Source organism: Lagenorhynchus albirostris, chromosome 2 (genome assembly GCF_949774975.1).
Source record: "Lagenorhynchus albirostris chromosome 2, mLagAlb1.1, whole genome shotgun sequence".
NCBI classification, from domain to species: domain Eukaryota; kingdom Metazoa; phylum Chordata; class Mammalia; order Artiodactyla; family Delphinidae; genus Lagenorhynchus; species Lagenorhynchus albirostris.
This window is the reverse complement of record NC_083096.1, coordinates 176,404,933-176,476,463: the sequence shown is the minus strand read 5'-3', so window position 1 is coordinate 176,476,463 and position 71,531 is coordinate 176,404,933. Positions and strand designations below refer to the sequence as shown.

At 43.7% G+C, this 71,531-nt stretch overlaps 4 protein-coding genes across 4 annotated transcripts in view; all 4 read left to right on the top strand.

The window, feature by feature from the left end:
- The window catches only part of LOC132515617 (arylacetamide deacetylase-like 4), a 10,518-nt gene extending 4,168 nt beyond the window's left edge, over nucleotides 1-6,350 (top strand). The window contains 4 exon segments of the mRNA XM_060141984.1: nucleotides 1-190; nucleotides 3,841-3,904; nucleotides 5,613-6,157; nucleotides 6,160-6,350. The exon segment at nucleotides 1-190 is cut by the window's left edge and continues 24 nt beyond it. Of these exon segments, the coding sequence (XP_059997967.1) occupies nucleotides 1-190; nucleotides 3,841-3,904; nucleotides 5,613-6,157; nucleotides 6,160-6,350 (990 nt within the window).
- Nucleotides 6,351-14,429: 8,079 nt separating this feature from the next.
- Nucleotides 14,430-33,502, top strand: LOC132515616 (arylacetamide deacetylase-like 3). The gene is given in 5 exon segments (XM_060141983.1): nucleotides 14,430-14,438; nucleotides 19,077-19,446; nucleotides 30,888-30,925; nucleotides 30,927-30,951; nucleotides 32,733-33,502. Coding segments are annotated over 5 exon segments (1,212 nt in total).
- Nucleotides 33,503-52,707: 19,205 nt separating this feature from the next.
- CFAP107 (cilia and flagella associated protein 107) lies at nucleotides 52,708-62,601 on the top strand. Its single transcript, XM_060141980.1, has 4 exons — nucleotides 52,708-52,821; nucleotides 57,391-57,504; nucleotides 61,010-61,187; nucleotides 62,417-62,601. The coding sequence occupies exons 1-4, from the start codon at nucleotides 52,708-52,710 to the stop codon at nucleotides 62,599-62,601; spliced, it is 591 nt and encodes a 196-aa protein (XP_059997963.1).
- Nucleotides 62,602-68,332: 5,731 nt separating this feature from the next.
- LOC132515614 (PRAME family member 15-like) lies at nucleotides 68,333-71,309 on the top strand. Its single transcript, XM_060141979.1, has 3 exons — nucleotides 68,333-68,619; nucleotides 69,050-69,622; nucleotides 70,736-71,309. Exons 1-3 carry the CDS (start codon nucleotides 68,333-68,335, stop codon nucleotides 71,307-71,309), a joined length of 1,434 nt encoding a protein of 477 aa, XP_059997962.1.
- Nucleotides 71,310-71,531: the final 222 nt, after the last annotated feature.

Here is a 71,531-nt window from a genome sequence, read left to right as displayed (position 1 = left end):
ATTTGCTCCATGCCCAGATGTATTCAGTTTTTGCACAAGCGCGTGAGAATCAAGAAGGACCCCGGGCTTGTGGTAACCAACCTGTGTTTTGGAACCATACCCATGAGGCTGTTCCAGCCCGAGGTGGCCGCCCCCAGCCCCCGGCGAGGCATCATCTTCTTCCACGGAGGGAAGGAATTAGGGAGCCTGGGTAAGATGTATTAGGGAGCCTGGGTAAGATGGTCCTTGGAGGTTTTGTGAAGGCAGAGCCTCATCTTCATGCAAAGCTCTACCCACCCCTCCCATGGGAACCTTGTTGGAGTCCCTCCAAGGAATCAGCAGCTGGAGGTTTTTATAGGGAGCCCTGACTAAGGGCTTTGGGCTCAAGTCAGCAGATGGTGTGAAAACGTTCTTTTTTATACTATGATACTCTTGGTCAAGGAGAGGGTGGTGAAGTGGCCAGGGCTGGAGTGGGGTGGCGTTTGGTGTTTATGGCCCTGCAGTGTTGACTCTTCTCCGCTCCCTCACCACTCACCAGCCATTGACCAGTCCTGTCTGTTTTCACCCCACAGTATTTCCCAAACCCGTGTGTTTCTCTCCGGCTCTGCAAGACCCCTGTGATCCGAAGCCACCTTCTCTTGCCCGCATCCCTTTATCCCTACATCCCAGTAACTGCTCTCCCCATGTCACCCCTCACAGTCTAATCCTCACCCAGCAGCCAGAAAGAACACTTAAAAATACGAGTCGGAACTTGTCAGTCTTGCAGTGAACACTTCCTGTGGCTTTACAGGGTCTTCAGGTGAAACCCCAACTCCTCCCCACAGCTGGTGCTGGCCCTGCAGACCTCTCCGACCTGGTCACCCGGGTCTCCCACCTCCCACAGCGATTCGCTCTGCTGCAGCCATGCTGCCTGTTCCTCTGGGCTTTGGACACACCAGGCTCCTTCTCACCCTGAATCTCCTACACTTGCTGTTCCCGAGTCCTGCAAAGTTGTGTCTCCCCTCACCGCTGCTTTGCAAGACGGGTGCCCCCTTCTTCATTCTTCCAGTCTGATCTCAAATGTCTCTCCGCAGAGTGGGCTCCCTGGACGTCTTATCTAAAGAACTCTCCCTGCCCACTCTAGTGCCCTACTCTATGCCCGCCCCCCACCTCCATCCCTGACAACATCCTTTAAAGTTTTCTTCATGGCACTTGTCGCAATCTGAACTTATCTCATTCCTCCGGGTGTTTCCTTATTTACTGTCTGCTTTCCCCAACTAAAAGTGGAAATTCCAAGAGTGCGAGAAAGTCTTCCATTTTGCTTGCTACAGGATCCTCAGGGCCAGGCCTGTGGTTTTAGTTTTTGAATGGATGTATGAGTGCATGAATATATAGATGGATGGATGGGCAAATAACTGGGTGAAAGGATGAACCAACAAACAAATGGATGGATGGAGGGATGGCCACACAGGAGAAAAAATTTTTTAAATTAATTTTTATTGGAGTATAGTTGATTTACGATGTTGTGATAGTTTCTTGCTGTACAGCAAAGTGAATCAGGAATACGTATACATATATCCACTTTTTTAGATTTCCTTCCCATTCAGGTCACCGCAGAGCATTGAGTAGAGTTCCCTGTGCTATACAGTAGGTTCTCATTAGTTATCTATTTTATACATAGTAATGTAATATGTCAATCCCGGTCTCCCAATTTGTTCCACCCTCCCCTTCCCCCTTGGTAACTATAAGTTTGTTCTTTACGTCTGTGTCTCTATTTCCGCACAGGAGAAAATTTGCCCATGTGAAGAGGTGGGCTGTTTGCATTACATGTTCCCTGAGATTAGGGTGTACTGCCACCTGGTGGTGAAAATACAACATCTGAATTTGCTGCCCTGAAGCTCTCCCCTTTTCAGAAGTTAATTATGAATCATCTCCCATCTACTGGCCTCACCCTTGTCCAGGATCACTCTTCCCTTTCAGAGACCCCGGGGAGCACCCTCATTCATTGGCTGGGTCTGTACCCCTTCCTCTGTGGAGGGATGACGTTATTTCCAAAAGTAAAACTGGGGCTCACTCAGCAAATGTTTACTGAGCACCTACTTTGTGTCAGACCCTCTTTGAGGCACGGGGGACACTGTGGAGAACAAGAAAGGTCCTCATTGGAGCCCACTCAAATGAGGGAGCTGGACAGTGAAACAAATGAGTAGGGTAATTTCACATCGTGGTAGCACAGAGCGATGGAGTAGAGAATGACTCAGGGAGCAGATTTAATTTTTCCTATCAGCGGAAGCCTCTCCAAGAAGGCAAAGTTTGAGCCCAGGATCAACTGATGAGAATGAGCCGGCCCTACAGGGGCCGGGAAAGAGAGCTCCAAGCCTTATGGGAATGGGGTGAGGCAGGTGAGGCACCCTCCGCGGCCTCCGTATTTAAAGGGGCACCCAAAACCACATTGATCCAGATAAATATATTTTTATGCAATATTAAAAATATCAGTATTGATGCAGAAAACTAAGATGAACAACATACCAACGTTTATATAAAAGCAGGATGCAAGAGAGCTGGGTAAGTCGTGCAAAAGCAAAGGAGGATTCGATTTAAAATTTCGATATGTTGTTCATCACGGACGTTTCTGGCATTAATTTTGATTCCTTAAAATATTGCACCAAACTATTATTTATCTTGGATAATGAGTGTTTGGACGCTCCCTTAATTTTGCGCCCAAGGTTAGTGCCTTGCTTGCCTCACCCTAGTCCCTGCCCTGTTAAGGGAGAGCAAGTGCAAAACCTTGGGTGCTCAAGAGAAAGAAGAATGTCGGGACCACAGAGTGGGGGGCTGAAGTGGGGAAGGTCGGCAGGACCAGGTCGTGGCTAGCAGTCGTCTCCACCCTGGCTGCGTACACTTTAGAACCCCCCCGGGGGCTTGAGAGTCATAGTCACACCCAGCTCCTACCCCAGGCCGACTGTCAGTCTCTGGGGATGGGATCCAGCATCCGTATTTTAAAAAAGCTCCCAGATGACTTAAGCCAGGTCTGAGACCTCCTTAGGAGCTGCCCACTCTGAATCGTTTTGACCCTTCTTCTGTCACCTCCCCAAACCATGTTAACAAAGCATGGACCCGCCCCATTGTTGCTTCTCTCTGCCAGATGGTCAATCACCACCTCCCCTGACACTGGAATCGCCTGGTGGGATTTGAGAAATCCTGTCGCCTGTGCTCCCACCCTAGAGATTCTGATTTGGTTGGTCTGGGGCTCAGCCTGGGCATCAGAGTGTGTAACGCCACCCCCCCACCCCCCGCCCTGTGCTTCTATAAACAGCCAGGGTCGAGAACTGCTGAGTTAGACGTGGTTCATTTGGTACAGATTCTGTGTCTCGCACTGTGCCCGTGTGGTCGATGCATTCATGATCAGGCTGCTCTCTGAGAACCTCAGACATACTGCTTGACTCATAGAAATGGCCCGTGCGACCACTGCTTACTTCTTAATAACATCTATACCTATATAAAATTATTGTTCATATTTCAGGGCAGACACGCCCACCTTCCTTCATCTTGGCTTTGTTGGTTTCAAATCACCAAGCCTTCTAGGTCCACAGTTTCCTCTACTGTAAAAGAAAACGTTGCAGCTGGGGAGCCCCAAGGCACATCTGAGCCCCGATATTCAGGAGATTGGGGTGGACTCAGGCGTCTGACTTGGCTTTTTGTGTTGTCCCGGCAGAGGTGGCCAGAGTCGCTTCACAGGAGCCGAGAATAGGAAGAAAGGGAAGATGTCACACTCAGTGCCAGCACTGTTGGTAGCTCTTCTTGGGGGCTGGGGAGCAGTGCTGGGCCCCGTGGGGCCCCGACCTCCCTACAGGTGGCTGCTGATGTGTCGGTGTTGTCTTGCAGACATGTACCGCGCCCTGTGTGGTTTTCTATCCCAGGAGACCGACTCTATGCTGCTATCGGTTGGGTGAATTGTTGGAGAAAGTCGGTGGGTGTTACCTGGGTGACAGAAGGGAGGGGAGAGGCCTTGGATGATTTGCAGAACAGAGGGAGAGGAGGTCCTAGGCCCCTAGAGACACTCTTGCACATGCATCCACGGAGACAGGCGCAGCATCGTTCAAAACAGCCCAGACCCGAAACAACCCAAATGCCCCTTGACGGGGAGTGCATGAACCAACTGTGATAGTCAGTGTTACATTGCACAGCTATTAAGGCGTTATGGGATATGACACAGCTGTTCAAGTAAGGCATATCATACTGTGGATGAATATTGACAGTATAAAATTCAGTGAAAAAATTTTCAAAAAATTACATAAAGCCAGATACTTTGTCTACAAAATTAAAAACAATTAAAATCATAATAATACTTTTAAGGAATATACATAGATACAATGGAGCTATGTAAAAAGAAAAGAAAAGGAGTGATGGATACGGGATTCAAAGGTAGCCGTTCTCTCAGACTGGGGAGGCAGCGAGGTGGGATGGTGGTGGGGGTATTAAGGGCTTGGCTGAAGGTTCTGGTCAAGGTCCTGGCTGTGGTTTGGGGCGATGATGCTGCAGGTGCTTTTTGCATTGTTGAAACTAATACCTTCAAGTCCCAGTCTGGGTTTAGGCTGGCTTCGAGTCCCGGCACGTGGGTTCAAGTCCCAGTCTGAGGTGCACAGTTTCAATTAGGCCTGGGACAAACTTTAAAATATTTGTTTCTAGGCTTTTTTTTTTTTTTTTTAGCTTGGGGCCATTTTGACTTAAAAAATAACTTTTTAGCTTTTCTTTAATGTTATTTGAAATAACTGAACAAAAAACTCGAATTAATTAATGTTTAAACGTGTCTTTGGGAACTAATAAATATTAATATTATTAATATTAAAAAACCCCTAATACCTAATGGACTTATGAACTAACTAGCTAACAAATTAACTGCTGGCCATGCAGGGACCAGTGTTGGGAGCGTCTCAAGAAAACCATGACTCAGGGCACCTGAGGTTCTTTGAAAAGAGAAGAGGGGGAGCTTTTTAGTGGATGGAGGGGGCCGTGGGTACCACTCACTAGAATTCCGGTTCTTAATCCAACAGATTACAGCAATTCACAGGGAAACAGTTTAGAGAAGGCAAGTGAGAGGAACTAAAAACTGCCCTTTTAGGTTCAACCTCTAGAACAAGCCCCCTCATACAACTTACTTAATGTAACTTCCTTAGCATCTCTGGTTTTCTTGATGAGACTGAGGAAGACAGCATCTTGCCAGTATCCATCAACGTACCTCCCAGCCGGCCGAGCCTTGTGTCTGAAATTCCACCATCAGCGTTTCCGCCAGACCCTACATCTCTGAAGGGTGATAATAAAAACATCTCTTGAACACATAAAGGTGTTAATAAGCACCTCTGTTAAAACCCTGTAGGAAATTGTTGAGGATATTGTTATTCTAGATAGTTGAAAAGACCTAGCACGCAGGCCAGACTGGTTTTGATCGACAGGCTGGTGGAGGAAGAAAGGCAGGTAAGGTTCTGCACGCTGCCAGGAGGCTGCAGGTGGATGGTGCCTGTGAGGAAATGCCCCGAGAGCACTGTACAGGGGGAAATGGTCAGGAGCTGGGGCCCCCTGATTCCTCATCAAGACATAATGGGGTTTCTTAAGTAAGCTCCTAGAGGAGATCAACCTTTCAACTTTTGGTTCTGCAGAGCCTTCACCCCTGTGGTGGATGGGCAAGAGAGAGTCCAAGGAGGCATGGGCATTTCTGCTTCCTTCCGGCAGGTCTGTGGTGTGATCTGCGGAGACAGTGCTGGGGCAGGGATTGCGACCTTGACCTCTCAGACCTTGGTGGGCAGATCCGGTCTTCCTCGGATCAGGGCCCAGGTCCTGATTTATCTCATTGTCCAACTCATTAATTTTCGGCTGCCATCCTTTCCGCAGAACCAACACGTCCAGTTCCTCACCTGGAAGTTCATGATGCGTGTTTAAATACGTGTTTATCGACTTCTCTGGTGGGATGCCATCTTGAGTGGTGCTTTCATTCCCCCGGAAGTCTGGAATAAGTACCGGAAGTGGGTCAGCGCGGACAACGTACCCAGGAGTTTCAAGAAGACAGACTACCAACCCATGTTTCCTGCCCCTTTCAATGAGGCTGCCTGTCTAGAAAACAATCCCTTGTTGGATGTGGAACATACACCCCTCATAAAGGATGAAGAGACCATTGCCCAGCTTCCCGAGGCCTTCCTGGTGAGCTGTATGACATCCTCCGTGATGACATCTTGCTCTATAAGAAGTGCTTGGAGGACCAGGGGGTCCCCGTGACATGGTACCACGTGGAGGATGGCTTTCACGGATCTCTGATATTATGTGATTGGAAGCCTTTCTCTTTCCCATGCTCCCTGAAAATTGTGAATGCTATAGTCAGTTGTATAAAGAGCACACTGTAACCCTGGGGCCCTGAGTAGGGCATAGCAAGTATGGTCTCTACTACGTGCTGAGTCCTTTGATGAATTGTATTTTATTGATTAAGGAGATGCTAAGTCAGGGCTTACCCTGCAGGGGAAGGATGAGAAGTAAGCTAAGAATAGTCTTGCCTAGTGTTTGAGAAAATCCAAACTGTGTCTGTTTCCTTTCAGTGCCAACAGTGTTCAATTCTGGATCTAGCAACATTCTCTAACATTCTCATTCGGGTGAAATAAATAGTCAATGGAGAAAACAATGCCTTTAAAATTCCTCAAAGCTCTAACACACAAGGCCTCTGCAGAATGAATGCCAACAGCTGGCCATACTGTCCGTCGTGGGTATATACCCATAATGCTGAAGCATTGCTTGGGGTCAGGTGTCTGTTGGAGGCGGGGGCACCTAACTGTTCCTGGGGCCAAAGGTCACCAGCCAAATTCCTGCAGATTGGTAACAGATTGGTTCCAGTTGGCCTGAGAAATGCTGCTGCAGTGGATCTCTGCCCTCTGTATAGCTGCATTTGGGCTAGACTAAGGGGAAGTTTTGGAGGAGATCACTGGAAAGGGAGCTGCAAGAAGAAGCAAGAGGAAGGCGGTGAGGAAAAGGGTGGGCTCTGGGGGCTGGGGACTTTTCCTGGGCTTAAGTCTTTAATCTGAATGCCAAAATTAGATCACTGGTTACCAAGAGGCAGGGTCTCAGAGCCAAGGCTGTCTTGGGAATCTCTGGGTGCCATCTGGGATACGGAAACTGCATTCCCTAAAGCAGTAAGGTGTCAGCTTTCCTTGGTGCACTTATATATTGGTCCCACTTTTACAAAGAACCTTGCCTGCACTTAGCCCACACCACTCTCTCTGCTCACAGAGAAAAGGAAGAGAATAATTGTATTGCATGCTGGGGGCAGTCCACATTAGCTTTTGCATTGGGCCTGTGTTTGCTAGATACATTTGTAGTAGCACTGGGCCTCTCTGCTGCCTAGTCCCACCCAAGTGCTAAAGTTGGAGAATCTCTCTTCTCTGCAACCAGAGCATCTCTTGGTGCCAAGGACCTCACCTATGACTGATGGAGGAGGGAGTCGTGGATTCTTGCAGAGGGGACAGATATCTACATAAGCAGTTTGGACTGGGAGCATGGACAGGCATCATGATCCATGTGTTATATGCAAGCAGCTTTGATGGAAAAGTTTGTTAATTATCTATTGCTGTGTAACAACACTACCATGAACTTAGTGGCTTAAAACAACACACATTTATTATCTCACAGTTTCTGTGGGTCAGGAGTCTGAGAATAGCTTAGCGGCAATCAAGGTGTTGGGGCTGTGGTTTCATCTGAGGCTCGACTGGGGAGGGATCTACTTCCAAGCTCAGTCAGGTTGTTTGCAGAATTCAGTTTCTTGAAGTTGTAGATGGAGAGCTTCAGTTCCTTGCTAGCTGTTGGCCAGAGGCCTCTATTGGCTCCTAGAAACCACTCACAATTTTTTGCACGTGAGTTTTCCCCACATGGCTGCTTTCTTCCTTAAAGTGAGCAAGGGAGAAAGACTTAAGCAAGCTAGCCACTAAAATCTAAAGTAATTTAATCACAAATGTAATCACATATATGCCAACACCTTTGCCTTATTCTGTTAGTTAGAAGCAAATCCCAGGTCTTGCCCACACAAGGGGATCACACAAGCATGTGAACACCAGGGGGTGGAGATCTTGGGGGCCACTGTAGAGTCTGTCCACCACATAAGGTGTCTCCAGAAGGGGATGGGAAGAACAGTCAACACAACTTCTCTGCCTAAGAAATACATTGGCTTGACTTCCTGGAGCTAGTGATGATAGTTATGGGCTGTACATTGAGACTCTTCCCCATAAGGTCCCCCAGGAGAGGTCCTCTCATCTCTCCCCAGTCCTAACTCCCGTCACATCACCATCATCTGGTTTCCCCAGGGGGCAGTAATCTGGACCTTCCTCTAGTCTCTTCCTAGTCTATTTTTATGATAAACTCTATGCTCTTGCATTAGTCAGGGTCCAATCAGGAGAAGGAAATCACACCATTTGTCTTCTTTTTTCCTTTGCAAGTCTTTATTAGCCTCAAGTACAATAAAATCTTCTGAAGACATTTTCTGCCTTCAAGGATCTACCTAAAAATTACATCCAGGAACACTTATAGGAAATTGTGGACACACAAAGTATCTGGACAGCTAAATGTACCACAATAGAAGATTTGTTAAGTAAAAAGTCAAGATTATTGATGTTTTTTAAGGGCTGAACAAAGACATAGGGCTCTTCTAGTCTAACCGATCATTAAAAATTTTTTTTATTGTAAAATAGTTGATTTACAATGTTGTGTTACTTTCTGCTGTACAGCAAAGTGAATCAGTTATACATATACATATATCCACTCTTTTTCATATTCTTCCCATATAGGTCATTACAGAGTATTGAGTAGAGTTCCTGTTTTATACAGTTGGTCCTTAATAGTTATCGATTTTATATATAGTTGTGTGTCTATGTCAGTCCCAATCTCCCAATTTATCCCTCCCCTCCTCTCCACCCTGGTAACCATAAGATGTTTTCTATATCTGTGACTCTATTTCTGTTTTGTAGGTAAGTTCTTTTGTAGCATTTTTTTTTAGATTCCACATACAATATCATATGATATTTGTCCTTCTCTGTCTGACTTACTTCACTCAGTATGATAATCTCTAGGTCCATCCATGCTGCTGCAAATGGCACTATTTCATACTTTTTTATGGCTGAGTAATATTCCATTGTATATATGTACCACATCTTCTTTATCCATTCCTCTGTTGATGGACATTTAGCTTGCTTCCATGTCCTGGCTATTGTAAACAGGACTGCAATGAACATTGAGGTGCATGTCTCTTTTCAAATATGGTTTTCTCTGGGTATATGACCAGGAATGGGATGGCTGGATCATATGGTAGCTTTATTTTTAGTTTTTTAAGGAACCTCCATACTGTTCTCTATAGTGGCTGCACCAATTTACATTCCCACCAACAGTGTAGGAGGATTCCCTTTTCCCCACAACCTCTCCAGAATTTATTGTTTGTAGATTTTTTGATGATGGCCATTCTAACTGGTGGGAGGTGACACCTCATTGTAGTTTGATTTGCATTTTTCTAATAATTAGTGGTTTTGAGCATCTTTTCATTTTTTTTTTTTTTTGGCCACCTGTATGTCTTCTTTGGAGAAATGTCTATTTAGATCTTCCACCCATTTTCTGATTGGCTTGTTTGTTTTTTTGTTATTGAGCTGCATGAGCTACTTGTATATTTTGAAGATTAATCCCTTGTCTAACCCCATCATTTTGCAGTTGGGGAAACAGCTGCTCCAAGAGTGAGATGATTCACCCAGGATCACCCGGGGATACTCAAGGCATGAATGGGGGAGTGGCAAGAGTGTCTGAAAAATCAGGCGAAGTATAGCTTGCACAGGCTTTGTAGGCCATGTAAAGAAGTTTAGAGTTTAGCTTAAAGCCTTTGGGATACTAATGTTTTTAATCGCAGAAGCAACATGATTAGATTTATATTTTAGAAAAAGTGTCCTGGAGGAAGTGGGAAACATGTTGCAAAGGACTGAATGATTAGTTAAAATGCTACAACAATCCCCCATCTCCTCCCTGCTCTCCACAAAAGCAAAAACAAACAAACAAAAACATATATACACACACACACACACACACACACACACACACACACAAACCCCCAAACAATCTACTAGAACGGAACAAGGGATGGAGGAATGGGATGACAATATTGGCTGGAGGGCTAGAGAAGAGAGAACAGAGTTGCATCTTATTAAGGAGGTAGAAGGAGACTCAACAGCAGTTTGTGACCAGAGTAGATGGGGGAAAGTGTCGAGGGGTGAGCATAGTGCGTAGCATGAAATGACTAGGCACATGGACACTGAATCCAGTGAGTTACTTAACCTTAATGGAGCTGGTAAGCATGTAGTTTAGAATACCTTAGTAAGACGTAAGTAAAGTGGGGGGTGGGACATGAACCCCTCAACAATCAAGGGGGAAACCATCCTAGTGAAATTTCCGGGGGTTCAACTCCAAGATAAGAGAGAAGTTGCTGCCCTTGTATCACCAGTTATGACAAATGCACAATGCTCATTAGGCATTTCTGGATTTGGGGGAGGCAACATGCTCAGCTACAAAACTCCTCATAGCCTATTGCCTTTTTTGAGTGGGGACCAGAAGGCTCTGTAGCAAGTTCAGGCTGTAGTAGAAGCTGCTCTGTCACTTGGAAACCCTACCGCATATGACCAGCCAGCTACTGTCAACCTGTACCCTACAACTGTTGTAGGTCCCACCTGGCTGACCCCAAAATCGTAAGCCATATTTTCTTTCCAGGGGCACCGTGTGTTCCCATGGGGCCATACTTCTTGTGTGGAAGGTGCATATTAACTTGTGTCCCTCCCCAAAATACAGTGACTTGTACCTCCCAAGAGGTGAAAAACCTCATAGGAGGTCTTCGAATGTTTAAGGAAACATCACCTTGGCTCTAACATACATTCAGATAAGCCCTGACTCCCTGCCCAGGGTTATTGCAGATGATAAAATTGCTTTCGTTTCCCTCCTTGTGGGATGAGGCAGAGTTTGCACAGTTGTTAATACATCCTGCTGTACCTGGATTTATGCTTCAGGTCCAATAGAAAAATCAATACAAAACTTAAGAGAAAGCCACTTGCCTTTCCAAGGTAAATTCTGATGGTTTATCAGAGTTTTTCACCTGCTGCATCTGCTACATGTTAGCCTGATCCTAATTCTTGGGGCCCTGTAGAAAGTACTGCTAATCAAATACTATGCAAGATAAACTAAAGATTTCCCTCCTCCTCCCAGCCTCTGTCAGGTTAATTGGAGTGGCTGAAGGAGAGGCATACTCATGGAAAAATTTGCCAGAAGCCAAGACCATGTGGAAATGAGGAAATATTTTTGGGAGACGATTCTCCATGGGTCTTTCATGTTTCTGTACTTCTTGTGAACAGGCACTGGTAGCTTTTGATCCAGACTGTCTTTTCAAAGACATTTGTAGAGTAAACAATCCTGGAGGACAGAGGTAGTGTTCCACACCCTCCAACTGTTTCCAGAAGAGGGCAGCTTTGTTCACTATCTGGTATAATATAATAATGGGGAAGTCTTAGGCTGGCATGTAAGGAGCTTAGAAGTTGTCGTTCCATTGTAACAACAAGGTGAAGCTGGACAAGCTGAAAATTAACAACCCTTCTTCTTAGATCCATCAGGGAAGTGAGGACACTGGGAAAACCACTGCCTTCCCCAGCCCTCACCCCCCTCAAAAATGTTGGTGAGACATACAGGCACATGCAGAGGATTACAACTTACTGGAGCAGAAACCGAGGAGCAGAAACTTCCATAGGAACCAGTGCCAAGGTAGGAAAACCTGAACTGTAACTGTTCATTGCTGGAGGACAAGGCTGGGGGTTAAAAACTGCAGGGGCGCCTGTCACTGGGAAGCCCCCACACTTCTGTGAGTTTTGTCTCCAGGAGTTCTATCAGATTCTCACAGTGAATATTGGAGAAAAATTCCCCTCATGCTTCTGGCATGCTTCCGGAGGGGAAAAGGAACCCTTTTGAAATATGCCAGAGCATTCTGTTTTCCTTAACAAGGCCCGCCCTCAGGAGAACCTATTTTGCCAGGTCCGAGTCTGCTAGAGAATCTATTTCATCAGAGCCTAGAATACCTGGGGAAGGGAAATGCCCAACCCCAGACCTCTCCAGCCATCTTGTCCCATGTAACATGAGGGGAGGGGAATTTGGGGTTGAGAAGCATTGGTGAAGTTCACAGCCCTGGATGCACAAGTTCACTAAGATACTGAGACCTAATCATAGGACTATACAATGCTTCCTCTCCCCCCACACCTTACTGCTACATTACTAAGAGCATATGTACCATCATTCATTCTGTTCAGTACATCATGTCTACCCTTCAACAAAAAATTACAAGGCATACTAAAAGACAAAAGCCACATGTTGAAGATACTGAATAAACATCCGAACCAGAGTCAGATATGGCAGGAATGTTGGAATTATCAGACTGGGAATTTAAAAAAACCAAACAACTAAGGCTAATATGATAAGGGTTTCAATGGAAAAAGTAGACAACATGCAAGAACAAACAGATAATGTAAACAGAGGATAAAAATTCTAAGAGAATAAAGAACAAATGCTAAAGACCAAAAACACTTAAACAGAAATGAAAATTGCCTTTGATGGGCTCATTAGGAAACTGAACACAGCTGAGGAAAGAATCTCTGAGCTTGAGGATATGACAGTAGAAACTTCCAAAACTGAAAAGCAAAGAGGAAAAAAAAAAAGACAGAATATCTAAAAACTGTGGGACAACTATAAAAGATGTAACATATTGGGTTGACCAAAAAGTTTGTTTAGGTTTTCCTTATGCAAAAACCCAAACGAACCTTTTGGCCAGCCCAACATATGTAACAGGAATACCAGAAGGATAAGAAAGAAAGAAAGGAAAAGAAGCAATATTTGAAGCAAAAATTTCCCCCAAATAATGTCAGACACCAAACCACAGTTCCAAGAAGCTCAGAGAACACCAAGCAGGATAAATGCCCCAAACCTACACCTAGACAGATCATATTCAAACTTCAGAAAATCAAAAATAAAGGAAAAAGTCTTTAAAGAAGGAAGAGGGGAAAAATGCCTTACCTATATATAGAGGAGCAAAGATAAGAATTACATCTGATTTCTCCTCAGAAACCATGCAAGCAAGAGGAGAATGGAGTGAAATATTTAAAGAATTAAGAGAAAAAACCCATCAACATAGAATTCTGTACCTGTTGAAATTACCCTTCAAAGGTGAAGGAGAAATAAAGACTTTCTCAGACAAAGAAAAAATGAGGAAATTTGTTGCCAGTAGACCTGCCTTGTAAGAAATGTTAAAAGAAGATTTTTTGTTTGTTTGTTTGTTTTTGAGAGAAGGAAAATGATACATGTCAGAAACTAGATCTACATACAGAAAGGAAGAGATTTGGAGAATGAATAAATGAAGGTAAAATACTTATTTTTCTTTTCTTAGTTGATCTAACAGATAACAGTTCGTTCAAAATAATAAAAGCAATAATATATTTAATTACATGTGCTTATGTGTAAGTGAAATGAATGACAGCAATGATACAAGGGACAATAGAGAGTAATTAGAAACATTTTGTTATTGTAAGGTACTTGCACATGGAACATTCACCAACATGGTCTAGGTCCTGGGCCATAAAACACACCTTAATAAGTTTAAAAGAATAGAAATCATACAACATTTGCTTTCAGACCACAATGGAATTAAACTATAAATCAATGATGGAAAGACAGCTGGAAAGTCCCCAAATACTTGGAGATTAAAGACACACTTCTAAAGAATATCTGAGAATGGTGGGACAACTGTAAAAAGTAATATATGTGTAATGGGAACACCAGAAGGAGAAGAAAGAGAGAGAGGGAAAGAAGCAATATTTGAAGTAATAATGACTAAAAAATTTTCCAAAATCCTTTGACGTGTGTCAAAGAATCAATCTCAAGAGAAAATTTTTTTTAAAAAACCATTGAATTGTACCCTTTGTTTTTATTTTTTAATAATTAATTAGGTTACACTCAGGCTTAGTTGTGGCAGGTGGGCTCCTTAGTTGTGGCTCGCTGGCCTTTAGGTGTGGCATGTGAACTCTTAGTTGCGGCATGCATGTGGGATCTAGTTCCCTGACCAGGGATGGAACCCGGGCCCCCTGCATTGGGAGTGCAGAGTCTTAACCACTGTACCACCAGGGAAGTCCCTCAATAGAAATTTTAAAAATATTTTGAGCTAAATGAAAATGACAATACAACTTATCAAATTTGAGGGACGCAGTGAAAACAGTGCTTAGAGGGAAATTTATACCATTGAATATGCATATTAGAAAAGACGAAAGATCTAAAATCAATAATCTAAGATTCCACCTTAGCATACCTGGGGAAGGAAGAGGAAAGGAAGAAGAAGGAAGAAGGAAGAGGAAGAGGAAAGGAAGAAGAAGGAAAAGGAAGAGGAAATTATGTCCAAGGTAAGGAGAAGAAAAGAAATAATAAAAATTAGAGCAGAAATAAATGAAATTGAAAATAAGAAATCAACAGAGAAAACAAAAAACTGGTTCTTTGAAAAGATCAACAAAATACATAAGTCCCTAGCCAAGCTAACTAAGAAAAAAAGAGATAGGACACAAGTTCCTAACATCGGAAATGAAAGAGGGGACATTATTACAGATTCCATTGACACTAAAAGGATAATAAAGGGAAATTACGAACTACTATATGCTGACAGATTTGATAACCTTGATGAAATGAATGGAATTCCTTAAAGACACAAGCTGCAAAAAACCCACACACAAAAAAATAGGCCATCTGAATAGGCTTATACCTATTAAAGAAATTGAATTAAATTAATAAACTTTCAAAATAGAAAGCAGCAAGCTCAGATGGGTTCACTGGTGAATTCTACCCAACATTTAAGGAAGAAATTATACCAGTTCACTTCCAGAATATAGAAGCAGAAAGAATACTTCCTAACTTGTTCTGTGAAGCCAGCATTACCCTAATACCAAAACCAGATAAAGACATTACAAAAATCCCCCTAACCCCACCCCAAACAATGGACTACTATCTCTTATGAACGTAGATGAAAAAATTGTCTACAAAATATTATCAAATTGTATCAAAAACATATTAAAAAATTATGCACCATAATAGAGCGGGATTTTTCCTAGGTGTAGACGCTGGCTCAACGTCTGAAAGTCAATTAATGTGATCCATCAGGTTAACAGGCTAAATAAGGAAAATCACGTGATCATATCAATAGATGCAGAAAAAGCATTGGACAGAATCTAACACTCATTCATGATAAAAGCTCAGCAAACTAGGAGTGGAGGGGAACATCTTCAACTTGATAAAGGACATCTACAAAAAACCTACAGCTAACATTACACCTGATGGTGAGAAACTTGAAGCTTTTCTGGTAAGATCAGAAAAAGGCAAGAATATCCCTTCTGATCACTGTTATTTGACATTGTACTGGAAGTCCTAGCAAATGCAGTAAGATGATAAAAGGAAATAAAAGGTAATTTGTGACCGCCTGGAGGGGTGGGATAGGGAGGGTGGGAGGGAGGGAGACGCAAGAGGGAAGAGATATGGGAACATATGTATATGTATAACTGATTCACTTTGTTATAAAGCAGAAACTAACACACCATTGTAAAGCAATTATACCCCAATAAAGATGTTTAAAAAAAAAGGAAATAAAAGGTATATAGATTAGGAAGGAAGAAACAGAACTGTCTTTGTTCATAGATGCCATGATCATCTATGTAGAAAATCTGAAAAAACTGACTAAAAAACCTCCTGGAACTAATAAGTTATTATGGCAAAAATGCAGGATACAACATTAATATATAAAAGTCAGTTGCTTTCCTATATACCACAATGAACAAAGAGGAATTTGAAATTAAAAACATATACCATTTAAATTACTCCCCGTGGGACTTCTCTGGCCATGCAGTGGTTAAGATTCCGCCTTCCAATACAGGGGACACGGGTGCGATTCCTGGTCCGAGAAGATCCCACATGCTGCGGAGCAATTAAGCCTGTGCACCACAATTACTGAGCTTGTGCTGTAGAGCCCGTGAGCCACAACTACTGAGCCCGTGTGCCACAACTACTGAAGCCTGCATGCCTAGAGCCTGTGCTCTGCAACAAGAGAAGCCACTGCAATGAGAAGCCTGCACACCGCAATGAAGAGTAGTCCCTGCTCGCTGCAACTAGAGAAAGCCTGTGCACAGCAATGAAGACCCAATACAGCCAAAAATAAATAAATAAACAAATAAAAAATGTTTAGAAGACTAAATAAATTACTCCCCCCATTTTAAACCTTTTTTTTTTTTTTTTCGGTACGCGGGCCTTTCACTGTTGTGGCCTCTCCCGTTGCGAAGCACAGGCTCCGGACGCGCAGGCTCAGTGACCATGGCTCACGGGCCTAGTCGCTCTGCGGCACGTGGGATCTTCCCGGACCGGGACACGAACCCATGTCCCCTGCATCAGCAGGCAGACTCTCAACCACTGCGCCACCAGGGAAGCCCAATTTTTTTTTTCGTAAATATAAGCTTTGACATGAGAATGATACCATTTATTTTTGCCCTCTTTTCAACCATACAAATATTTATGGAGTGTCTGTGGTATGTCAGATACTGTCCTGGCTCTGGGATATAGGACTGAGTAAAATCAGACTGAGTCTATCGATTATCCTTTGTTTTCCAGAGTTTACATGAGCTGTGTGGTTACTAAGGAGCGTGACTCTCTACTTCTGTCAATTGGGTAAGAGAGAGAGTGCAGTGGGTGAGATGCTGATGGGCAAGGAATGCATGGCAGCGAGGAGGGGTCTCAAATCTTCTTGTTTGGGCTTCATGCTGAGTTGAACTGACCTCCATACCCTGGAGTCAACCACAGCAGACCAAATCATCAAGAAAAGGAGGAAATTAGGAAGGAATAGTTAGGTCAACTCAGAAAGAAAAGAGTAAAGAAGAGGGATTATTTCCTACCTGGTAGTAACAACATACTACAATGAAAAGACATAGTCACACTAGCAGCATGATGCCAACACAGGAAATGACAATAGGCCGACAGGGCAGAATAAAGGGCTCAGAAACAGACTTGTTAGGTGATTGGTGATACCCCAAATCAGTGAGGAAAAGATGGATTGTTTAGGAGATGGTGTTGTGACATCTCATTCAAGACAAGGGGAGAAATAAAGATTGGCTAGCACCTTACACTACAGACACTGTATAGAGGTGGAATCCAGATGGCCTCAGAACCAAAGCAGGAGAGGTAAAACTATAAATCTACTAGAAGAAAATGTAGAAAGATATTTCTATGGCATAGAATTGGCAAACAACTTAAATAACACACAAAAAGCATAAATCAAGGGGTTAAAAATGGTATGGATTGGATACACAAAACTTAAGAATTTCTGCTCAAAAGAGACACCATAGAAAAGTCATCAGAAAGATGATAGTCTCAGAGAAAAATCATATGATGTCTGAAAGTAACAAGAGATGTCCAGAAAACACAAGGGATTCCTGAAACGCAGCAGGAAAGACAGAACACACCTGCTTAAAAATGGGTAAAGGATGTCAAAAGGCAACTCACAGAATGGGAAATATAGCTGCTATGTGGATATGAAAAAGTGTTCCAATCCACTATAAATAAAAAAATGTAAATTAAAACAACAGTCAGATGTGCCTTTGTAATCTATCAGGTGGGCAAGAGTGAGAGAGGGCAGTTGCTGCTGAGGATGTGGGGAAATGGAAATCTTTGCTTGCTGCTGCCTAGGGAGCTGCAGGCATCTGGGAGATTCTGGCAAGTATTTTTTTTAAAATTAATTTAATTAATTTATTTTTCGCTGCATTGGGTCTTCGTTGCTGCACGTGAGCTTTCTCTAGTTGCGGCGAGCGGGGACTACTCTTCGTTGCGGTACGCAGGCTTCTCACTGCGGTGGCTTCTCTTGCTGAGAAGCACGGGCTCTAGGCGCATGGGCTCAGTAGTTGTGGCACGTGGGCTCAGTAGTTGTGGCTCGCGGGCTCAGTAGTTGTGGCGCACAGGCTTATTTGCTCCACGGCATGCGGGATATTCTTGGACCAGGGCTCAAACCCGTGTCCCCTGCGTTGGCAGGTGGATTCCTAATCACTGTGCCACCAGGGAAGGGAAGCCCTTTGGCAGTATTTAGTCAGTTAAGCATGTGTCTACCCGAAGGCCCAACCACCCCTCTGCGTGGGTATTCCCGATAAACTGTCACCCAGTGCTGTGACATACATGGCATACATCAGAGTGCATACAGAGACAACCTGTTTCCACTACTAGGAAAACAATGAGTAAAACGGCTTGCATTGATATTGTGGAATACTGTTCAGTAACTACAAAGAACACACAAGATGTAGACACAGCAACGTAGATCTTAAAAACTCAATGAGAATTAAAAAAATATAACAGACAGAATGAAAACAACAACATAAAATTTATGTTAATTAGAAAACACACAAACAATACAATGTGTTTTATAAGACATGTATATTCACAGACATGTATCAAACATACTTGGGCGGGTGCCTATGGGAGAGCAAATAGAAATGGGGAATAGAAATAAAAGGAAGTAAATAAGTAAAACAGGAGTGAGACCACATAAGGACTGATAATGGTTTGCTGTGAGCATGAGCTCCAATTGAAAACATTCGCTAGATGGAGCAAGCAGGAAGCTGAGCTCGATCAGGGGCACCGGGCTTTGAGCAGGATGGCCAGCCGTGGGTGGGAATCTGGGGCACGTGAATGGGATTGCATCAGATATGGGATTAATCAGGGGTTCTCAGAAACTGCTTGGTCCAACTCCCTTATTTTCCAGGAAGGCGTCTGTGATCTGGCGACTTATGGGTCCTCAGAGCCATGAGTGGCAAAGGTAGGACCAGAAGCCACAGTTTCTGCTGCCCCCTCAGCGCAGGGATTTTCCTTCTGCACTTCATCTCTTCGGCCACGGGGAGGCGCCTTCACAAGGGCGGAGGCAGCAGGGTGTCTGGAGGCAACTCTCTGTGTCCAGATTCTTAAGGAGAGTGGCTAGATTAGCCACATAGATAAAACCTTACCTGCTGCTCCGCCCCTCCCCGCAGGCGGCGCAGCTTCCCCTGCAGCACTTCCGCTCTCGGGGAGGGAGCCGGAGGGGGCTTTGGAGGCAGCGCACAGACCTGTTCGGCTGCGCGCTGCGCCGCTCTTCTAGTAGAGCGGCAGCAGCAGCCGCGGCGGCCCCAGGGGCTCACGCCTCCCGCAACACCTCGGGGAAGCCGGGCGCGCCTGTCCTGCGAGCCCAGCACCCCCAACCTGCTCCCCGCGCGCAGCTGAACCGCCGCGTGGGACTCGCCGCCCAACATGGATTTCCTCCTGGCGCTGTGCTCGGGTCCTCGCTCTACCTGCGGGTGGCCGCGGACTTCGACGGGAGGTGGCCCAGGCAAATAGTGTCGTCCATTGGCCTGTGTCGTTATGGTGGGAGGATTGACTGCTACTGGGGCTGGGCCCGCCGGTCCTGGGGACAGTGTCAGCTGGCTTCCAGGAACGAATGCAGTAAAAATAGGAAAACAGAATTAACAAAAGCTAGAGGAAGGAAAAAGGATAGAATAAAAGCCCATGTATTTTAACGATCAGTCAGCAGTTGATAGAGTTGGTACCCAGAAGCATTGGGAGTGGAATACAGATAGGCGTCTCCACCAGTATCCAGTACTAGGATCCGGTATTAGGAGGCTCTGCGAAGAAATCAGTGTGAGAATTTTTTGTATCAAATTTGTATATTATTATTTTTGTATTCATTGAATATCAGTATTAAAAGTCATTACCATAAAACCCCACAAAAAAACCCATATCTGCTCAAAAAAATAACCGGCAATGGTGAGATGGGCTAATAATTCTCCAAGGAATATAAGCAAAGCAATCAATGGTGTCCATTGACGTAATAGGCACGCAGAGAACATCTTTGCTGACTAATCCTTACTGAGGCGTGGCACAGTGGAAAACATCCTGGCTACACTATCCATGCAGGGCAGGGTTCAAGTCCTGGTTCTACCTTAAAACGCAGGTGGCTCTGGGCAATGATCCACTGTCACCCGCCAGATACTGTCCTGTCATGTGGAATATACCTGTGAATGAAACAGACAAAAACTCCTTCTTGCTTCTGAGAGGGTTCCCATCTTAGTAGGTTCCTGCACAGTTGGTGCAGCCATCCTAAGTCTGGGATAACTTCTTAAGCTTTGGGCGTGGACCTTGAGTATCTGGAGGTGTCTCCTCCACCAGACTCTTATGTGATATGGGATACATGGCAATGGTTCCGATTTGCGTGGCTGCAAATGACCCTAACCACAAATTCTTTACAAATGTGGTCCCAGAAGTTGACTTTTCTGTTTTTTTTTTGGCCATACATGAAGCTTGTGGGATTTTAGTTACCTGACCAGGGATCGAACCCAGGTCCCCTACAGTGGAAGTTCTGGGTCCTAACCACTGGACCGCCAGGGAATTCCCAGGAGTTGAGTTTTCTTTTCTTACTTGACAACACCTAGTTTCATGAAGACGTTTGCTTCCCCAAACCTGCAACTTCATTAACTTGGACACACTTGTTTCCTCCTAGGTTTTGGCCAGCTTGCCCGGGGCTCACCCAGCCCTTTGGGGTACGTTTTGCAGCCATCCCCAGTCCTCTGACTTGGGGCCAATCAGTCCTCTTCTTTTGTTCCAGTCAAACAGTTCTTCTTCTGATGTTTCTCCTTGCCTGTTTCCTTTGAAGAAAGACACCTCTGTTAAGTCATTATTTGAGCCAGAAACATGCAATTTGTTGGCCCTGATCACTAGACTTCCACCATGGGAGGTAGACGGTTGGTTCCGGGAGTCTAGTTTAGGATGAGAAAACAATGCCTAACATTGTACATGTTCAGTTAAGTGTCAGAGTCATCAACTGACATTGTCGTCAAACTTGGACTTGCCCTTGAATTCATTAGGATATTTATTGTGTTTATATTAGCGAAACCAGACAAGTTCCAGGGAGTTTTAGATGTTCCAGGGTCTCTCTCTCTCTCTCTGTTTATTCAGATGGAAAGTGCAGGACCTTCTAGAGCCCTGGTCCTTACTCCTAGTCCCTCCTTTTAGCACTTTTCTGTTGTTGTTAGGGGTCTTCCATGTCCTCTCCTTCCTTTCCAGCCTCCAAAGTCTTGTCCTTCCCCCCTCCCTGTCCCGCACACCACCCTCCATAGAGTTGGGTCAACAGGGATAAGCTAGTATTTATAATTTTAATAATTGTAATAATAATTCAAGTATGGAAAGACACCTTCTGAGAGGGATTTGAAACATAGTAACAGTTCCTTTTAAAATTATAGCATCTTTTAAATAAATGAAAATGTATGTGGCAACCTGATGTATAAAACAGAGAGAAGCAGAGTCGTCGGGTTGAAGTAGAGAGAGGAGGTCTATCCACTTAGCCTCTCCCTTGAACTCATGGTCTATAGTCACCAAAAACATCTGGACAAGCTGAAGCTAGTGGCACTCAGTTCCATTTCTACTTATGGAAGAGCAAAATTCTTTTCTGTTTAAGTCTTAGGTCCTTGTCTTTGGGTTTTCACTGCAACTACTTTCTCTACAACCATCTAATCACGTACTGGCCGAGAGTCCCTGTGCTCTACGCGTAGATCCCCGGTCATCTCCCTCTTCACTCCTTCATGGATGGAAAGAACAGCCACAGCCACACTTGAGACTTGACTGCCACTTGGTGGCAGCATATGCAAAACAATAGGTTTACATTTCTAAGAAGCACATGTTTTGAAGGTTAACTCTTTAACCTCAAACTAGTGGTAATAGCGGCAAGATGATAGATGAAATGGGACACAAAGCAGACAAGTTTTGGCAAATGAGACAGTGTATAGAGGAAAGAAAATTTCATCACCTGAGGAAGGAGTCAATTTTGATGAAGGGAATCCAGGTGACTATGGGGCAGCATACAAGCATAACAAAGAAGGCAAAAGGTCATAGATAAGTTTCTGATTCACAGTTTTGTTCAAGATCAGCCATGTGCGCTGTGGGTTATTACACTGATGCAACAGTAGCCCCAAATACTACCAGGCAAGGTATTCTGAAGGTCACTGAACAGAAAGGCTCACAGACCAAATTAAGATGGTCTAATCACAAGGCTTAAGTCCATTTAAAAAACAGCAAGAAGCAAGGGGAAAAGTGATGAGGAAATTAGCCCATGTAAAGTAAGGTGCCAAGGGGTTGAAGGTTCATACCTGCTCCATATAGGATTAGACAATATTAACATGTCCTCTCTCCTCTGTTGCATGCACCTTCCCCTCTGTTGGTGTGTTTAAGAGGACTAGAGTGGTTCCAACAGATGGAGTGTGTCTGGAACCAACACACATGCTTACTTCATCAGAGAGACACTGGGGCAGGTACACCTGGCCACAGCAGCAGTTCACCTATTAGCCTGCTGGGTATCTGTGAATGTTATCTGCATTCTTTGGGAGACGATGCCTAGGGCCAGAATGGGGCCATACTGGGTGTTACCAATGGTTGGCCAATTTAGGATGACATGGCTATCAATGCACACGTGGCATGCTCATGACTTCTGACTTAATCTTTCCATTACTTTCTTTCTATAAGTGGTACTCTTGTTTGTTTCACCAAATATTGTTTCATAAATACTCTATTTTTAATATTGTGTGCTGTCACTATCTTACTGTATATCTTAATGCATGATATAATTTCTTTCTTTTATTTTAACATCTTTATTGGAGTATAATTGCTTTACAATGGTGTGTTCGTTTCTGCCGTATAACAAAGTGAATCAGCTATATGCATACGTATATCCCCATATCTCCTCCCTCTTGTGTCTCCCTCCCACCCTCCCTATCCCACCCCTCTAGGTGGTCACAAAGCACCGAGCTGATCTCCCTGTGCTATGCGGCTGCTTCCCACTAGCTATCTATTTTACATTTGGTAGTATGTATAAGTCCATGCCACTCTCTCACTTCGTCCCAACTTACCCTTCCCCCTCCCCGTGTCCTCAAGTCCATTCTCTACGTCTGTGTCTTTATTCCTGTCCTGCCCCTAGGTTCTTCAGACCATTTTTTTTTTTAGATTCCATATATATGTGTTAGCATACGGTATTTGTTTTTCCCTTTCTGATTTACTTCACTCTGTATGACAGACTCTAGGTCCACCCACCTCACTACAAATAACTCAATTTCGTTTCTTTTTATAGCTGAGTAATATTCCACTGTATATATGTGCCACATCTTCTTTATCCATTCATCTGTCGATGGACACAGGTTGCTTCCATGCCCTGGCTATTATAAATAGAGCTACAATGAACCTTGTGGTACATGACTCTTTTTGAATTACGGTTTTCTCAGGGTGTACGCCCAGTAGTGGGGTTGCTGGGTCATATGGTAGTTCTATTTTTAGTTTTTTAAGGAACCTTCATACTGTTCTCCATAGTGGCTGTATCAATTTACATTCCCACCAACAGTGCAAGAGGGTTCCCTTTTCTCCACACCCTCTCCAGCATTTATTGTTTGTAGACTTTTTGATGATGGCCATTCTGATGGGTGTGAGGAGATACCTCATTGTAGTTTTGATTTGCATTTCTCTAATGATTAGTGATGTAGAGCATCCTTTCATGCGTTTGTTGGCAATCTGTATATCTTCTTTGAAGAAATGTCTATTTAGGTCTTCTGCCCATTTTTGGATTGGGTTGTTTGCTTTCTTGATATTGAGCTGCATGAGCTGCTTGGATATTTTGGAGATTAATCCTTTGTCTGTTGCTTCATTTGCAAATATTTTCTCCCATTCTGAGGGTTGTCTTTTCGTCTTGTTTGTGGTTTCCTTTGCTGTGCAAAAGCTTTGAAGTTTCATTAGGTCCCATTTGTTTATTTTTATTTCCATTTCTCTAGGAGGTGGAACAAAAAAGGATCTTGCTGTGATTTATGTCATAGAGTGTTCTGCCTATGTTCTCCTCTAAGAGTTTTGTAGTGTCTGGCCTGCCTTTAGGTCTTTAATCCATTTTGAGTTTACTTTTGTGTATGGTGTTAGGGAGTGTTCTAATTTCATTCTTTTACATGTAGCTGTCCCGTTTTCCCAGCACCACTCACTGAAGAGGCTGTCTTTTCTCCATTGTATATTCTTGCCTCCTTTATCAAAAATAAGGTGACCATAGGTGCGTGCGTTTATCTCTGGGCTTTCTGTCCTGTTCCATGGATCTATATTTCTGTTTTTGTGCCAGTACCATACTGTTTTGATGACTATAATTTCTTTCTGTGTCTCCAAACTCCCTGTTTATTCATGATCTGTATTTGATACTTCCTATGTGTTTTGTCTATGTCTTGAGCTACCAGCTTACTTTACTTCTATGCTTAACACTTATTATGAGTTTCATTCATCCTGTTTTTCTTTCTTTCTTTTTAGGATTAGAATTGAATATTCTTAAGTAATAAAGCAAGCACCCATTACCTCAGGCTTCTGCTTTCCCATCTTTACAATGAGTAAGAATTTTTGCCCCATCTGTCTCTCAGGAATGCAGCTTCAGGTATTTTCAAGAACCATATGATTGGAAATCATTAAAGTGTGAGTGGGTCAAGAGACGCAAAGGGAGAGATACTCGGGGGTTGCTATAAGCTTTGTGATATGTGGACTGTGGTGGTTTGTTGACAAGGGATGAACTTGGCCTTGGAGTCAGATTTGAATAGACTTGGATTTAAACAAAATTGGATTTGAATTGAATTGAATTAGAACCCCAGCTCTGTCTGCCACTGAATGTGGGCAAATTGCTTAATTAAATGCAGCTTCTGTTTTTTCGTCCATAAAAATAGAATTAATAGTGTTTATGTTTCTGGAACTCTCCCTACCCAGCAGTCCAGTGCTCTTTGGGACCTGGGATAACATAGTGGAGACAGAGGCTGTAGAATCTGAAGAGATTGGAGTCCAAGATGGTTTCAAAGAAATAAACTTCACACAGATTTCATGTGTGTTTTCTCCAGACTTTTTGCAATTCCATCCCCTCTCATTTCCACCAGCACCTGTAACCAACAATACACACAACCAAAGCAGCAAGAGAACGAGTTGTCTATATTACCCTTGTGAAAAAAATGAATACACAGAAACCTCAATTAAATAGAGTCAGGAGACCAGAAGGGGAAGCTCTCACATCCTATGATGATAGTAGAGCCCAATAAGAAGAAGAAGGAGTGCTTTTCTTTCCTGGCAACAAGCCATAGACTCTTTGTTTACTATAGCCTTCCCAACTTCCTTTTCCCTGCTGTAAAATTTTGAGCTCCCTTTCCCTTGTTGTATGGAGTTTTTCTCATGGCTCACCGTGGTTACAGACCCTGAGTTGCAATTCTTTGCTGATCCTGAATAAACCCACTTTTGCTGGGGAAATAACTGGCAGGCTATTTATTTTGGTCAACAGTTTGGTGGCCAGTACGGGGATCCAGAGAATACCCCTGATGATTCCAGGGCTGGTGGGTAAACTGGTGCAGTACCCACACTGAGCCCATTGTCACTCTCTGCTTCTGTCACCAAACCTGGAGGTGGAATGCTACTCTTTCTCCTGAATCAGAGCTTCCTCCTTCTTTGTGTTTGGAACCTCTCCAGGTTTAATTCGAGATCTATTTTAAGATTATGTCTTTTCTGGTTAAGGTCTTGTTCTGTATGCAAGTACTTGTTTGGCACTTGGGTCTGATTTTGAAATCAGACTATTTCATTGGAACTGGCTAGCCTTTGACCCATTCCTTCAGGAACAGGGGTTGTTTCATTGGAACTGTGCCGGTTCAGCCTTGGGCCCATCCCTTTGGAATAGGAGCTGGTCTATGGGAACTGGGCTTAGAAACCTTCAGCCTGGCTCCTCAAGGACCGCGTTGTTCCCTTAGAACTGGCTGGTATTAAGCCTACAGTTTGTTTGAGGTATTTGAGCTGCTGGAGTTGCACACTATTTCTCTTATTTGAGTTGTTTAAACTGTTTTGAGATGTAAGCTATTTATGCTGTTTGAAAATTATTCTCTTTCTCTAGAGAAAGTCTTCTGAGAAATGGGATCCCAGTTATCTACATATTTTGAGGGTATCCTCCCTGCAGGTACTCTAGCCTATTATATATTTAATAACCACCATCCTTCCTCATTCACATTTCTAACTAAATGGACTGACCTAGCCAAAGGCAATTTAGACTATCAATGGCTATTACGGGGATGTTGTGAAAACCTCAAAATTACTTTTCTTAAAACTGAATTGGGAACTTCCCTGGTGGCCCAGTGGTTAAGACTTTGCCTTCCAATGCAGGGCATGTGGGTTCAATCCCTGGTCAGGGAGCTAAGATCCCACATGCCTCACAGCCAAAAAACCAAAACATAAAACAGAAGCAATATTGTAACAAGTTCAATAAAGACCTTAAAAATGGTCCACATCAAAAAGAATCTTAAAAATAAAAACTGAATTGGACTACCATGGCTCTAAAATTTCCAAAACTGAATGGAATGCCTATTTCAGTTGGTATTTTGAGGATTCCATATGTTATCAAAACCCAAAATTGCCTCTCTGCAAAATAAGATTTTAAGATTAACTGAGGCAAACAAACAATTAAAGAAAGATAAATGGCGTCTAAAGTCTCAGGCTCCATTTCATTGGCTTTTAAATCTCAGGCCATACCTCCAGCGCCATCTTCCTCATTCCCTTCTATGCTGCCTACATCTCCTCTATACCCTTAGCTCCCATTACTAATTCTCTCAGCCAGCCCTTCTTTTTGTCTGAAACTCTTCCCATTCCATTTTCCTGTGAATTTATCAGAGCCTGTCTTTTTTAAAAAAACATTTTTATTTTTTAAATTGAAATATAGTTAATTTACAATGTTGTGTTAGTAACGTAATATTTTATTAATTAACTGCCAAACATACATCTTTGATACTTTTTTATTCTAAATTTCTTGACTGCATACTCTTTTTTTTTTAAATTAATTTTTATTGGAGTATAACTGCTTTACAATGTTGTGTTAGTTTCTGCTGTGCAGCAAAGTGAATCAGTTATACATATATCCAGTCTTTTTTAGATTTCCTTCCCAGTTAGGTCACCATACAGCATTGAGTAGAGTTTCCTGTGCTATACAGTAGGTTCTCATTAGTTATCTGTTTTATACATAGTAGTGTATATATGTCAATCCCAATCTCCCAATTCATCCCGCCCTCCTTATCCCTTTGGTAACCATAAGTTTGTTCTCTACATCTGTGACTGTTTCTGCTTTGCAAATAAGTTCACTTGTACCATTTTTCTAGATTCCACATATAAGCGATATTATATGATATTTGTTTTTCTTTCTGACTTACTTCACTCTGTATAACAATATATAGGTCCATCCACATCAGAGCCTGTCCTTTAAAATGAAGCCTTCCAAGGATACAGAGGCTAACCCCTTAATTTCTTATACTCCCAGGACTAAAGCTGAACTCCAGCCTTAGTCAAAGATTTTCCCAAAGTAACCAAAGATCCTCACAGATTTGCTGAGGAATTTAATATAGTTATTCAAATTTATCAATCTGGTTTCTCTGACTTATATCAGCTAGTTCATATGCTTGTTGGTGAAGGCCAGGCCAAGCATTGGATGGAAACCACTAATGGCGAATATCCTGAAAGGTCTGTAAGTACAACCAAAAGACCAGCCCACTAACTTACATGATCAGGCTCAGGGAATTACTAGGCAAGTTCACTGGGCAATTCCTGGGGATTTTCCAAAGCCTGTGGATTGAAACCAGATTTAGACTTCCTCACAAAATTCTGCTGAACCCGTTCATGACCATTACAATGGATGTCAGATGATTTTAAAAGAAAAGTCTGGTCTTCCTTCAGATATTGATTCCACCCGGATAGCTTTTAACCCTGTGTTTGTTGATGTGCTGAACTGGGACCTTTTCCTTCTAGTAAAAAGGATCAGGATGGAATGGAAACTATGTCCATACCAGGTTTAGTTAAGTTGTCAAACCAGCTCTCTCTCATTCTAGATGAATCACCTCAAAGGAAGACTACCAAAATTCTTAATCTTCAACACCAGCAAATGAAGGCACCCCCCCCTCCCCAAACCGAAAGACTTCTAGTTTCTGCTATTATTGCAAAGAGGCAGGGCATTGGAAAAGAGATTGTTATAAATGTAAGTGCTTCAAGCACTTTCAGTCTTCTAACCAGACTTTCCAGTGTCCTCCCAGTTCTCAATAATGGGGCTCTGAGGAACTACAGGGGCTCTTTCCAGTCCCTCATCTTAATCAGCCTGGAGAACATTTCTCCAAGTTGAAGATGAATCTCTTCCAGTCCTAACTAACAGTGGAGCCACACTCTCAGTGCTCAACCCCACTACTATAAAACTCCCTGCTGTGGAGTCCTAAAAGAGTTCCAATAGTGGAGATCTCTAATAAATCTGAAGAGGTTCCTGTCTGTGAACCTATTCCCTTGGTTTAGCCCTTTGAGAGATGCACACCCTTTTCTCCTTAGTTCTTCTACCACTTTCCATTTATAAGGCCAAGACGTTTTAGACAAGTACCATGCCAACATTTCTTTCTCCCCAAAGGGGAGAATAATTCTAGGAATTGACAGTAGTCATAAAAGCATCCAACCAGGTAAATTAAATGACCCTTTGATATCTTTTATTTGCTGTCTCTGATGGCACTAGAGCTGATTCTGGAAACACTGCTCATTTGTCCCTAGTGCATCAGCTACCAAGGCAAAATCTCCAACTGATTTTGGCACAATGCACAGCACATCTCCCATAAAAATTCAAAAAGGTCTCTTCAAACCTCTTTCCAGAATTAATCAACACCCAATAAATAAGGAGCACTTCAAATCCTAACATCCATAATTTATTACAACTCTCAAGGCCTCATTATCTTGCACTATTCCCTGTTAATATTCCTATTTTACTGGTGAGAAACTTAAGGACCAAGGATGGAGGTTTTTCAGGGACCTCCACTCAATAAACATCATTGTTATCACTTGAAACCCTGCCGTTCCTACCTCCCCGACACTACTGACATCTATTACTACCGGAAGCAAGTTCTTTACTATAATTGATTTATGCAGTACATTCTTTCCTATTCCAGTTGGTAGGGTTAGCCAATACCTTTTTGCCTTCACCTGGCATGGACAGCAGTGCACCTGGACAGTAATGCCTCAGGGTTTTACTGAGAGTCCTTATTTCTCACAAGTCCTGAAGGCTGACCTATGATATAAACCTCCCTAGGAGTTCTATGGTATTGCAATATGTGGATGGTTGCTTTCTTTTTTTCTTCTTCTCAAGCTTCCTCACAGAAGACAGCATCTGCTTGCTAAGGCTTTTAGCCATAAAGAGATATAAGGTCGCCAAAGGAAAATTGCAGCTTGACCAAACCCAGGTTCAACATTTAAGGTTTATGATATCAGAACAAGGGATACACCTAGATCCAGACAGACTTCATGGTGTTTTAAGTTCCCTCAAAGCCAAAACTAAGCACCAATTGTGAGATTTTCTTGGGCTGGTTGGTTATTGCTGAAATTGAATCCCAAATTTCTCTCATGGTAAAAACTTTGTATGTTTTACTAAATAATAACAACCCCAACTTATTTTTTAATGGGAAAACCAGACAACATAGCTTTCAAGGTCTTAAAGGAAAGTTTGATGAACCCACCTGCCCTTTGACGTCCCAATTATCAGATTCCCTTTTCCTTTTTGTATATAAAAAGGAAGGGAGGACTTCCCTGGTGACACAGTGGTTAAGAATCTGCCCGACAATGCAAGGGACACAAGTTCGTTCCCTGGTCTGGGAAGATCCCACATGCTGCGGAGCAACTAAGCCTGTGTGCCACAACTACTGAGCCTGTGCTCTAGAGCCTGCGAGCCACAACTACTGAGCCCATATGCCACAACTACTGAAACCCACATGCCCTAGAGCCCGTGCTCCAAAACAAGAGAAGCCACCAAAATGAGAAGCCCACACACCACAATGAAGAGTAGCCCCCGCTCACCACAACTAGAGAAAGCCCAGGCACAGCAACAAAGACCCAATGCAGCCAAAAATAAATAAATAAATAAACTTATAAAATAAATAAACAAATAAAGGCCTGAGCCTTTAGAATGGGCTATCCTGTATATTTACAAAAAAAAAAAAAAAGGGAAGGGAATGCCCTTGGGGTACTCACCCCAAAACATGGAGACCATCACAGACCCCGGGGCACTGGGATACCCCTTGCCTTGGAGCTATTATAGCCACTGCGCTTTTGGTTAGGACCATGGAGAAAATTGTGGGATTCCCTTTAACCATTTTCGTACCTCATGCATTAGAAGCTCTCCAGAATTGCCATCACACTCCACATTTCTCTTTCAGCCTCCTCACCTCCTATGAGGTCCTTTTGTTAACTGCTCCTCATATAACTCTTTTGCGTTGTAATAACCTTAACCCTGCTACTCTTCTCGCCTCTGTCACTGAGGAAGTCGCTCACAAGTGCTTGATGCTAATGGATCACATTCTGACTCCTTGTGGTGATCTACAAGAAGCTTCTGTGGGTAACACTGAGTTCTCATGGTTCACTGATGGTTCTTATTTAAAGGTGATGGTATTGTGCTAGGGATGTTATTACAGCTCCTTTTGATGTTGTTGAGGCAGCATCTTTACCTGTGGCTGCTTAAGCCCAACAAGCTGAATTACACAGTTACACAGGCTTGTACCTTAGCCAAGGACAGAACTGCCAATATTTATACTGATAGTAGTTATGATTTTGGAGTAGCCCATGATTTTGGAATGTTGTGGAAACAACACGGTTTCCTTTCTTCCTCAACCTGGGCACTCCGTCTGTCATGGTTGTTAGTGAGAAGGGGCAGTTGAGGATGGCTGGCAAAGGAAACCCACTAGCCTTCCTAGCTTGAATGTTTCCAACCTTTCATTTTCTAGAAACTCACCATGGCTTATGATGTCATTTGTGCGAGGAGAAGTGACTCAGTGGTTCTAGCAGTTGGGTGATTAAGGGGAAGATGGGGAGGTGCTGGGATTCCAGGAGTGCTGGGGCAATGATGGGGAGGGAGGCTGGGGCTGGGGGGACAGCAGGAGCAGGGGACGGGCTGTGAGAATCCAGTGAGCGGGAGGGCAAGGAAGAGGGAGAGGAAGGGAAAGACAGGGAGAGGCAGAGATGGGGCACTCCTTCCTGCGGGTGGCCCTTAGGTATGTTTCAAGGATGCCTTTTGAGCACTGCATCATCTGGAAACTGGACGGGGTCAGGGAGTGGTCTTCGTGAAGCAAATACAGTGCAGAGCTTCACCACCAGTGCACATCTCTTCATTGAGCAGAACAGCCTTGCACGTTCCGGACTCTCAGCACCTCCCTCCAGTAAATGCCCACAGTGCCCTGTGCTATAAGCCCGACAACTTCAAACACTGCTACATCATTTCCAAGTGCTCCCGAGAGGGAGGTCCACCCTGGTGAGAGCCACAGGAGGAAGCAGGAACAATTAAAAAGCCACTCTCTCTCTTAATCAATCTGGGAGTGTCACCCCACAATCTGGAGCTCGAAGGGGCAGGAGAGACCGGGGACGGGCCCTCCCTGGGTCTCCACACCAGGCAAACTGGACACATGTGAGGAGCATACTGAACACTGCAGTGGTGTGGGCTCGCCCTCCTGCCCTGCCGCCTGACACATCGTCACCAGGGCCAGGGTGGCTCTTCCTGATCCAGCACTTCCTGAAGTTTCATTTAAGTGCCACATGCCATAAAGGAATACCCAGGGCCAACGTCTTCATGGGAAGACAGCCAGTGGAGTAAGTAAAAATGACAGGAGTCAGTCCTGGATGAGAGAGAGACCTGGAGAAACTCCTCACTCTACAATTCTTGGCTCCAAAACTATTTCTGCAATGGGATGGAACTCTTGACCCAGTTGTTGGCCACTGTGTGCCCTACTGTTCTGGTTGTGCTGAAACAAGAGACCATCAGTAGAATGTACTAGCAAATCCCTGCAAGAAAGTTATCTTATGACTCCAAGGGAGATGGTGTTTTGGAGTTGAAAGCACTGTTGTCCCAGCCTGAACCTAGGGTAGCTTAGAACAGGCAGCATCAGAATAGAAATGGTTGACAGAAGATATGTTGAGTCCATAAAGTATTTTCTTTTTTAAAAAAAATTAAATTAAAAAAAAAAAAGTGAGGCCAGCACTTAAAATGGTGAAATTTCTTGCCAACCCCAGATTTCTGGAATCTCTTGAAAGATGAGGCGGCCTAGCGCTGCCAAGCTGGCATAGCCGCATGAACAGGGAGCCATGGTCTGGAGTGGGCGTGGCTGATCGAGAGGGACTGTATGTTAGCTGCTAGCCCCTTCTGGTATTTAAGTCTTCAAGATCCTCCCGCAAAACTTGTGAGCATGGCAGGATTACTTAGAATCTACACCCAAGCAAGCCTTATAAAAGAATAAAAACAGGTGTGAGTCAGGGAAGCAGCATCAGGTAGGTTCAGAAAGCTGGGGGTCACGTTGGCGATAGCTAAGCTGTTGACATTTAGGTGGATGCAGGGCTCTTGGGGTCACAGACTGTCCCCGCAGTTGGCATCGAGACAGTGGGAATAGCATACCACTTTCTGAGCCTATGTGCCCGGCACTGAAGGCTTTACGCTTGTCACCTAGTTTAAGCTTTCTACCTTAACGTCACCTGCCCAGGCTTCAGAAAAAGAAGTTAATGGAAGAAATCTGGGCTGAAGGATGTTAGACACAGGTGTTTTTGGCTCTGTGGTGAGTGGAAACTGTGTTCCTTCCTTTCCCGATATCACAGTATGCTCAAGCATAGGTTTCCGGTGATAGTAAGAGACGTCATGGTGGCTACCATCCACTTCTTGAAGTCCTTGAATACATATGGGGCAGATCCAGCCTGGGTCATGGTCTGTGGTGACAGTGTGGGTGGGGGCGTGGCAACAATAGTTTGTCAAAACCTTGTGGACAGTTCTGATCTCCCCAAGATCCGTGCTCAGATCCTGATCTATGCCGCTCTCCAAGCCCCGGATTTCCAGCCTCCTTCTAATCAGCAGAACAAGGACGTTCCACTGCTCAGACAGAATTCGGCCTTCTACCGTTGGTGTGGTTACCTGGACATCAGCCCCTCCTGGAAAAGAACCGTATTGGAAGGAGCCCACTTGCCTGCCGAAGTCTGGGAAAAGTACAGAAAGTGGTTGGGTTCAGAAAACATTCCAGAGAAGTTTAAGAAGAGAGGCTACACGCCCCATGAGCCCCTGAATGAAACTGCCTATCTGGAGACAAACATCATTCTAGATTTGACGAACTCACCCCTGATTGCAGAGGATGAAGTAGTGTCTCAGCTCCGCAAAGCTTGCATCGTGAGCTGTGAGTGTGATATTCTCCAGGACCATTCGCTGTTGTACAAGAAGAGGCTGGAGGACCTGGGAGTCCCAGTGACTTGGCACCACATGGAGGATGGTTTTCACGGGGTGTCGGTCACCCTTGACCTGGGCTGCTTGTACTTGCCCTGCTCCACGAGGATTCTGAATGCTGCAGTCCATTTTATAAAAGAGTTGTGACCATCTTTCCTTCCTGCTGCAGTTGCAAGAGTGTGAATTCCGCCATCATCCGGTTCCCATTGGGGCTCCTTGTTGCCAATGTAGGTGATGCTGAATAGGGCTGGGGAGAGTGTTGAGGATGCCATCTCCTCTTGCTTCAGGTTCTAGAATCCTAGAATGCATGTTTCTGATATCTAGAAGGAGAGCAGTAGAAGAGACAGGTTTGGGAGGAGGGTGGGGCTCTCTAGCCATGTTCACTGTAGGGAAAATTTGAGCTGACATTCTTCAGTGACCATTTGCAAGGGTGAATGAACATATAAAGACTGCTCATGGCCTCCCCGAGGGAGAGTCCAGGCTGCTCAGGCTGACCAGGCTGTGGGCAACAGGAGTGTCTACTTGGCTGGGCCTTGGAATAACCCGGGAACATCATGTGCAGTCTCATGGGCCTCTTCCAATCTGGCTCAGAGGGCAGGGCTCTGACGTCCTAGTGCTGGGTGGACGTGGAGAAACTGGTTTCACCCTCTTCCTCTGGGTACGTGGTGACACTTCTCCCGCCGTTCCTCTGCCTCTGAGTTCAGAGTCTCAACTGCTGAGCTGGAAGAGTGAAGATGGATTGGGTAGGTTTTTCATGTTGGTGGACACCTAGTGGCAGATGAAGACTGGAGCCGCCTGATTGATTGGCAGAGCTCTGGAGCTCTTGGAGTCAAAGTCAGGCTTCCAACCAAGGCCCCGGAAGCAACATGTTTGAGGACCGGAGTCCAGAGGGAAGCTGAGTCCTGAGTCAGGGACCCATGAAGACAAAATCCGGCCAAACTCAACCATGTCCACAGTGGAAATCAAAGGAGGCCCCAAAGAACTGAAGATGTGTTAGTGAGAACTGTATCTGTTTTAAGACACAGAACCAACTCAAACTGGCCTAAATCAAAGAGAGAATGTATTGGCTAATGTAGCTACAAATTCCAGGGATAAATCAGGCATGATTTGATCCAGGAACTCAAACAGTGTCACCAGCTGCCTTCTCTTCTTTTCTCTAGTCTATGCTCTTCTGTGTGAACTTCACCTTCCTCTCTCTCTATTGTGGCCCTGAGTACCTCCATGCTTGTATTCTTCCAGCGTCAAATCCATTATTATGAACTTGCCTAATTCTCAGCAGACGCAGTGGAAATCACATTGCAACTCGATGGCTTTCTTGGCTTTCTGAGTGGTGTATCTAGTTGCTAAAACCAAGAGGACGGAATGTTATGAATGACTAGCCCCAAGTCCCATGTCATCCCTGGGGTGGAAGGTGGGGTCAGCTCCACCTGGTGCTTGGATGTGCATGGAGGATGGAGTGAGTACTCCCTCACATTAACACTTACTCCACTATACAGGCTAAACTGAAGCCTGAGTCAAGGTCCTTGGAAGTGGCAAGAGATGTCAAGGACCACTGGGCAAGTTGACCACCTGCCACTTAGGAATAAAAATTCCTTTGAAGGGGATGGCCCAGGCTCTCATGCTGGCCCCATCTGGCCTTCAGGAGGCTCTGCTCCTGGTTGGCCAGTGGCTTTTATAGGCCCATATCCAAGTCTACTGCACAAAGGACCCCATGTTTGCCCTTACCTTGCTTTCAGTTGAAAGTTCATGCTGAAACATGGGACAGAGAGGAATCCCATTGGGTGGCTTCTTGGTCCATTCACAGCAGGAAGACCGGCTTTGTTGGAGAAATAGGAACACTCACTGAAAGCACACACTTTGGTGGCCACTCAGCTGTTGGGGAGCACTGTCCCTTCTGAGACAGGCCTCCGAGTTGAGTCTGGGTGGGTTCCCCTCCTGGATTGCTGTGTGGATTCACCCCTGCCTCTGGAGGTAGGTAGAAGGACATGAGCTGGCCTTCTGGAAATTTGGGTGGTCAGCCCTTCTACAGAGGGGTGGTGTGGAGTGGGTGAGCCATAGGAAGATGGTGCCCAGTGGAGATGAGTGGGTTACACTTTAGTGTCTGGAAGAACTGTTGGGTGGGCTCATTTCTGAAGCTGCTTCCTTCTGCAGATCATGGGAGAAATAAAGCACTTTCACCCCCAATGGCTGGTTTGATTTGGAGACCCAATGCTCATCTCTTCTCCTTTACCGATTCATTGCTATCCTTCCTGCAGCCCGTCATGAGGCTCAGGGAATGGAAAAGGGATAGGAATAAATGTTCACTGACAGCCAGCTGCATGCTAGGCTCCATACTGGGCTGTTTAAAGCTACCACCTCATTGTGATGAGAAACAGATGTGCTGGGCTGCTGCCTAAGCATTTTATAGTATGACAGCCCTGCTCACATCCAGAGTCTGGACATTTTGATAAAGACGAGCTTAGGATTCCAGCCACAAGTTCCTGCTTTGCTTTGCCCTGGTCACCTTTTAAAATAACCACTTAGAGTTGAGCCTGTGAAAAGTTAGTGACCTCCACCCCAGTCACCTTAGAAGGAACAGATGCTTGCTTGCTGCCCTGCTGGCCATATCCTGCTCACTCATGACCTGGGACAGAGGACTCTCCCCACCGCTCATTAATAATAATAAATCTTGTTACTTTACCTCCCTTGTGTGAGTGTATCAAAACTGCACCTTCAGTTGAAATGACCCCTGGGTTTTTGCTTCCCCAGAGCAGGAGTTCAGATGCGGGGGGGGGGGGGAGCTCCCTGCTGACCCCGTGTGGGTGGCTTGTGCCCCCTCATTCATCAGGTCATCATCTGCATAGTCTTAATTTAATACACCAGCTACACCAGTCCCCCTACCCCCCACCATATGTGCCTCACATGAATTCTACAAAGTGGGTATTCTTTTAAAATTATTTATCTATTTTATACATATTAGTGTATATATGTCTTTTTTGTTTGTATTTTCTTGTTTGTTTTTTTTTGCGGTACGTGGGCCTCTCACTGTTGTGGCCTCTCCCGTTGCGGAGCACAGGCTCCGGACGCACAGGCTCAGCGGCCATGGCTCACGGGCCCAGCCGCTCCGCGGTGTGTGGGATCTTCCCGGACTGGGGCACGAACCCGTGTCCCCTGCATCGGCAGGCGGACTCTCAACCACTGCACCTCCAGGGAAGCCCGGTGTATATATATCAATCCCAATCTCCCAATTCATCCCACCCTCCCCCAAAGTGGGTATTCTTAAGCCCACTTTACAGATGAGGAAACTGAGGCCCAGAGACATTAATAACAATACTCATTTCCTGACCCTTTCCAGTCAGGCTCAAGGCCAGCTGATTCAGTAGTTTACCCAAGGCTGTGTAGTTGACCGGGCACTGAGCATTGCAGCCCTGACCTGTCTGACAACAAACCTTTTCTGCTGAGCCCATGGTCCATTAGCTCTCTTCTTTCCTATCATTCTGAATTAAAATGAGAGACACGACTGAGCCACATGACCTTATGTGAGTCATTTCCCGTCCAGCTGGGTGTCAGCCTTCCTCTGATCTGAGTTAGATTGATAGCGTCAAGTCCTTTTGCCGTCATTTTTTGTTTGTTTGTTTTGCTTCCTTGACTGTAGCTTTCTCTAAGTCTGAATGGCTTTGGAATTGGTAACTATAGCACACTCCAGGAATGCACAGCTGATGTGCCCCACTAATACGGCTCAGGAGAGATGGACACCCCCATACCTTTAAGCCCAGGTGCTCCGGGAGTGTTTTTTTTTTTTTTTTTTTTTGCGGTACGCGGGCCTCTCGCTGTTGTGGCCTCTCCCGTTGCGGAGCACAGGCTCCGGACGCACAGGCTCAGCGGCCATGGCTCACGGGCCCAGCCACTCCGCGGTGTGTGTGATCTTCCCGGACCGGGGCAGGAACCCGTGTCCCCTGCATCGGCAGGCGGACTCTCACCACTGCGCCACCAAGGGAAACCCTCCGGGAGTGTTTTCTCAGTAAGTTCCCAGGACTTTCGCTGGAAAGATCTGCCAGTTAGCCGGGGACAAGTACCATCAGATAGAAAATAACGTGTTGCATCCCAGATTGCTTTCTTTTGTCAGAAGGCAATCGAGGACAAGATCTTAGGGCAAAGTAGAAAAAAACTGTGTCCTCCTCAGGGTACTCCTCACCCCCACCCAGGAACTCCTTGACTGTCTGATCCCAGACCTTGTCTCCCTTTACGCCTGCATCCTCTGCTCCAGAGTGCCTGCTTGCTCTCTCCTCCTGTCCTAGTACAGGTTAGGCTCCACTGCAGTGACAAATGGCCCCGCAGTCTCAGTGGCTTATGACAGTAAAGGTCTATTTCCTGCTCAATTACCTATTACATGACCCTCAAAGGTCAGCGACAGCTCTGCTCCACATTTGTCTACTCCTGGATACAGGCTCTATTTGAAATATGTCCAGTCTCATGGGAGAGGCAATAAGAACCTGGCAAATCACACACTGGCTCCCCAAGCTTCTGCTCAAAAGTGATGCTCACCTTTTCTGCTCACCTTTCGTTGGCCAGAGAGTAAGTCCTATGACCAAGCTTGATGTTGACAGAACAGGGAGGCATAATCCTCCCCGGAGAGGGGCGACAGTTACTTTTGGACAACATTACAGCTTTCCACACTCTCATTCATAATATTTTCATTTCCATCCTACCTTAAAAATTAATTTTAAATTACGTAGGTGATACACAAATATATTCTCCTTTTATTTATTTATTTATTTTGGCTGTGCCACGTGGCTTGCGGGATGTTACTTCCCAGACCAAGGAGAGAACATGTGTCCTCAGCAGTGAGAGCGCAGAGTCCCAACCACTGGACCACCAGGGAATTCCCTTTTTTAAAAAAATTCTCCATTTAGAGATAAGGCTAAAGTCCCTTTTGACCACCCTCCCTCAACTCTATTCCTTTTTATTTGGATTCATCCACTGTTACCTTTTTTAGGGGGTGGAGGGTAGGTTTTCCAACCCTTCAAAACGTGTTTCTATGCTTTCACATATGCAGATATGTACCCACAGAAAATATAGAGTATTATTTTGTGGGATGACTTTGACATATATTGTGTATAACAGATACTATTCTGTACATGTTGTGCCACTTGAGATTTTTTTTCACTCAACAACGTATCTTAGAAATCTAGCCTAGTAAACAGCATAGATATATCTTGCTCTTTTTAGCTACTGCATGGTATTCCAAGGTATGGCATATTTCAATTCTTAGCCATTCCCTAGTGGTGGACACATTTAGTCTCTTTCCAGTTTTTCACAAACAATTCTGTAGTGAACATTTCTGCACATGCCCCCTTCTGCACTTGTGATTCTCTGTGATAGGTTCAAGAAGGACTTTTGACCCTGCACAATTTTACATGTTGATAGATGCTACCAAGAAGCCTGTCCCATTCCCTTTTTTTCCTAGCAGGTCTCAGCTTCAGGGGAAGTAGTTGGATCGTAACCACCAATGCCAAAAGCAAAAAGAAAATTGATTGGCTTGACAACTGGTCGAGTGGGATGGAGTTGGCTGGCAGGTCTGTATTTGAAAGGGAAAATTTCTTAACTCAAATGAACCTTTCCAAAAATCAGTTGAGGAGTTTGGGCAGGCTGCAATATTGCTGGTGTGTTGCCTCTAACATCCTTGTCTCCATCTAACAAAGCAAAGGATGCCAGAGTCAGCAGATTGGCTCCTCGTTCCCAGGTTGTCAAGGCTTGCTCTTGGCTAGAACACCCCTACTCCAACATTGTAGCTGGTTTCTTGCAAATTGCTGTGCAAGGTTGAATCAATTAAGGCAGTGCCTGGGGCTCAGTTTTCAAAGCACTTATCTTAGGAAAAACCCCACAAGAGTCTGACCTCCTTACAGTGAAACAACTTCCTGCTATGTCATCACCAAAGGATAGAACAGTTTTAATTTTAAGTTAAAGAGACACATTCTGGGTTTGTTATTGCTGCTTGTGCAAAGCCGCTTCAGGGAGGCAGAGTGATGGAGGACACACGGTCTGGAATCAATTAGAGGCCCAATATTTACTTAACCTCCTAGTCCCTCAGTTTTCTTGCCTTGAAATGGGGATAATCATATTGAATGCATAGGGGTGTTTGTGTCAAGCAGGCTGAATCGATGTAAGTTGTGATTAGGCATCTGCTGTTCAACAGATACAGTTACAGAGGTGCTGGTTATCAGACTCACAGCATATCCGCTGATGGGGATAACAAACTGCTTTTGTGTTCAGGAATCCCCTCTTCAAAGAGAATCTAGAATCGTTCCCTTTGGGATATTTCTGCCCCAATTTCCCAAATTTACTCCTCTAATATAGGGAAAGGAATGGATTTTGTTATTAAAATAAACTTGGTTTAGGCACGAAGCGAAGAGAGGGTTGAACATTTATTGATTCCTTATATGTGATAGACATTATACGAAGTGCTTTGTAGGTGACATTTCACTGAATTCTCATAATCTTCTCTTATGAAGTACATGATATTTACTCCCAATTTACAGATTAGGAAACCAAGGCTGGCTTAACCCAGGAATTGGCCAAAGTGAAACAGCTGGTAAGAGGTGGGACTGGAAGTGGAAGCCAAGTTTGTCTGAGTACCCAGCAACCCCCCACCCCATCCCGTTCCTTGTGCAATAACCCAAAGCTGATTGCCCACCTTTAAGAAGTATTTCTAGGATGTACTAGACCAGGAGACGAGAAGTCAATTCATTATCCATCTTTGAGGTCTCACCATAGAAGGGTGCCACCTTCTGTGGACATAGACCCTCGTCCTATGGGCACAGAGTCTGCTGTAGCTCCTCAGTGTGGTGTTGAGCACACAGTATTGTGATTATTCAATGACCAAAAGTGTCTGCTCCTAAACTAGATTAAAGTGATCCCCAGTTTCTAATATGCACAGGTGATTGGAAAAGCAAGTGACAATCATATCTGATGGAAGATAATATCATCCTAGACCTTACCATTTAGTTTTTTCAGATACCAGGCATACAAGAAGAGAAGCGCTAGCAACAGAAACCCACAGAAACAACCGTTAAAAAAAAAAAAAGGAAGCCACTGTAAAATAGCTCTGTTTATTATGTAGATAAAATAGCTGTGCCGAGAATTTCCTAAGATGATTGAATGATTAAGTATTAAAAAGTATTTTATACTTTTCAACATACTTATCTTTATATACTTTTTTAATATATTTAGGGCAAAATCCTTAAACCATAAAATATTGACACAATAGAGGTGATCAACAATGCCACATCTTGGTTCTCTAAAAAGACTGATAAAATTGGTCAGTATCTGATGAGACCAATAAGGAAGAAAAGGAAGAAGCACAAAGAGTAAATACTAGGAATAAAAAGGGACTTCAGCACAGATCCTAGAGATATTAAAAAGATGATAGGACATTATGAACAACGTATGACCCCAAATTTGAAATTTAGATGCAATGTGTAAATTTCTAGAAAAATACAACTCACCAAACTGACAAAAAAGGAAAGAGAAAAATCTGATTAGTTTTGTAACTAATAAAAGATACTAAGTCCACAATGAAAAGCCTTCAAACAAAGAAAAACAAAAGAGAAATCTCCTGGCCCTGATGCCTTGACTTATTTAATATTCATGGATGAAATATATTAATCTTATGTAAACTTTCCTAGAGAATATAAAAAGTAGGCATATTATTTTATGAGGTTAACTTAATACTTTTAAAATTTTTATTTATTTAGTTTCCTATTAGTCATCCATTTAATACACATCAGTGTATACATGTAAATCCCAATCGCCCAATTCATCACACCACAATCCCTACCCCCCCCCGCCACTTTCCCCCCTTGGTTTCCATATGTTTTTTCTCTACTTATGTGTCTCAATTTCTGCTCTGCAAACAGGTTCATCTGTACCATTTTCTAGGTTCTACATATATGCGTTAATATACGATATTTCTTTTTCTCTTTCTGACTTACTTCACTCAGTATGACAGTCTCTAGATGCATCCACGTCTCTACAAATGACCCAATTTCGTTCCTTTTTAGGGCTGAGTAATATTCCATCGTATATATGTGCCATATCTTCTTTATCCATTCGGCTGTTGATGGACATTTAGGTTGCTTCCATGACCTGACTATTGTAAATAGTGCTGCAATGAACATTGGGGTGCATGTGTCTTTTTGAATTATGGTTTTCTCTGGGTATATGCCCAGTAGTGGGATTGCTGGGTCATATGGTAATTCTATTTTTAGCTCTTTAAGGAACCTCCACACTGTTCTCCATAGTGGCTGTATCAATTTACATTCCCACAAACAGTGCAAGAGTGTTCCCTTTTCTCCACACCCTCTCCAGCATTTGTTGTTTGTAGATTTTCTGATGATGCCCATTCTAACTGGTGTGAGGGGATACCTCATTGTAGTTTTGATTTGCATTTCTCTAATAATTGGTGACATTGAGCAGCTTTTCATGTGCCTCTTGGCCAACTGTATGTTTTCTTTAGAGAAACGTCTATTTAGGTCTTCTGCCCATTTTTGGATTGGGTTGTTTTTTTAAAAAATATTGAGCTACATGAGCTGTTTATATATTTTGGAGATTAATCCTTTGTCTGATGATTCATTTGCAAATATTTTCTCCCATTCTGATGGTTGTCTTTTTGTCTTGTTTATGGTTTCTTTTGCTGTGCAAAAGCTTTGAAGTTTCATTAGGTCCCATTTGTTTATTTTTGTTTTTATTTCCATTACTCTAGGAGGTGGATCAAAAAATATCTTGCTGTGATTTATGTCAAAGAGTGTTCTTCCTATGTTTTCCTCAAGAGTTTTATAGTGTCTGATCTTACATTTAGGTCTCGAATCCATTTTGAGTTTATTTTTGTGTACGGTGGTAGGGAGCGTTCTAATTTCATTCTTTTACATGTAGCTGTCCAGTTTTCCCAGCACCACTTTTTGAAGAGACTGTCTTTTCTCCATTGTATATACTTGCCTCCTTTGTCATAGATTAGTTGACCATAGGTGTGTGGGTTTATCTCTGGGCTTTCTATCCTGTTCCATTGATCTATATTTCTGTTTTTGTGCCAGTACCATATTGTCTTGATTACTGTAGCTTTGTAGTATAGTCTGAAGTCAGGGAGCCTGATTCCTCCAGCTCCGTTTTTTTGCCTCAAGACTGCTTTGGCTCTTTGGGGTCTTTTGTGTCCCCATACAAATTTTAAGATTTTTTGTTCTAGTTCTTTAAAAAATGCCATTGGTAAGTTGATTGGGATTGCATTGAATCTGTAGATTGCTTTGGGTAGTATAGTCATTTTCACAATACTGATTCTTCCAATCCAAGAACATGGTATATCTCTCCATTTGTTGGTATCATCTTTAATTTCTTTCATCAGTGTCTTATAGCTCTCTGCATACAGATCTTTTGTCTCCCTAAGGAGGTTTATTCCTAGGTATTTTATTCTTTTTGTTGCAGTGGTAAATGGGAGTGTTTCCTTAATTTCTCTTTCAGATTTTACATCATTAGTGTATAGGAATGCAAGGGATTTCTGTGCATTAATTTTGTACCCTGCAACTTTACCAAATTCATTGATTAGCTCTAGTAGTTTTCTGGTGACATCTTTAGGATTCTCTATGTATAGTATCATGTCATCTGCAAACAGTGACAGTTTTACTTCTTTTCCAATTTGTATATATTTTATTTCTTTTTCTTCTCTGATTGTCGTGGCTAGGACTTTCAAAACTATGTTGAATAATAATGGTGAGAGTGGACATCCTTTTCTTGTCCTGATCTTAGAGGAAATGCTTTCAGTTTTTCACCACTGAGAATGATGTTTGCTGTGGGTTTGTCATGTATGGCTTTTATTAAGTTGAGGTATGTACCCTCTATGCCCACTTTCTGGAGATATTTTTTTTTTATCATAAATGGGTGTTAAATTTCTCAAGCTTTTTCTGCATCTGTTGAGATGATCATGTGGTTTTTACTCTTCAACTTGTTAATATGGTGTATCACATTGATTGATTTGCGTATATTGAAGAATCCTTGCATCCCTGGGATAAATCCCACTTGATCATGGTGTATGGTCCTTTTAATGTGTTGTTGGATATGTTTGCAAGTATTTTGTTGAGTATTTTTGCATCTATATTCATCAGTGATATTGGTCTGTAATTTTCTTTTTTTGTAGTATCTTTGTCTGGTTTTGGTATCAGGGTGATGGTGGCCTCATAGAAGGAGTTTGGGGGTGTTCCTTCCTCTGCAATTTTTTGGAGAAGGATGGGTGTTAGCTCTTCTCTAAATGTTTGATAGAATTCACCTGTGAAGCCATCTAGTCCTGGACTTTTGTTTGTTGGAAGATTTTTAATCACAGTTTCAATTTCAGTGCTTGTGATTGGTCTGTTCATATTTTCTATTTCTTCCTGGTTCAGTCTTGGAAGGTTATACCTTTCTAAGAATTTGTCCATTCCTTCCAGGTTGTCCATTTTATTAGCATAGAGTTGCTTGTAGTAGTCTCTTAAGATACTTTGTATTTCTGTGGTATCTGTTGTAATTTCTCCTTTTTCATTTCTAATTTTATTGATTTGAGTCCTCTCCCTCTTTTTCTTGATGAGTCTGGCTAATGGTTTATCAATTTTGTTTATCTTCTCACAGAACCAACTTTTAGTTTTATTGATCTTTGCTATTGCTTTCTTTGTTTCTATTTCATTTATTTCTGCTCTGATTTTTATGATTTCTTTCCTTCTGCTAAGTTTGGGTTTTGTTTGTTCTTCTTTCTCTAGTTGCTTTAGGTGTAACATTAGATTGTTTATTTGAGATTTTTCTTGTTTCTTGAGGTAGGCTTATATTGCTATAAACTTCCCTCTTAGAACTGATTTTGCTGCATCCCATAGGTTTTGGATCGTTGTGTTTTCATTGTCATTTGTCTCTAGGTATTTTTTGGATTCCTATTTGATTTCTTCAATGATCTCTTGGTTATTTAGTAACGTATTGTTTAGCCTCCATGTATTTGTGTGTTTTACTTTTTTCCCCTGTAATTGATTTCTAATCTCATAGCCTTGTGGTCAGAAAAGATGCTTGGTATCATTTCAATTTTCTTAAATTTACTGAGGCTTGATTTGTGACCCAAGATGTGATATATCCTGGAGAATGTTCCGTGTGCACTTGAGAAGAAAGTGTAATTCACTGTTTTTGGATGGAATGTCCTATAAATATCAACTAAATCTATCTTGTCTATTTTGTCATTTAAAGCTTGTGTTCCCTTATTAATTTTGTTTGGATGATCTGTCCATTGGTGTAAGTATGGTGTTAAAGTCCCCCACTATTATTGTGTTACTGTAGATTTCCTCTTTTAGAGCTGTTAGCAGTTGCCTTATGCATTGAGGTGCTCCTATGTTGGGTGCATATATATTTATAATTGTTATATCTTCTTCTTGGATTGATCCCTTGATCATTATATAGTCTCCTTCCTTGTCTCTTGTAACATTATTTTAAAGTCTATTTAATCTGATATGAGTATTGCTACTCCAGCTTTCTTTTGATTTCTGTTTGAATGAGATATCTTTTTCCATCCCCTCACTTTCAGTCTGTATGTGTCCCTAGGTCTGAAGTGGGTCTCTTGTAGACAGCATATATTTTATTTTATCTATTTATTTATTTTGCCATACGCGGGCCTCTCACTGTTGTGGTCTCTCCCGTTGTGGAGCACAGGCTCTGGACACGCAGGCTCAGCGGCCATGGCTCATGTGCCTAGCTGCTCCATGGCATATGGGATCTTCCCGGACCAGGGCACAAACCCGTGTCCCCTGCATCGGCAGGCGGACTCTCAACCACTGCGCCACCAGGGAACCCTGACAGCATATATATGGGTATTGTTTTTGTATCCATTCAGCGAGCCTGTGTCTTTTGGTTGGAGCATTTAATCCATTCACATTTAAGGTAATTATCGCTATGTATGTTCCTATTATCATTTTCTTAATTTTTTGGGGTTTTTTTTTTGTAGGTCCTTTTCTTCTCTTGTGTTTCCCACTTAGAGAAGTTCCTTTAGCATTTGTTGTAGAGCCAGTTTGGTGGTGCTGAATTCTCTTAGCTTTTGCTTGTCTGTACAGCTTTTGATTTCTCCATTGAATCTGAATGAGATCCTTGCTGGGTAGAGTAATCTTGGTTGTAGGTTCTTCCTTTTCATCACTTTAAGTATATCATGTCACTCTCTTCTGACTTGTAGAGTTTCTGCTGAGAAATCGGCCATTAACCTCATGGGAGTTCCCTTATATGTTATTTGTCGTTTTTCCCTTGCTGCTTTCAATAATTTTTCTTTGTCTTTAATTTTTGCCAATGTGATTACTATGTGTCTCAGCATGTTTCTCCTTGGGTTTACCCTGTATAGGACTCTCTATGCTTCCTGGACTGGGGTGGCTATTTCCTTTCCCATGTTAGGGAAGTTTTCGACTATAATCTCTTGAAATACTTTCTCGGGTCCTTTCTCTCTCTCTTCTTCTGGGATGCCTATAATGCGACTGTTGTTGCGTTTAATATTGTCCCAGATGTCTCTTAGGCTGTCTTCATTTCTTTACATTCTTTGTTCTTTATTCTGTTCCGCAGCAGTGAATTCCACCATTCTGTATTCCAGGTCACTTACCCGTTCTTCTGCCTCAGTTATTCTGCTATTGATTCCTTCTAGTGTAGTTTTCATTTCAATTATTTTATTGTTCATCTCTGTTTGTTTGTTCTTTAATTCTTCTAGATCTTTGTGAAACAGTTCTTGCATTGTCTCGATCTTTGCCTCCACTCTTTTTCTGAAGTCCTGGATCATCTTCATTATCATTATTCTGAATTCTTTTTCTGGAAGGTTGCTTATCTCCACTTCATTTAGTTGTTTTTCTGAGGTTTTATCTTATTCCTTCATCTGGTACATAGCCTTCTGCATTTTCATCTTGTCTATCTTTCTGTGAATGTGGTTTTTGTTCCACAGGCTGCAGGATTGTAGTTCTTCTTGCTTCTGCTGTCTGCCCTCTGGTGGATGAGGCTATCTAAGTGGCTTGTGGAAGTTTCCTTATGGGAGGGATTGGTGGATGGTAGAGCTGGCTGTTGCTCTGGTGGGCAGAGCTCAGTAAAACTTTCAGGTTAACTTAATCTTAATAATAAAATCCCACAAAAATTGAGGAAATGAAAACTGCAGGCTATGAAAATCTTACTCATGTATACAGAGACAAAAAAATTTTCTAAAAAATATTTGGCAAGCAGAATCCAGAAATATTAGAAAAAGGATACTGTATCATGATCATATATACTAGAGTTTATACTAGAAATGTAAGATCAGTTTAACTTTGCAAAATTAATCAATACAATTTATCACATTAATGGATTCAATGAGAGAAAGTGTGTGATTATCTTAATAGATGCAAAAAATCAAACATTTATTTATGGAAACTGTCTAAGCAAATTTAGAATAGAAGGAAACTTCTTGAACTCAATAAACGGCATTTACAAAAACATCATACTTAATGGTAAACATTAAACATTTTTCCTTTGGTATTAGGAACAGGACAAGAGTTGCTCACTACCATTTTTAATCAACATTGTTCTGGTGGTCTTAGCCAATGCAAAAGACAAGTATAAAACCAGTTAGGGTTGGAAAGGAGGAAATAAAATAGGTATTATTTGCAGATGCTATACTCTCAAAGAATCTACAGGGAAATTATTAGAATTCATAAGATAATTAACAAGGTTGATGGACATAAAGTTATTGTTTTAAAAAATTAATTGCATTTTAATATATAGGGAAGAATCAGAAAATGAAATAAAAAATAATTCATTTAAGTAACATAAAATACAAACTACATAGGAATAGATGATATCAAGAGAGTGAAAAGACAACTCACAGAATGAGAGAAAATATTTGCAAATCTTATATCTGATAAGAGATTAATAGCCAGAATATAAATAACTCCTACAACTCAAACACACACAGAGATACACACACACACACAATTAAAAAATGAGCAAAGGACTTGAATAGGCATTTCTCCAAAGAAGATATGCAAATGGCCAATAATCACAGGAAATGATGATGAATATCATTAGCCATTGGGAAAATATAAATCGAAACTACAATGAGATACCACCTCACACCCATTAGGATAGGCTATTACAAAAAAAAAAAAAGAAAGAAAGAAAGAAAGAAAAAAAGAAAAATAACGTGTTGGCAAAAAATGGAGAAACAGGAACCCTGTGCATCGCTGGTGAGAATGTAAAATGGTGTGGTTGCTGTGCAAAATAGCTTTGTGGTGCTGATTCCACTCTTAGGTGAATACTTGAAAGAGTGTAGCTCAAACAGCTATCTGTAAACCAGTGTTCACAGCAGCATTATTCACATAGCCAAAAGGTGGAAACAATCCAATTGTCCATCAACAGATAAAGTGTGGTATATATATACACACAGTAGAATATTATTCAGCCATAAAAAGGAATGAAATTCTGACATATGCTACAACATGGATGAACCTTGAAAACATTTGGTTAAGTGAAATAAGCTATAAGGTATCTAGAGTAGGCGAATTCATAGAGACAAGAAAGTAGAATAAAGGTTACCAGGGCTTGAGGGAAGAAGGAATGAGGAATTATTGTTAATGGGTACATAATTTTTGTTTCAGATGATGAAAAAGTCCTAGAAGGTGTGGACTAATGTAAACAAACACTCATACACTGTTGGGGGAGGATGTAAATTGATATAACTCTTTGGAAAATAGTTTGGCATTATCTAGCAAAGTTAAGACACACATACCCTATGACCCAGAAACCCCACTCCTAGGTATATATCTAAGAGCAGAGGTTTTCAAAGCATAGTCCACAGACCCCCAGAGATCCCCAAGCTCCTTTTAGGGGATCTTCAAGGTCAACACTATTTTCTTTTTTTTTTTTTTTGGTGTGTATGACTGTTTGTTTATTGGGGTATAGTTGTTTTACAATGTTGTGTTTGTTTCTATTGTACAGCAAACTGAAGTAGAGTTCCCTGTGCTATACAGCAGGTTCTCATTAGTTATCTATTTTATACATATTAGTTAGTGTAGATATGTCAATCCCAATCTCCTAGTGCATACCATCCCCCAACCCTTTGCCCCCTTGGTGTCCATATGTTTGTTCTCTATGTCTGTGTCTCTATTTCTGCCTTGCAAACAGTTTCCTCTGTACCATTTTTCTAGATTCCACATATATGCATTAATATACGATACTTGCTTTTCTTTTTCTGACTTCCTTCACTCTGTATGACAGCCTCTAGGTCCATCCACATCTCTACAAATGACCTTATTTCATTCATTTTTATGGCTGAGTAATATTCCATTGTGTATATGTACCATATCTTCTTTATCCATTCATCTGTTGATGGAGATGTAGGTTGTTTCCTTGTCCTGGCTATTGTAAACAGTGCTGTAATGAACACTGGGGGGCATGTGTCTTTTTGAATTATGGTTTTCTCTGGGTATATGCCCAGTAGTGGGATTGCTGGGTCATATGGTAATTCTATTTTTAGTTCTTTAAGGAACCTCCATACTGTTCTCCATAATGACTGTATCAATTTACATTCCCACCAACCGTGTAATATTAAGATGTTATTTGCCTTTTTCCACGTTGTTGACATTTGCACTGATGGTGCAGAAGTGATGCGGGTAAAACTGCCAGAGCCTGTGCATAAATCAAGGCAGTGCCATTAACATTTGTATTCTTCGCCACCACACACTCGCAGCTTTTTAAAAAAATTGCTAGTTTCACTTCGTCCCAGCTTACCCTTCACCCCTCCCCCACGCCGTGTCCTCAAGTCCATTCTCTACGTCTGCGTCTTTATTCCTGTCCTGCCCTTAGGTTCATCAGAGCCATTTTTTTCTTTTTTTTAGATTCCATATATATGTGTTAGTGAAGTGAGAGAGTAGCATTGACATATACACACTACTAAATGTAAAATAGCGAGTGGGAATCAGCTGCATAGCTCAGGGAGATCAGCCCAGTGCTTTGTGACCACCTAGAAGGGTGGGATAGGGAGGGTGGGAGGGAGGCACAAGAGGCAGGGGATATGGGGGTATATGTATACATATAGCTGATTCACTTTGCTATACAGCAGAAACTAACACAACATTGTAAAGCAATTATACTCCAATAAAGATGTTAAAAAAACTGCTAGTTTCACAGAGTGTCCTTGATGAAGAAGTAAAAATTATTAATTTTATTAAATCTTGACCCTTGAACAGATGTCTTTTTCACATGCTGTGTGATGAAATGGGAAGGATGCATGAGAAAGCTCTGCTGTTGTGTGCCCAAGTTCAATGGTTCTCTTGAGAAAGAATGCTCTGTATGTGATTGTTTGAGTTATGAGTGAAATTAGCTGTTTTTTTTTTTTTTTTTTGCAGCTTGTGGGATCTTATTTCCCTGACCAGGGATCAACCTGGGCTCCTTGCTGTGGAAGCTCAGAGTCCTAACCACTGGACCACCAGAGAATTCCCAGGGTTTTTTTGTTTTGTTTTGTTTTTTAATGAAACACAATTTTTACCTGAAAGAATGACTGGCAGACAAATCATGGTTATTCGAATTGGAACCTTTGGCAGATGATTTCTCAAAAATGAATAATGGAAGGCTGTCACTTCAAGGAAAACAATGGTCAGTAGTTGTTGCCAATGACAAAAATTTTGAGCTTTCAAGCTAAAACTAGAATTTTGGAAAGCCCGCATCTACCACTGTGAGCTTGTCAACTTCCTAATAGGTGCTTTTCTGATGATATCAGTAGGGATATTAGCAAATCTGATTATTTTGGGATATAGTATAATGAAACGTCAACATTTGGAAGATCTGCTCAGTAAAATTATCTTTTCCAAATGACCACCATGATGTTACAAAATTACAAATGGGTTAAAGATCTATCCAAAGCACAAGATCAATCAGTGAATTTTTTTTTTTTTTTTGCGATACGTGGGCCTCTCACTGTCGCGGCCTCTCCCGTCGCGGAGCACAGGCTCCGGACACGCAGGCCCAGCGGCCACGGCCCACGGGCCCAGCCGCTCCGCGGCACGCGGGATCCTCCTGGATCGGGGCACGAACCCGCGTCCCCTACGTCGGGCAGGCGGACTCTCAACCACTGCGCCACCAGGGAAGCCCCAATCAGTGGATCTTAACGTAATAGGGCTCAAAGAGTTCACTGAATCGTTTCAGATTCCACACTGCAACTAAACTTTAAAAACTGCCACTTGTTGAGTTTTGGTGTAGTAGCAAAGAATATCCATGATTAACTGCAAAGGCTAGTAAAATATTTCTCTTTCTTCTAACTACATATCTATGTGAGACTGATTTTCTCCTTTAAACAAAACAACATATTACAACAGATTGAAAGTTTGTTGTTACTTATAAATTAATAAACACTAATTAATATATAATATAATTCATTGGGTCGGGAAATTCTGTGGTGTAATATTCCTGTCATGACTGATTTCAAGCTACCAACATGACTACAGAATGTAGTGTTGGCTCTCACAAACTGGTACAATCTGGCTCCAGACCACTAATATAATCCACATTTTAAAAAGCCCTTTGGGTCCTCAATAGTTTTTAAGAGACTAGAAATTTTGAGAACCAGTGCCCTAGAGAAATGGCTATATCTGGCTACTAGGAGACATGTTCTGTGTCCAAAAGTATTTAGGAACCACAGCTACGTGCAACATGGATGATCCTTAAAAACATTAACCATATTGAGGAAAAGAATTCAGACTCAGATGAATACATGCTAGAGGATTCCATTTAAAGTCCACAATCAGGCAATACTAAGCTTGAGTGTTTAGGAATGCATCCTTTGGTGCTAAGCATATACAGAAAATCAAGGAAGAGATTGCCACAGAAGTCAGGTTGGAGTGGAAGAAGGCATATGGGAACACTTCTGGGGTGCTGGGAATGTTTTATTTCTTGACCGACATGCTGGTGGGGTTTTGTATACTAGAATTCATTTTTTCTGTACCTTTATTTTTAAAGTAATTTTTCATGTTTGTGTTACATTTTACAATAAAAAGTTTTAAAAAATGGAATTATACAGAACACGTAGCTCTCTTGGGTTTTGATTGAAAGGATAGCCCATCTTCCTGGCTCAAGACTTGCCCAGACTATGGTACCTACCAAATAGAAGTTTGCTCTGCTCTATCTTCCATGTCCTTTCCCTGCCACATAATTAGTTTCAATATGGAACAAATAATTTCCTGGATTTTCTCTATTTTTGTTTAAAAGCCATTGGAAAACACTTTCTCTGAATTGCTTTCTTGAAATGGAATGTCTTCATTTGTGGCAAGCAAGACTACAGTGTACTGCTTCTTTAACTTAACCATATATTGCAGGCATCTTCCTATGTCAGCATTTTTTAACAGCTACAGGGTATTTTTTTATATGATGTGTCACAATCAGCTCTCTGCTGATAGATATCTAGGTGGTTCCTGATTTTTTGGCTTAATGAATAAGCAAGATCATGGTCTTTATCCCATTGGACTGAGCTCTATAGGGATGGGGCCCTGGTCTAGCCACTGATGCATTGTAGCCCCAGCTCAGTGCCAAGGATGTGGCATATGCTTGCTAGAATGACTCTGGAATGAATGAATGGAGATGATCTGAATGAACAATATTTATTAGTTTGACCACAAAGATAGGATTCTTCCTCAAGCCCCTTAGGCAAAGGGCCAGATGGGCAGTGAGTAGAGCCCAGTGGTTTAGACCTGAATCAGAGTGGATTTAAATCCCAGCTCTCCACATGTGTGACTTGAGGCAGCTACTTAACCCCTCCTTGCTTCAGTGTCCTCATCCATAAAATGGGTACCGTCATTGGCACCTGCTTCATAGAGCTGCTCTGAGGATTAAACAGGTGAGTACATGTAAAAGTCTCAGTATGGGCCTAGCACATCAGCACTCATTAAGTAGTAGAATGTCATCATCTCAACTCGTTCTAGTTGTAAAAATGCAGCAAAGATGATGCCTTTTATCAGGTGGTGACATAGAAACCAGGTCCTTCTGCCTCCTGCTTTTGTGGCGATTGTTGTTGGTTTGATTTGCTTTTGGGGTGTCAATTTTGCTCCTGAAGAATCAGCTGCTGCCTTAAGGAGAGTATTTATACTCAGAGTCTATCACCATGGAGACAGTCAACAGTAGGGAATCCAAGATCACATCACCTCTCCCTGGAGGCTGAAAGTGGACTCTCAAGGCCCTTTTATTCTGTGAAGTTAGTAGAGTTTCATCTACTACCACTCCTTTTGACTGATGAAAAGAAAAAAAAAGGCATCCCAAACTCAGCAACTTCATAACATCTCCCACCCCCGAAACCTTAAACTGTGTTAAGTCAAAGAAGCTTGGGGCAAATCCTTACCATGCAGTTTCTTACTGCAGTAAGTCCACAGTCATTCTCCACTCCGAGCTGGAAGATTGAGGCCAAGTATTCAACCAGAGTGCTCACTGGAAACTGGTTGGAGGAGAGGAAGATGGTAAGAAAAGAGGAGGTGGACAGAGGGCTCAGAGGGAGACCTGCTAGGGAGAGGGAGGAGTTAGGACATTATTATTTTCAAAGGGCCATAGGCGACTGCATCTTAAGAAGGTGGCACTGTGCTATACATAGAGGAGTTATGTTCAAGCAATCATCAAGGTCCCTATTACATCTTGAAAACCTCATAGCACAGGTGTCAATATGGTTGTGCCTTGCAGTTCCATATTCAGTGGAGTGTTTCTAGGCATCCAGTGTTCCCTGTCCCTAATTCCACTGCACCTTGATTTGAAGAATATCTGCTCTCCCTGGGCTGGCCCTTCCCAGGATGTGTTACCTGCCAAGGCAGGCTTGACACTCCTTGTGTTGATGTCCAGGGATGAACTGCTGTTCTCTGGCACCTGTTATGCAACCTTGCCCTGCCTGTGCATTTCAGCTTTCACTTTCAAAACAGAACAAATGGGCTTTTGGTGTTCCCAAGTACCTTAAAGGTCATCACAAAATACTTTGCCTGAATTGACCTACTTAAAATAGAATATCTTCATTCGTGGCAATCAAGACTGACCCACTTAAATTTCTGCAGAGACGTCTAGACATCCTCATGTCTTCTTGGAAAATAGGCAAGGGAAAGAGGGTGAGATAGAATTGGCAGCTTTGATGCAAGTGCGGGGAAGGTTGATGGTGATTTCTGAGAACTGGAAAAGGCTGTTTTCATGGGGGAACATGAACATTTACCACCCCTCTGGTCAGATGTGGCTTTTGGCCATTTTTAGCCCTGACTGCACTTGGCTTTGTTTAGGGAGTAGGGGTGTGTAATCCAAGGGCAAGAAGGACTGCGTGAGCAGTCCCTTCAGGCTCCTGTGGGTAAGGCAGTACCCAGGGATATTATGGACTGGTGCAACACCTAGAGGAGATTGCATAAAGAGAGCAGAGTTGGAGTGATGTCAGAAAGATGGCAGACTAAGAAGCTCCAGGTTCCTTGTTCTCTCATGGAAACACTTAAAAAGCAACTATAGCCTAACTGAAACAACTATATGGGAGCTCTGCAAAACAAAGGTCTATAGCAAAAAATCAAATGCCCAGTAGAAAAAGCCACATTCAAAATAGTAGGAGATTCCATGGCATTTTTACTTGCCCTTTCTGCATTCCCTCCCCAGCACAGTGTGGTGCAGTGTGGGGGAAGCAGTGGCTCAGCTCCCAGTTCCCTCCCTGGAACCCAGAGGGAGTGGAGCAACATTGTAACCTGTCTGGAAGCTGCCTGAGGGATTGGTCTCTGTTCTGCCTAACTCAAGAGACCAGACAGGGAAAAGTGGGTAGTTCATATTTTAGGCTAGGAAAAGCTTGAAAAGCAGCAGTGGTCACAGTTAATGAAAGCTGCCAGGGGACTACAAACTTGCAAATGTCTGGGGGCAAGAAATTATAGGTAGAGGAATGCAACAGAACATCGAAGGCTCTGAGAAGCCAGGAAGAGACGCCTCAGATAATTAAGGCATTTTAAAGCAGCCATGTACACAGGGGAAATAAAAAGTGTGTGCATGCATGCGCGCGCGCGCGCACACACACACACACACACACAGAGGCCTAAGGAGGATGCATGCTCATGTTCAGAAAAGTCCTGAGAAGAACTTAAACCTTCATACCTGGCTGATTCCAAGGCTCAGAACATGCCCTGCTACTTAGCGGAGAACTTTCCTTGAGTGGAGCCAGTCTGCAAAGACAAGGAGAGATGGCTGGTTTTTTCAAGTGCTCAGTGTTCAACAAAAAAATCATAAGGCATACAAAGAAACAGGAAAAGATGGCCCACTAAAAGGAAGAAAATAAAGTGGCAGAAATGGTCCCTAAAGAAGCACAGGCAATGGAAGTACCAGAGAAAAACTTTAAAAAAACCTGTCTTAGGGGCTTCCTTGGTGGTGCAGTGGTTAAGAGTCCACCTGCCAATGCAGGGGATACAGGTTTGATTCCTGGTTCAGGAAGATCCCACATGCTGCAGAGCAACTAAGCCTGTGTGCCACAACTACTGAGCCTGTATGCCACAACTACTGAAGCCCGCATGCCTAGAGCCTGTACTCCTCAATAAGAGAAGCCACAACAATGAGAAACCTGTGCACCTCAATGAAGAGTAGCTCCTGCTGGATGCAACTAGAGAAAGCCAACCAACATCAACTGAGACCCAACACAACCAAAAATAAATAAATAAAGTAAATAAATTTAAAAGAATTAAAAAAAAAACCCACCTGTCTTAAATATGCTTAAAGATCTAAAAGAAAATATGGACAAAGAATTAAATGAAATCGGGAAAATAATATACAAGCAAAATGAGAATATTAATGAAAGATAGAAATTATAAAAAGGAATCAAACAAAAATAATGGAATTGAAAAATTCAGTAACTAAATTGAAAAAAAATTCACTAGAGACATTCAACAGTGGATTTGAACAAGCAGAAGAAAGAATCAGAGAACTTGAAGACAGATCATTTGAAATTACTGAGTCCAGGGAGCAAAAAGAAAAATGAATAAGAAAAGTGAACAGATCCCAAGGACTTATGGGACATCATCAAGCTGACCAGTATACAGATTATGGGATAAAAGAGAGAGAGAAAGGGGCAGAGAGATTATTTGAAGAAATAATGGCTGAAAACTTCCCAAACTGGAAGAAAAGATATAGATCTACGAATCCAAGAAGCTCAATGAAGATCAATAAAATAATCCCCAAAGAGACCCACACAGAGACAATTATAATCAAACTGTTGAAAGTCAAAGAAAAAGAGATCATCTTTAAAGAAGCAAGAGAAAAATGAATCATCACATACAAGGGAGCCCTAATAAGATTATCATTAGATTTCTCAAAAGAAACCTTGCAGGTCAGAAGGCAGTGGAGTGATAAATTTAAAGGGGTCAAAAATAGTAACAACAAAACCCCCCACCCCACTATCAACTGAGAATACTGTTTTAGCCAGCAAAACTCTACTTCAAAAATGGAGAAATTAAAACATTCCCAGATAAACAAAAGCTGAGGGAGTTCATTACCACTAGGGCTGCCCTACAAGACATGCTAATGGGAGTCATTGAAGTTGAAATGGAGAAATGCTAGACAGTAACTTGAAGCCATATGAAAACATAAAGACCTCTGGTAAAGATAAATACACAGACAAATATAAAAGCCATTATTATTATAATTTTGGTTTGTAATTCCACTATTTTCTACATGATTAAAAAACCCAAGTGTATAAAAATAATTATAAATCCATGTTAGTGCATACATGGTAGATCAAGATGTAATTTGGGACATCAATAACATAATATGGGAGAGGGCAGAACTCTAAAGGAGTGGAGTTTTTATTAATGAGTTAAGGCAAGTTAGGATCAATTTAAAATAGATTGTTACAAAGCACAGCTAACATCATACTCATGAAAAAGAATGAAGTTGGACCCTTACCTCACACCATATTAAAAAATTAATTCAAAATGGATCAAAGACCTAGATACAAGACCTAAAACTATAAAACTCTTAGAAGAAAACATAGAAGAAAAGCTACATGACCTTGAAGTTAGCAGTGATTTCTTGGATATGACACCCAAAACACAGGCAGCAAGAGAAAAAAATAGATCGATTGGACTTCATCAAAATTAAAAACTTTATGCATCAGAGAACTCTATCAACACTATCAACAGAGTGAAAGCAGGATCTTGAAGAGAGATATTTGCACATTCATGTTCTCAGCAGCATTATTCACAGGAACTGAAAGGTAGATGTAATCCAATGACGAATGAATGGATAAACAAAATGGAGCATGTACATACAATGGAATATCACTCAGTCTTTAAAAGAAAATTATGACATATGCTACCATGTAGATAAAACTTGAAGACACTATGCTAAGTGAAATAAGTCAGTCACCAAAAGACAAATACTCTATACTTCCACTTATCTGAGGTACATAGAGTAGTCAAATTCACAGAGACAGAAAGTAGAATGATGGTTGCCAGGGGCTGAGGGAGGGGAGATTGGGGAGCTGTTGCTTAATGGGGACAGAGTTTCAGTTTGAGAGGATGAAAAAGTCCTGGAAATGGAGGGTGGTTGTGGTTGCACAACACTGTTAATGTACTTAATGCTACTGAACCACACACTTAAAAATAGTTAAAATGGTACCTTTTATTATGCATATTTTACCACAATGAATTTCAAAAAAAAATCAACCACAAAAATGTAATATAATGGGGGAAAGAAAGAGTAGAGTTGGGAAGAGTGAGCAACAAAGGAGAAAAAGAAAGGGAGGAGTCGAGCAGGGAGAGAGAGGAGAGAACAGAAACAGGAGTGACCATGAGATATGGTCAGATGACACCAAAACAGCTTTCCCAAGGGCTCTTGGGGGGTTGCCAAGTCCCTGAGCACACTCCTTTTCAAGTACTGGAAGGGAGGGGGGCACAATTAAGCCTGTGTTGTGCAGGATGCCCGGGGTCCATATTTACCCTTTTTCTGCCCAGCTTCCAATGGTTGGGAGCTGAGGGGATGCAGCAGAAGTTTGAGAAGGGGCATCACAGAAACTGTCCTGAATATTTGGTCTTTTTCAGTTCACCAAAGCCACTGAGAAAACACCCCAGACCATTTATAGAAAAGAGTATATCCCCTTCCCAGGCCACAAACCGGACCAGACCTCCAGGTGGTACAGCAAGAGGAGAGTTGAGGTAAGAGGGCTCGGGACCCCCCACTCAGGCCTGACTCCCTCCCAATGCTCAGGAGACACCAACAGCCAGACTCTTTCTAGATCCATTTCCCTCTTAGAAACTCAGGAGTAACCTCATTAAATACCCTCCCCAGCCAGATGGCTGCCAATGTCACTCACCCTTATTTACTGGGTGGACAGATATCAATCTAATCTCAAGCTGGTAGCATTCCCCTTGGCTGGTATCCCAGCACTTTCCTGGGCCATTTCCCCCCTCTCTTCACACTTTTCCAACAGGGTGCAGGCAAAGAATATGGGAAACAAACAAAGGTAAGTGTTCAATTAAGGTGAATGTAGTCAGGAATCACACAAAGTACTCCAAAAGTTAAGTCGTGGTGATGTTTGAACAGTGTTTGTAGCAGCTATGCCCAAGCGTCCTGTTCTTTTGTATGAAAAGTCAAGGACTGTTCAGTGAACTCTCACTTGTTGGGTGCCTGTTTGTGAGTGTGGCTGTGTTCCAGGCTTTCAGAACAGGGAGCAGGGCACTGCAACCTCGGAACATGCCTTCCACGCCCAAGACCAGGCATTAGAGACATTTATCAAATTAGGTGAGAGTGTTCCAGAGGCTCAGAGATCCTGGCCCTTCCAGGAACAGGAGAGAAAGCCTCTTCCTATATCAACTCTCATGGGTACTTCCCACCAGGTTCAGCCTGGAGAGAATAAGCTTGTAGGTGCTCACCCACTGGGTGCACAACTATGCCCTGTCCCCACCATGATCTGGGTGTTCCCCCAAGTTATTTCTTCTGCCAGCCTGCTGCTCATAGAGGTGATTTCTGTCCCCTCACTCCCACCCCACACAACCCTACCTTTGCCTAAATTCAGGGTGGGGGCAGGGAGGCACAGAATGAGGGATGGACATCCTTCAGAATGGAGCATTTTAGAGCTGGAAGGGACCCAAGGGATTGTCCAGCTCAGCAAGCTCATTTTCAGATAAAATGTGCCCAAGGGTGGCGAGTGTCCTGTCTGAAGCTGTGTAGCCTGTCGGTAAGGGACGGAACAGGGGGCTGCTCAGCACATCAAGAAATCAAGCAAAAAGTCTCCTCAGATCCCTTTTCACCACCTGCCAGAGTTGACTCTTCAACTTCTGCATTTGGGGATTCATGTCAGTATAAACAGTGCCAGATGTTCAGTTCTGTGCTAGCATCCCTGGACCATGACGGCATCTCTGGTTTGTGCTGTCATATCTGGGTCGCACTGCATGGTCCTCGGACCGTGCTGATGCTTTGGTGCTGCCAACCATTAGCATTAGTGTGCACTGAAGACACAAACATATTTGAATACAAGGAAGTCAAAATCAGAACCCACAATCCTAACCATCCCCTAACCATCAATGTACATGAGGCATTTAGCCTAACTCTCAATACACCTTTGGTGCCTTTTTTTTTTTTTTTTTTTTTTCGGTACGTGGATCTCTCACTGTTGTGGCCTCTTCCGTTGCGAAGCACAGGCTCTGGACGCACAGGCTCAGCGGCCATGGCTCACGGGCCCAGCCGCTCCGCGGCATGTGGGATCTTCCCGGACCGGGACGCGAATCCGTGTCCCCTGCATCGGCAAGGCGGACTCTCAACCACTGCGCCACCAGGGAAGCCCCTTGGTGCCCTTTCTTAAAGACATTTGTTGTCCCATCACAAACCCTGATGAGGGATAACCACACACACATAGAGCCTGGATAAAATTAAGATGCCTCCTCCAACACATACACAAAATAGAACCCAGCAGCTGGATATTCGTGTCTAGGGATTCTGTTCAAATAGCCTGTTTGTGTGCTGAGGACACTGGAAACAGCATCGCTTCCACATCGCTGCTTCAGTTCTGTCAGCTCCTCTGTGTGCTCCATCCTGTGCTCCCCTACTGGGACAGCCTCCATTTCCATCTCCCTCCCCACTTTACTCTCCTCCCTTTGGCAAATGCTGCAACTGCTCTTCCAATTGACCATGGATCAATGGAGTTTTTATCCCCTAGGCAGGTGTTTTAATCATGTTTTTTATCTTCTGTATTTTACTTTGATATTTTAGGGGTCTTGCTAATCCTGGAGAGGCTGCCCCTCCCAGGGTTAGCTGATTCCTAGGGACAGTAAACAACTTGCCTGCCATCATGCCTTTCAGATGCAAACCAACCAATCCAGAGACCATCCCTCCAATCACCTCCTTTATCTAATGCTCACATGCGAGGCCAATATTCCCCATTCCAGGCCCAGGCAGTGACAACCAGAGACACCCTGAATTTATTCAAACTGTGCAATCCTACACTTCTCAAACATGCCTACCCTGCTTTGCCCATTCCTTTGTTGGAAAGCGCAACGAAGGCTCTGGGCCATGTTCTATCTTCAGTCCTTCTGCCTCCTGACTGACCCTTGTGCTTCCCATGTGGTCCTGTGCGATGTGACATGCCCCCTCCTCTTGGGAATTGTAAGTGATAGACTTCTTTCAAAGGTAGTTGTCTCTATGTCTGTCAGCTTACTGTACCTGATCAAAACAAACATCTTGTGTGCATGGTCAAGATAGCTGAGAACCCCTCCGACTTGCTTTCCCTGACCTTGGAAATATACTCCAGACACCTGGTGATGTGGACCTTGGGAACCCCTGCTTAATGTCTGTGCCCATCCCCCTGTGTCTCCCTGTGGCCTTGTGATCTGACGGATTCATGGAACCACAACTTGAAATATTCGGTGCAGCCGGTGTTTTGGGGCTGTAGTAGGCACAGACCTCCCCGCGACTCCAGACAAGAGGACGAGCATGGAAATCCACATTATCTTCCCTGTAGATCAGCCCAGTCCTCTAGGATTCTCTTTTAGGGCCAAGAGGATTTTCTTAGGAAAAGCACTGATTCAGGCAAACGTCCCAGAGTCGGGAGAACACGGCTTTCTTCTCCCTGTAAGTAACTCCCCACCAAAGAAATCACCCCCTGAGTTGCCAGCTGAGGGAGACATAAATCCTTTGCAGGAGAAGGCAATTTACGGAGCATTCGCTGACTCTTCCCATAGTAACTGATTGAAATAGAAGGTGCAGACGTCAGGCTCGGCATTTAACATCTTTCACTTGCCATGGAAATCGGCGCTTGGAAGGATGAGACTTGAGACAGATCAAAGGGGGTAATTTCAGATCCCCAGGGCATGCAATGAGATGGCCCGGACTCCCCTATTCAGCTGGGTATCCTGACTTTCATGTTACTGCATCCCCCTAGCTCGTTCTCGGCATGAGTTGTCTTGGCATAGGCTGGGAGCTCCTCACGCAGAGAGCTGACTGCAGCTGAGGTGGGATGTGTGTTTGAAGGTGAACTGCGTCATGGTGGGCAGACAAGTGTGTTTCCTGTTGGTGGCTCCCAGGGCTCAGGCAGCCACACTCCCATGGGGGACCCCTCTCCTTCAGCACCACAGATCTCCATGGCGGGCAGATTCTGTCTCCAGCCGCAGCCAGGTGGATGCCTTCGTCTGATTGGTAACATGTGCCCTGTGTCTGTCCTTCCAGGGGCTCCCGTACAAACACCTGATCACCCACCACCAGGAGCCCTCGCGCCACCATCTGATCAGCACGTACGACGACCATTACAACCGGCATAACTATAACCCAAGCTTGCCCCAGCTCCGCACGTGGGATAGACATAGGTTGCTGTGGCTCCCAGAGAAAGCTGACTTCCCCCTTCCCGGTATTTTTATAATGCGGGATCGCCTCCTTTATTGGGCTCTAAAGGGTTCATAGCTGCATAGGGCTGAGGTGTGCCCACCTGGTGCGGAAGAACCTCACAGGTGACTCAGACTCCAGAAAAGCATTAGAATGAGAAGATAGAGAAAGAGTCCTATTTACCCTCCAGGCCACCTGCCCTCTCCCTGTGTTGCTGGATGATGTTGCTGTGGGATGAAACTGTCACCTGCAGCACCATGTTTGCCTGGAGCACAGGTGGTGGGGCACAGCGTCACTGCACACTCAGATCCATCATCCATTTCATAAACACTACTGAGTAATCCCCAGGTGCTATGCCCTATTGTAGCATCTGGGGACACAGCAGTGACAGATAGGGAGGAATTCCTGCCCTCAGGGAATTGACACCCTCATGAGGAGACACAGAAGACATCATTAATGAATAAGATAACGTAAGATCCAGTGCACTGCACCGGGATATGTGGTATGAAGAAAAGAAAACGGGTAGCGGAGAGAAAGTGAGGCCGGTATATTGATTCTCGTTGGGATGGGATGACAAAGGACGGTCTTTCTGGAGGAAATAACTGAATTGAGAAGGAGGGAGCCGTGCAGGAATTGGAGGGAAGGACATCCCAGGGGAGGCAAGAGCGAGTGACAAAGCTGCTAAGTAGGGGTAGAGGAAGGCCAGGTAGGGGCTCACAGGCCACAATAAGGAGTGTGGACTTTGTCCTTCCCTCAGTAACAAGACTTTGCACAGATTTACCAGGAGAGTGCCTTGATCGGATTTACATTTCAAGCTGCCTCTATCCTTTGCACTTATCTTTTTGTGGAGAGTGAGAGCTTGTCAAAATGCATTACTTTGCAAGGGTTTCTCTCAAGGTCACTCTCGCAAGCTCACGCTGCTTCCTTCCCTGCTGGGGTGGGGCAGTTATTATCCAGGAACTGATGGGGCCACACTTTCAATCAGGTCATGGGGCTGAATTTTCCAAGGCTTCTCACAGTACCTGGCCCCTCCTAGGTACACAGGGAGCAGGCCACACCCTGAGGCTCTCGGGGGTTTGGCAGGACCACCACCCTCCTGCAAGCCTCCTTCTCCCCTCTGGTGCACGGCCAGCCTAGCTCCCTGGTACGGCAGCCTGGGAGAACCTGCAGGGTCCAACCAACCATTCTCCTGTCCCATCAACACTAGCCTCCTCCTCTAAGCCCTGTTCACCCAGACTCTTGTTTGCCTTGCAGCTCCCCCTACAAACTACGGACTCTACGAGCAGTTGAAGCAGAGATGGCTCCCATCACCCGAGGCCACCCGGAGGGAGAGCATTTACACTTCTTCCTACCCCAGACCACCTTCTGGTGCTACGTCTCAGCGGGAGCATGCGATTCCGGGGCCTCCCCATCGCCTGCAGCCTGTCCCACACTCCTGAGAACTGCCACCCCATCACAGCACAGGTGGAATCACGTGGAGACCCACCACACCGTCGGACCTGCCAGACAGCAGGCGGCTGCACATACTTCCAGAATTTTAAATCAAGCCGATCTGAGCGGCCCTTGGAATCATGGTCTGTGTTTTATACTTTCTACCCCTCCTCCAAACCCACAGGTCCTTTCTTTTCCAGCCCACAAATAAAGCCCTTTGACACAAGGAGTGTCATGTATGTGCAGAAGACAGACTTGAAAGTCAAGAGTAACTGGAAGAACCCATAAGTTCCCATATTTCACACAAGGGGAAACTGAGGCCCAGAGAGGTAACATGACTCCAAGTTCTCACAACTCAGTACATATCCTCCAGGAATGTTTGTTGAATGAATGAGTGATATGATGAATGCGGAATAGAGGAAGGGTGGGTAGAAGACATAAGAGATAGCTGGCATGGAGCCAGCTGGCCTCCTCACGCCTCCTGCACCATCCATTCACCCCACAAACATCCACTGAGCCATGGTCAAGGCAGCCTCTGGCCTCACAGCCTTCTGTCCAGCAGGAAAGGGATGTGAATGCATCCCTTTCCTGCATTCAGGAGAGGGTGACGTTGGGGGACAGGCTTACAGAAGTGAGGACCTTGGGGGCCAGTAGGTCATAAGGGAGATCACTGGGGTTGTGCTGAACTAAAGGGGTGCATGAGAGCAGTAATGGGGGCATGGAGACATGAGCTAGTGAGCGAGGGCTTCCCTGAGGAGGGGATATTTAGGCTGAGACTAGAATGCTGAGCTGGATGAGCCAGGTGCAGGGACAGGTGGGAGGGAGGACAGGGTGGCTCAGCCTGCAGGAATGGCATATGTGAGGCTTCGAGTTGGGAAGGAGCTCGGCAGGTCTGTTAAAGGTCCAGAAAGGTGGTGTACTAGTTCTTATTGCTGCTGTAACAAATACCACAAACTCACTGTCCTAAAGTAACACAAGTTTATTCCCTTACAGCTTTAGAGGTGAGAAGTTCACAGCGAATTCTCGGGGCTGGGTTCCTTGTAGGGGTCAATTCTTTCCTTGCCTTTTCCCGCTACCAGGGGGCACCTACATTCCTTGGCTTGTGTCCCCTTCCTCCATTTCCAGACCCAGCAGTGTAGCATCTTCTTTTCTCTCTGTCTCCCTCTCTAAGGATTCTTCTGATTATGTGAGGCTCACTGGATAACCCAGCGTCATCCCCCATCTCAAAATCCCTCAATCCATCTAATCCTTTCCAGGCAGTTGAGACGGTGGAGGGACAATGGTTAGGGGTGGAGGTGGGACTGAGTGGATCCCAGAGCCCATGGATGTCCATACGTGGTCAGCGTTCCATGACCTTACACACACACACACACACACACACAGACACAGAGTCTAAAAGGTGGCTGTTAACACTGTAGTGACCGGAAGAATCTGTGGGATGTGCGTGTGTTTGGTTGTGGCAGGTGGAGGAGGGGACGGGGAACAAACATTCAGGTCATAGCAACCCATCACCGTAAAGAGAACAAGACCCCAGTGGACCAATCAGCATTCCAGCGGCCCTCCTCCTCTGGAGGCCACCCTCAAGCCTCCTGTAAACTGCCAAGGCTATGGGGACTCCTGTGTCTTTCCACCTCTGTGGGTCTCCAACCCGACTGCTCTGTCCAGGCCAGGATGCAGGCTGTGCTCTCTCCCTTCTTGCTCCTTTGTCCACTGACAACATTATCTCCAGGTACCCATGACAGTGGGTGTGAGACTCTTAATCAGATCATGGAAATCTTTCAAAGGGTCCCGTCTTCATTCCAACTCCCATGTGACCTGCCTCTGCTCTCCCTGCCCAGCATCAGTGACTTTCACCTGTTCCCAAGTTGGCCGCACTTTTCACTAAATCAGCGTTTGCACAGTCTACCCAGTGCCCCAACACAGTCCCCTCAAATGAAAACGTTCTTTGTTTGAGCAAAATTTATTCAGCCTCCTGAATCCTCTCCTGGGATTGTCTGTGTACTTCCTTGTAAAATCTAGTTTCAATAAGAACCATAGGTCAGTCCAGCAAGAATCCCCATGCTTGATATCTGATGACCCCAAAAATCTGATCAAATTTCCTCACTGCCCACTATTGGTATCAGATCATGCTGGGCTGCCTTTAGCAAGAAATCTGTTACATTGGTTCAGCCAGAATCCCTCCCAGACTTTATTAATTTACCAGCCAGTAACCCCCCTGCTTTTTGGATGTGAATCCCTATTCCTATCTGTTGAAGTTTGAATGAAGCCAAGTCACATGCTGGGGTATCTTTCCCTCTATTGTCATAGCCCTGAATAAAATTTGCCTTCACCATGTAAACCTGTGTCTGTCTCTGATTTCCTTCTGACACGTCTCGCTCAACAGATGACTGCTCAGGCAGGAAACCTTCTGATTTTCCCACAAATGCCCACAAATCTGACAACAACCAACTTGGAGTCTAGCCACTTTTGCTATTTTCCATATCAGCCCTCGAGTTTTTTTCAGAGAATCAGTTTCAACTTCTCACTTTAAAACAATGGTCTTTTTGGACCTCATAGAAACTGCCACCCCATAGAAACATCCCCAGCTTAAACTCTGCACTTCCCGCATTTCCGCTAACATCATGTGAAGGCTCTCTGTCAGTCCTTTGCAACATTTAGGTTGTCTGACAATTTGAGGGGTCCTTCTGATCCTGTCACCTAATTATTCACTGCACAGAAATGGGAAGATTCCTCTACCTGGAAGAAACCTTGATTCGCCAGCCTAAAAATGGAGAAAATAGCAGCGATGTTTAGATTTTCTGTGAAGGTGATCTGAGGTAGTGAATAAAAAGTGTCCGCACCATCCTTACCCAGTTTTTGTTCAATAAACAGAGATGTTTATGATTATCAGTGGTACTAATCTCACTCTACCGCAGGTCTTTAATAAAAGGGATGGTTGGCCTGGGAGTTAAAATGCCTATTGAGTAGAATCCAATTTAACCCTATTTTATGCAAAGGTCATTTATACCCATGGCAGAAATGTGGTGAAAGGAATCTTCCGGAATGTGACCCAGAGGGAAAACACCCTTAAAGAATCTTTGACTTGGTGGCCAGTGCTATATAAGAATTGTTTGGGCATCAAATAAATGGGGTGGGAGAGAGGCATGGAAAATTCTTAGAGATAGAGGAAAATTCTTAGAGATAGATATTTGTGAACTTAAACTTCAAAAGAATCTCTGTGTGATGCAGCCCAGGTGGGAGTCATCCCTGAATGTGGTAGAACCTTAAACACCAAATAGAAGAGAAAAAAATTTCTCTATTTATGAAGAGAAAAGAATTTTATTTCTGTGCCTAATGGTGTCTCCTTGTTCAGAATCTGTCTTGAACTTAGCTAAGTTTGAGAAAACAGTAATTACCTAAATACATTTGCAAAGTGGCCAATGGGATTATGGTTCGGCTTCCAATAACCAGAAAAAAGTCTGGGGCTATTTGCCATCTGGAAAGTGTCTTCAGTGAGAAAAAAACTTAAAGAAAACCTCTCCTGGTAGCACCTGCCCCTGGATGACCGTGTTATTTGCTACTGACCCACGTTTATTTCTTCCCTGGCTCCAAGTTCCCAAAGAGCCCACAGTGCCCACCCTCAGTGGCTCTCAGTCTTGGAAATGTCTGATTCCAGGATTCACATCTCTTCCTCTTCTCACATTCTTAGATTTAGTCTTTTCATGGTGTTTGCTGTGCTGATCCCAACTTTCTAGGAGGAAACACCCTCAAAGGTGACACTGTTTCCTCCGAGCCACTCTCTTTTACTTTCCAAATATCACCCAGAGAAATGTCTTTAAGTCTCCATCCTCCTTAGGAGAATAAGAACTCTTTATTTTCAATTGTTGCAGTCATTCAGTGGTCCCTTCAGGAATGCTCAGCTCCGAGAGGTGAAGCCCCCACCCTTACTTCTCACTGTGATCTTGACATGCCCACCTTCACCGAAGGCTCGGCTTAAGGCTGGAACACCAGCCACATCCACAAATCTCTTCCCTTGCTCCCTGAATAGGCTCATCATCTCGTATCTTTGCTACATAACATCCAAGTGACAAGTTGATACAGAAACACGTTTATTTTGTTTACTTTGGGAACAATACCACTGTCTTAATGAAGCTGTTTTAATTCAGGGACATTTCGATAACTTTGATATGGCCGAAGATCCCCCAATAAGGATGGTTTCAAGTTATGTTTTTTTCTCGTCCGATGTCAGGAAGCAATAATCCCTTTCCTGTTTGAGCCCCCAGGAATATAACTGTCTATATTGGTAGAATTCAGTCAATGTTTGTGGAGTGAATCCACGAATGGGTCCTTGATTCCCCCTCCATCATTCTTTCTGTTTCCTGAATGGATATCTGATTCAATCAAGTAATCTGGAGAAGAACGGAGATCCAATCAGGATCAATCCAATGAGCAGTATGGAATATAATCAAGGATCCTTTTCTGATTGAGTTAGTAGTTGGCCAGAGGGATGATGGGATTAGAAAGGTGTATAAATGCCTCAGCCTCTGAAGAAGGAATGCAGACTCTTCTGGCTCCAGCGTCATGGGCTGGGGTCTCCACATGGTCTGAGGTCTGAGCACCCTGCCAACCCCATCACAGCAGTAAGTTACCAACCTCAGCTAAGGACACCCTCTTCTTACCCATGGTAAGCTGATCTTGAAGCTGATCTTGAAGGGTAGCATGGATCTCTGGATGGCACAGAGAGTTTTTGAAAAATCATTTTTTTCAGATGAACACATTTCAGGTTTTGGTTTTGCCTCTCAGTGTGGTTTTGCCTAAATCTCAAATATTCTGATTTGTTCTTTGGCTTATCTCATTTTTAAATGTCCCCACCAAGCAGATATTATTTTTAAAAATAGTTATTTATGTATTTGGCTGAGCCAGGTCTTAGTTGCAGCATGTGGAATCTTCATTGCAGTATGCGGGACCTTTAGTTGCAGCATGTGGGATCTAGTTCCCTGATCAGGGATTGAACCCCGGCCCCCTCCATTGGGAGTACAGAGTTTTTTTTTTTTAACATCTTTATTGGGGTATAATTGCTTTACAATGGTGTGTTAGTTTCTGCTTTATAACAAAGTGAATCAGTTATACATATGGGAGTACAGAGTCTTAACCACTGGACCACCAGGGAAGTCCCTCAAGCAGATATTCTTAATAAAAAACATCTGTTTGGAATGTTATTTCTTGAAATTTAAATTTAAAATATATATTTTGTGGATAAATAGCATTCACTGTAGGAGTATCTCCTTAATCTTTACCAGCCAATTAACTGAGGTAACTGAGGATGTAGGCTGTGTTGGTCCATCTGACACTCCTCTTCCCATAGATTTAGGGCTCTAAGTCATGGTCTGCAAGTCTTTCCCAAATAAAGATTGGAATCAGCTCTCAGGCTCCTTGGTACCCACTTCCCAGTAGGACAGGAATTAAGCAGAGCAGTGGATGGAACTGAATGAGCTAGTGGTTGCCTTTCCTCCTCATTGGTACTTGTGAGATGCTTGTTCTGGATCCAGTAGGGAACATGTTATAGTTTTCTGCCCCCTGAGTCCACAGTGTAATATGGGCTAATTGAGGCACTTCCACCTCTGCCAGGGCAGTGACCTTGGCCTGAGTAGGTACTTCTGAAGGTTTGGGAGACAGTCTGAGGTGTGCTCCTGCTTGGCCTGAAATCGATGCCTTGTTCCCTGGCAGTTTCCACAGGATTCCTTTTGGAGCAGAGTCAGGATGAGTGTCCAGACCCCACCCAGACTCCTGGACCTGGCGGGAACAAGCCTGCTGAGGGATGAGGCCTCAGCCATTTCTGCTGTGGAAGATCTGCCCACTGAGCTCTTCCCACCACTGTTCATGGAGGCCTTCCATGGGAGACACATCGAGACCCTGAAGGCCATGGTGCAAGCCTGGCCCTTTGTCCGCCTGCCTCTGGGGGACCTGATAGACATGCCTCATGTGGGGCCCTTACAAGCAGTGCTGGAAGCACTTGATGTCCTACTTGCCCAGAAGGTTCGCCCTAGGTGAGTCTGATTTGCATAGCCTGGTAAAATCCTGGGCTTCCTGGAAGAGACAGGTGGGATGAGGGAAAGTAGATGGACAAGGGATGGACAAGAGGGTTCTGATGATGACAGTGAGGGAGTTCCGAGGCATTGGCTCACTATGGGAAATGCCTTCCTGATATGTAAGTGTACCTAAGATGCAAGGGGGGTTGAAAGAACATGCCCCATCTCCTTCCTGTGACGCTTAACAGTACTAGAAGTGAAGAACTAGAAAGGGGGGGAAGGGAAAGGGAGATGGAGGAAAGTGAGGCAGAGAGGGAAGAGGGGGAGTCAGCAGGTGATGACAGGAATGTGAAATAAAAACACAGGTGGACAGTCTGTTGTCAATTCTGAGACAGTGGTTTTATTCTGTGTGGATTTTAATGCACCCCCACTACTCTGTTCCTCATAGGAGGTGCAAACTGCAAGTGCTGGATTTACGGGATACTGGCCAGACCTTCTGGAGCATGTGGTCTGGAGCCAGCACTCATGGGTGCTCAAGCTCAGGAATGGTACCAGTGGCTGAGCACAGGTCAATGACACAGCAGCCCTTGGCTCCCTTGGAGGTGTTCATAGAACTTTGTCTGAAGAAAAGGACCCTGGATAATTTCCTCACCTACCTCATCAGGTGGGTGGAGCAGAGAAAAGTTTCCATACACCTGTGCTGTAAGAAGCTGAAGATTGTTTCAATGCCCATGGAAAATATTATGACGGTCCTGAGTAGGGTGCAACTGGACTGTATCCAGGAGGTGCAAGTGAATTGCACCTGGCATCTGTCCACCCTGGCCGCGTTTGCTCCTCTCCTGGGCCAGATGGGTAATGTGCAGAGACTCTTTCTCTCCCCCATTCTTGTGTCTGCCTTTGAGGAGCTGGAACAGCAGCACGTTGTCCAAATTACCTCTCAGTTCCTCAGGCTGCACCACCTCCAGGATCTCCGTATGGAATCTCCCTCCTTCCTTGAAGGCTGCCTGGACCAGATGCTTAGGTGAGAGTGGGCCACTGACCAGGTAACAGTGAACACAACACTAGAATGTCACGTGAACTGTGTCATTTGCTGCTCTATTCTGTAGTGTGGTATCCCATAACCACACAAATCAAGGTAGAGGAACAAACTGCTATAGAGGTTCTGTAATGGGACACCATAGTAGAAAGCTATAGATCATAGGGTTAGGATCAAGTGAGGGTGGACATAGGTTCTTCCTTAGAAAGAGATATCTATGTCAGATGACTTAGGAAATTAGGTAAGTGAAGAGGTAAGAAACTACCTCAGATCCGAGCAATTCTAAAGAGAAGCTCTGGGGAATTCCCTGGATGTCCAGTGGTTAGAACTCTGCACTTTCATGGCTGAGGGCTTGGGAAACTACCATCCCACAAGCTGCGTGGCAGAAAGAGAGAGAAAGAGAGAGAGAGAATCTCTGTGCTTACCAGGTTTGTGAACACAGTGAGCTTGTCTGAAATTCCCAGTCTCTAAAAGGCTGTCTTCTGCTCCAGAAAATTAATATTTAAGAAATGCACGACTCTGAGAGGATGGCAGTGGAGCAGCAGCCACAGATAATAGAAAGTGGAAGGTGGTTTGCAGATGATGCAGGGGTGTAAGTGAGCCCCTGCAGACTGGCAAACCCTGTTGATGATGTGGGATCTTGTCCAGTTTGATTCTCTATACATGTCTCCCACCAGCGTCCACTGGCCCAGAGATACAGGTGCCTAGGGCTTAAGCATGGTCTGAAAGAAGCCTGAGTTGAAAGCATTTTATATTTTCTCTCCCAATATTCAAATTCAGTGATGCCCACACTTGATTGAGACTCAATGTTAGGCTCTCTGCTGAGTAGGTTCTAGTGCATTTCATCATCTTCATTCATCATTTAAAAGAGGCGAAGTAAGTTTCACCCTGCTTGACCCATAATGAAAGAGAGCTTTCAAGATACTGTAAAGTTGACCCACTCACACAAAGAAGATGACAGGAGTCAGTCTAGGTATTCTAGGTATTGACCTTCTTAAGGCAGTTAGTAGGACCTTGGCTTTGGGCAAATCAACTATCTGCCAACTTTAGCTCATGCCACCCTGGATTCTCAGACCTAATTGCTTGTTTTCCCCCCAGATGCCTGAACACCCCCTTGGACAACCTCTCAATAACCAACTGCCGGCTTACAGATTCAGACTTGCTCCATCTGTCTCAGTGCCCAAACATCTGTCAGCTAAAAGGCCTGGATCTGAGTGGTGTCACGCTGACTGACTTTAGTCCTGAGCTCCTCCAAGTTCTCCTGGAGCAAGTTGCAGCCTCCCTCCAGGAACTGAACTTAGAGCAGTGTGGGATCAGTGACTTTCAACTTGAGTCTATCCTGCCTGTCCTGAGCCACTGTTTCCAGCTCAGGACCCTTAGTCTGTGTGGGAACCTCCTCTCTATGACCATCATGGAGAAGCTGCTGTGTCACACCACTGGTATGCCCCATTTAAGTGATGAGTTTTATCCCGCCCCTCAGGAAAGTTACAGCCCTCATGGAGCTCTCCACCTGGGCAGACTTGCCCAGCTTCGGGATGAGCTAATTGAGATTATGAGGAATTTAGGATGTCCCAGGGCCATCTGGCTTAGCTCTAGCCCATGCCCTCGCTGGGGCAATAAGACATTCTATCAAGAGGAGCCCTTTCTATACCACTGCTATATCTCTGCCTAGTCGGGTGCATCTATCAAAAGCTTTCTTCTGGGCATTTGGAAACAAAAATCTAGACAATAGATGCATCATGAAAGGAAAACAGACCTGTCATTTCAGATATCAGCTCAATGTGAATGGGAAAAGGAAAGGTGATCCAGCACAGGTATAGGATTGCACTGGAAATGCAGATGCTGGGAGGTGAGGGGACTTTCAGGGACATGTGCTTATAGCATCAGAAATATG

Coding starts and splice junctions, on each gene's coding strand:
- CFAP107 (XM_060141980.1), top strand. CDS start 52,708: ATGCAGTTTCTTACTGCAGTAAGTCCACAGTCATTCTCCACTCCGAGC. Junction 52,822..57,390: donor GGTTGGAGGAGAGGAAGATG/GTAAGAAAAGAG, acceptor GGTCTTTTTCAG/TTCACCAAAGCCACTGAGAA. Junction 57,505..61,009: donor ACAGCAAGAGGAGAGTTGAG/GTAAGAGGGCTC, acceptor CTGTCCTTCCAG/GGGCTCCCGTACAAACACCT.
- LOC132515614 (XM_060141979.1), top strand. CDS start 68,333: ATGAGTGTCCAGACCCCACCCAGACTCCTGGACCTGGCGGGAACAAGC. Junction 68,620..69,049: donor GCCCAGAAGGTTCGCCCTAG/GTGAGTCTGATT, acceptor TGTTCCTCATAG/GAGGTGCAAACTGCAAGTGC. Junction 69,623..70,735: donor TGCCTGGACCAGATGCTTAG/GTGAGAGTGGGC, acceptor TTTTCCCCCCAG/ATGCCTGAACACCCCCTTGG.